The 72,089-nt window shown below is 35.1% G+C and overlaps 2 non-coding genes across 2 annotated transcripts; one reads left to right on the top strand and one right to left on the bottom strand.

Annotated features, from left to right (window-relative positions):
• Window positions 1–31,294: 31,294 nt before the first annotated feature.
• Window positions 31,295–31,401, top strand: LOC145577176 (small nucleolar RNA R71). The gene has a single exon (XR_014098656.1). It is a non-coding gene; the product is annotated as a small nucleolar RNA R71 (small nucleolar RNA).
• Window positions 31,402–43,747: 12,346 nt separating this feature from the next.
• LOC145577220 (small nucleolar RNA R71) lies at window positions 43,748–43,853 on the bottom strand. Its single transcript, XR_014098687.1, has one exon. It is a non-coding gene; the product is annotated as a small nucleolar RNA R71 (small nucleolar RNA).
• Between the last annotated feature and the right edge of the window lie 28,236 nt (window positions 43,854–72,089).

The following is a 72,089-nucleotide window of genomic DNA, read 5'->3' as shown; positions in this document are numbered from 1 at the left end:
TGTCTTTATGTCTCTAGGTGAGTTTAAATTCTCCATTTTAAACTTTTGTGTATCAATTTATATTAAAATTTTTAAGTGTGTATAAATTTGACTAACATCTTGTGTGAATTGTTGGATTAATTAAATAGGTAGCAATGGAGTTATTACGCCAAACCAAGGGAGCGTTTGCCCCCCCGGAAAATCTTGTACAAAAGTTGATCAATGCGTAGAAGTATGTCGTGAATACTACCCAGTACTTCTTCCAAGTTGTCGGGAAAATAGTTGTTGTTGTGTACCACCGCCTCCATGAACAAATTAATGCTCTACAAAGATCCAAATAATTAAAGGAATAAAATTTAGTACTCTTTTTATTTTGATGATATCTTTTCTTTATTGAAAAATAGATTATATTTATGGATTAGCATGTATTCACTTATCAATTTAACTTTATGGTTGCAATGTTACAAAAAGTATCTTCAATAACATAATTACATTTCAGTAATATATTTGATTTTTTTTTTCTTTTGATAATGGACAATTTATTTAAAAAAAAAACAAAAAAAAAAAGCTGAATTTCTTCAAACCCAAAGAAGGCTATAAATTTGATAATTTAATCAAAACAAGCTCCAAAATATGAGCGGGCATTGTTGTAATATTCCGTAATTTTTATCGAATTTATAAAATATTTTGTCAGTTTTTACGAACAAAATTATTTTGTGGTAAACTATTAAATTAAATTTTTATTTATATATTTTTGACTATTTAATATTAATTCTGTGAAATGAATGTTTAGATAGTATTTTTTTTTTTGAATCAAATCCCAACATGGAACTAAGTTTCATCTATAGGAGAATCCAAAAGCAACAAAGATAGACGAAATCACAATTAGAGTTAAAAGATTTTGCGGAAAAATCACAATCTTACACCCAACTCATACTCTAGCCCAACTTTCTTTTCTTAAATCAATTCTTATTTAAGACAACTTACTAACTTAGGCCCCGTTCTTTAAAGCTGCTCTGGTTTGCTAAAATCTGCTATGCTCAACTCTGCTTCAATCTGCACTGCTTAAAAATAATACTTAATATTGAATTATTATAATAATAATTAATATTTAATAATAATAATAATATTAAAAATTAATGTCTAATAATAATAATAATAAATGATATTTAATAATAATATTATTAAAAATTAATGTTTAGTAATAATAATAATTAATATTCAAAAATAATAATAGTAATAATAATAGTAACTATAATAATGATAATGATAGTAATAATAATACTTATAATTAATAATAATAATAACAATAACTATAATAATAATAATAATAATAATAATAATAATAATAATAATAATTGATTTTTTATAATAAAATTTATATTTAAAGATAATAACTAATATATAAAGATAATACTAATTATTAATTATAATAATAATAATAATAATTAAATAATATTTAATAATAATTATTATAATTAATATAATAATAACTATAATAATAATAATTAATATTTAATAATAAAATTTGATGATTATAATAATAACGCGATAATATTAATAATAGTAGTAGTAGTAGTAGTAACAATGAAATCTAATTTGTTCTGCTCTGCTCGGCTTTACTCTACTCTGCTCTGCCCATAAGCTCATAAGAACAGGGCCTTACATCATCCTAATTCTACTCGAAATTTGAACAATAAACTTAAAGCCCAAATATTTAATCGAAACAAATGTATTATACAACTTTGGTTTCTTCACCTTCTGATATGAATGTTTCTAACTTTCTAGCTAATAGGATGGTCTAATTTGACTAAAGTTTGACTTTAGTTTTAGTTTTTAGTTATACGTTAACTTCCAAATTCATACTGGTCTGGTTATAATTTTTCTAATATCTTGGCCTTAATAACAATCTTCCAAATGCAATGATGATTTGTATCGGTAAACCATAAAAATTCAAACCTGCAATATATAATTAAAGAGGTAGATTAATATACGGTATTATCAATTATTGATAATTTGTGGGTTACAATTCTCTTAAATCTCTTGATTCCTCTCTCCAAAGGGTTAGGGTTTTGATATTTTTTTATATAGTACGGAACCTTGTCGGCTTATTCCATACTATGGACCTACAATGTTTGGTAGTAGGGAGGAGATTGGGTTTTTGTGACTTATTCCATCTGAGCCTTGTTAAACCTATAAATATCTTATAATGTTTGATATTATCTCCTTATTTACATATATCTGACACCTAATAATTAACAAAATTTCGGTGTCAACAAATGCCCCCTCGAGACCTGTTGTGGAGATTTGATATCGGATGCAACTTGGTCTCGAAATTTTCTTGTAGAATTTGAAAGCAAATTTGGTATGCCCCCATTAAATCTACGAGTTTTGAAACTTGAAGATTGGAGATGAAGAGCGAAAATTGTCCGCGTGTCAAAAATTTGTTTACACAAATTTCGAGTCTAAATAAATAAAGACGGGAAATAAAGTAACAAATGAATTTATATTAATATGTGATTTTTGGGTACAATCTCTGTATAACAGTTTATAATAAAATAAACTAAGTCCTCTGATTCTGTTCCGCAGCTTGATGATGACACGTGTGTGACACCTGTAGGTTGACGTTTGATGACGTCGACTTGAGTTTGAATGCAGGGTGACGTTTGATAATGTCAACCTGTATTCAAGGGTTTTGTTTGAATACACCTGAACGAGGGCTTTGAAGCTTAGTCCCGTTCAAATGTGTTTGAATGTATCTGAACAAGTCGGCACGAGTTTGATATGCTTGTTGACTTACTTCAGAGAGAATTCCGTTTGAGTTTTATGAGCTCTTGGAATAATGATTTCTGGATCCCCTCAACTGATGGAGGAATGGTGTATTTATAGGAGATGAAAACCCCTTAAGTGGACTTAGTAGGTTTGGGCCTGACCCATTTTATGACTTAAAATTCTTTTAACCTGGTCCAATTTGATTTATTTTATAACTCGAATTGTATTTGATTAATTCAGATTATTTGTTTGGGTGGGCCAAAAAATAATTAAAATGGATCAATAATATGATTTATCCCAAATTAATTTATTTAATTTAATGTATGACACTTATAAAATTTCCGTGTCTACAAATTGCCCCCTCGAGACTGTGTCACTTACACGATTTAAAGTGTTTGGCGTGACAAGGTCTCGAACCTTTTATTTGACTCGGAAGTCACTAGTACCCTTTTTTTTTTTTTTTTTTTTTTTTTTTTTTTTTTTTTTTTAAGTACTAGGTTTGGTTTATGGGAATTCTTGAGCCCCAAGGTTAGACTCCTAGTTACACTAGGTTTTAATCTCCTAAAAGATAATCATCCACGGTAACTTATAAAATTAGGGTAGCTAACAATAGTTATTTAGTTGTCGAACAACACCTCCTTGCTGAGCCGAGTTAACATCCCAACTTTGATCACCTCATCACCGTCGTTCTTGCGTCACCAACTGACATAGTAAAATTGAGGTAACAATCCATATTTTGCATGTTGCCTAACTTCCTGATGAATTGATTTTCCTTTTCTTTATTGATGTGCAGGAATGCAGTACCAAACTTATAAAAGTTTAGGTGACTTTGGATTTTTTCGACAGTCGAGTCCTAAACAAAATCAACAATTGGACGCCCAGTAAGTAGCTCGACATGATAATTTTATATCATATTGCAGCCCTTAAATCACGAGAGTTAAATTTTTGTCATATAACTTCGTCCAAGATAGTCTTGATTTGGTTCTTGCAACATAAATTCTAATTATGAGAATATCATAATTCACCATATTGCTAACTTATACTTTGATTACACGAGCTAATGTCGCACTCCTTATGTGTTTGTCTAGGTTTACATCATATTCCCATGTATTATTGCGGCAACGTTGCACCAGTGGCTAGCGAAAGGTAGTGATACCAAACTTGTACCTCTTTATTTAACTCATGCTCATATCAATATAATCACAATCACTCATGATTACTCCTTGACTCCTTGTTTAATACAGTATGAGAGTGTAATTTTCTGTTTGCGAGTTCTCCACCAAGGTCAACCACAATTATATATTGTGATACTACCTGTATCTGTGTGATGTGCACGTATATAACATACATAAATACACCCTTTTTATTTATTTATTTATATTTGTATATGCATATGTGTTTGTTCTTTATAGCGTTGTGCATATGACAGATTCGCAAGGTAGCCATACGTTACCGCCGATGTCGCAATGGGTCAGGACCCTTTGTTATGAACCCATCGGAGATGTCAAGGCATGTATGCTAGCCGTTATGAACTTGACATCTTGAGGCTGGCCGGATAACTTGAAGACTTGAAGTCGCCCTTGTCGCGATGAGTCAGGACCCTTTGTTATGAACTCATCGGAGATGTCAAGTCATGTATGCCAAGCGTTATGAACTTGGCGTCTTTAAGACAGGTCTGATATTTAGAAGACTTGAGTCGCCCATGTCGCGATGGGTCAGGACTCTTTGTTATGAGCCCATCGGAGATGTCAAGTCATGTATGTCAATCGTTATGAACTTGACATCTTAAGACTGGCCTACTCAAGATTCCAATAAGAGATTGACTTTATGACATATTCATCATACATGTGCCATGTCAAACACTACACCTTTTTCTTTTTTTTTGCTTGCTTTGCTTTGTTGTTCACATTTTATACTCTTGTGAGCCAGGAGTAAATTTTTTTCTTTTGTTTTGTTTTGCCGTACACAGTTTATACTCTTGCGGGCCAGGAGTAGAGTTTTTTTTTTTTTTTTTTTTTTTGTTTTACCGTACACAGTTTATACTCTTGCGGGCCAGGAGTAGTAAAATGATGATGATTTTTTTTTTTTTTGATGTGGCTGCACTTGATTTTTTTTTTTCAAGCTGCCTACGTACTTGCTAAATAAACGGGTTATCTTGCAAGATCAAGCCAACGTAGTTCAAACAATGCTTTATTTTGTTATTTTTATTTTTATTTTTTATTTTTTTATTTTTTTATTTTTTTTTGTAAGTAGTTTATCCTCTTACTTGGGAGTTAACAAGGCTTTCACTTCATGAATAGTAGCGCTTTAAAAACTTGCCATTAATTGGACCTACGCGCAATCCCTCAGCATCAACAATTTTGTATGCTCCATTAGTGTAGACTTCTCGTACCACATAAGGACCATCCCATTTTGATGTGAACTTATTTCCAGTTTTGCGCGAAGTAATGATAGGCCTTCTCACTGCCAGAACCATGTCTCCCACTTGAAAAGAATGAGGTCGAACCTTTTTGTTGAATGCACGTGTCATGCGAGCTTGATAGCATTGCAATTTCTGTTGAGCTTGTAATCTTTTCTCATCAAGTGCTTCAAGCTCAGCCAATCGAAGCTTGTTATTTTCATCACTAGTTAAATCCTCTTGGATGACAATTCTTAGTGATGGAATTTGAACTTCTAAAGGTAGGACAGCCTCAACACCATACACCAACGAATATGGGGTAGATTGTGTTGCATTCTTGTATGTCGTCCTATATGCCCAAAGTGCTTCCCCTATCTTTTCATGCCAGTCACGCTTAGACTTTGCAACGACCTTGCTTAGCAGATTACAAGTGTTTTGTTAAATGCTTCAGCTAGACCATTTGCAGGAGCATTGTACATGGATGACTTATGTTGCGTGAACTTGAACTTTTGTCAAAGGCTATCCATCAAGTTGTTGACGAATGGCTTTCCATTGTCAGTGACAATTCTTTGAGGAATTCCATACCTATAAATGATATGGGTGCGAATGAAATCGACAACATTTTCTTTTTTCACCTCACGAAGGGGAATGGCTTCAGCCCACTTAGAAAAGTAATCAGTGGCAGCTAATATATAAGCGTGACCACCAGATGACTTTGGTGTGATCGGACCAACCACGTCAAGACCCCATCCTTCAAATGGCCATGATGTCACAGTTGGATGTAGTGGTTCCGGAGGCTGGTGAATGAAGTTTGCATGAAATTGACATGCTTCACACTTTTAAACAAACTCTATGCAATCTTGAACCATTGAGGGCCAATAATACCCCGCCCTTTTGATACGATCATGAAGTTTAGGACCAGATTGATGAGCTCCACAAATCCCTGAATGAAATTCCTCTATTATTTTGGCTGCCTCTTCATCTTCTAGACATCTCGACCATAGCTTGTCAAAAGATCGTCTATAAAGAGTCCCTTTGAAGAGAATAAAACGAGAGGCTCGACGGCGGATTTCTGTTCGATGTCGTGGATCATTAGGCAGCTTTTGTTGCTCTAAATAGTCAATGATTGGTTGACGCCAGTCTTCTTTGTCAATTTGGCAGACAATGATCATGTCAACCTCCTCGACCTCGTCATCTTCAACTTCATATTCTTCAGGTGCAACTACCCAACGATTGCAAACAGGCACAGACATGATTTCCTCTGCCCCCAGTGCCAAAGTGGCTGTGAGACCAGCAAGCGCGTCAGCCATCTTGTTGGCACTCCTTAGAACATGTCTTAGCTTGACAATGTCAAACTTGTCGAGCAATCTTGATGCATGTTTGTGATAAGGAATTAAATCCTCTTTCTTGACTTCATATTCGCCTAAAAGTTGACTTATGTCGAGTTGCGAATCTCCATAAACATCAAGGTCTTGAATTTCCATTTCAACCGCCATTTGAAGACCCATAATAAGAGCTTGGTACTCAGCCATGTTGTTTGAGCACAACTGAGTAAGCACAAATGAGTAAGGTAAAACATGCTTTTCTGGCGACACAAAGACTACTCCTGCTCCTGCGCCGTCTTGACGAGCAGCCCCGTCAAAATACATTTCCCATGGTGGTAGTATTTCTATGTTAAACACATCTTCTCCAGGCAAATCAACGGACATCTCCCATTCAGGTGGTACTGGATGGTCGGCAAAGAAATCAGCTATGGCTTGTCCTTTGACAGACTTTTGTGGTACAAACATTATATCGTACTGTTTGATGTGTACAGCCCATTTAGCTAGTCTTCCTGACAACACTGGTCTTGAGAGGATGTACTTGATTGGGTCGGCTTTTGAGACGACATGGACTGTATGAGCTTGCATGTAATGCTTCAACTTTTGGATGGCAAAAATTAACGCAAGACAAATTTTTTCAATTGGTGAATAATTCAGCTCAGCCCCCACCAACGTTCGACTCAAGTAATAAAGAGCTATCTCCTTGCGATCTTTAATTTCTTGAGCACACATTGCCCCCAATGATCTTTCTTGAGCAGCTATGTAAAGGATTAAAGGTTTTCCTTTAACTGGTGCCCCCAAAACCGGCGGAGAGGACAAATACTTCTTTATATTGTCGAACGCTTTTTGACATGACTCATCCCATTTGAATGGAGCATCCTTTTTCATGAGATGACTAAATGGTTGACATTTGCCTGCAATATTGGAGATGAACCTCCGAATATATGCAACGCGCCCTTGAAGACCGCGAATTTCTTTGAGATTTCGTGGTACGGGCATTTCTTGAATTGCCTTAATTTTGGTTTGGTCAATTTCAATTCCTCTATGTTTTACGATGAAACCTAAAAATTTTCCTGAGGTAACACCGAACGCACATTTGAGAGGGTTCATTTTCAATTGACATTTGCGTAGTCTTTCAAAGATTTTGCGAAGGTCACCTAGGTGATCCTCCCTCTTTTTAGACTTAACCACTAAATCGTCCACGTAGCACTCCACAATTTTGTGCATCATATCTTCGAAGATCTTTTACATTGCACGCTGATACGTGGCCCCGGCATTTTTTAAACCGAACGGCATGACTTTGTAGCAGAATATCCCTTTTGGGGTGCGAAATGCCGTGGCTTCTTGATCTTCAGGCGCCATGTGAATTTGATTGTATCCAGTTGTGCAATCCATGAATGACAATGCTTCATGTCCAGTGGAGGCATCGATCATGATTTTCGTGACTGGAAGTGGGAAGTCATCCTTGGGACATGCTTCATTCAAATCACGGAAGTCCACACAAACTCGTAGTTGCCCATTTTTCTTCCTCACAGGGACAATGTTTGCTATCCATGTAGGGTATTTGACTTCACGAATGAACCCTGCATCGATGAGTTTGTTTACCTCAGATTCAATTTCCGGGATCAACTTTGGCCTGAATCGCCTTTGTGATTGCTTCTTTGGACTCACACCTTTTTTAATTGCTAATCGATGGACGGCGACTTTTGGGTTAAGACCTGGAATTTCTTTGTAACTCCATGCAAAGACATCTTTGTACTCAGAGAGTAATTTAAAGTACTCTTGTTCTTCCGCTTGGGTAAGAAGAGCACTAATGTATATAGGGTGTGGGTCTTCAAGAGTGCGAAGGTTTAACTCTTTTAACTCATCTACTATTGCTTGCCCCCCGTCTTCAAGTGTCTTGGGAGCTTCATCAGTTTCTATTTCCTCGTCGGGATTTGACACCTCTTCAGCCGCCACATGGTTCGTGGAAACAATCTCCTTATGTTCCTCTATAGCATGGTCTGACGACTCATTTTGGTTAGTGAAAACCACGGTGCGAACTCTTTCCTTTAAGGGTTGTTTCTCGGTGATATCTATGTCTTGCTTTCTTTTCATGCGAGAGGGAACAACACTTTTCGAATCATCATTTTTCATGACATTGTCTTCCCTTTTCTTTATGCGACTAAAAGCTGACTGTCTTTGTTCTTTGCTAGAGGCATTTGTCATGCCTACGCGGTTAAAGACAGATACTTTTTGTCTTAAGGGTTGCGAACTTGAAGTTTCTTTCACCCTATGGTCACATTCTCCAAGCCTATCGAACACTGAGACATGATTCCTCCTAGTAAATGGTTGAAGTCGATCAAATACAGAAGTTTTGGGTGTGGGAACATCGTTCTCACCTTCACCTTCCTTGAGTTCCTCGGCAGTAATGTACTGTGAGGAAGAAGCATCTACTTTACGCCATACACCAATTCTGATTGGTTTGGGGCGCTGAAATCCTAGGCCTGCCTTGGATTCTTGATAACTAGAGCCATAGTCAAGCAGTTTCTTCTGAGTACCATTGAGTCCGTTAGGTTTGTGTAGGGAATAATTTCAAGCCTTTAAATCCCACTAGCTTGAACCCCACTGTGATCATACACTAAAGTACGGTGGCGTCCAAAAGAGAAGAAGATAGAGCAAAAGAGTCGCCAACAAGTTTTTAAGGAACTTGTAAACCGTTCACGAGGTGATGGTTACACCCCTTAACGATCCAAGAGATCTTCAACTCCATAAGGTCATGAACCAAATAAGGGTTCGGGGATGATGGTACAAATCCAACCTAAAAGAGATTGAACCTGCCCTAATAATAGGCCTCTACTTTATTCTGCTCGTATTCATGTGCGCTTTCTGACTAACATGCAATCAATATGATTAACCCTAAACCTGTTTAATCTACGTTGGTTGAATATTAATGCACAAATAAATCTATTATTGGCGATCACTTGAATTTATAATCACAATTAACCCTAAACAAGATTATTAATTATCTTATTAAGCGTGATTGCAAATACCAATTCCCTTTAACATGCAATAAAGGTGATCAAGCAATAAATAAATATCAAGCAACATAATAAATAATCAATATCATGAATAATAATTATAATAATAACAATTATAATCATAATCATGTTCATGTTAATATTAAAGCATAATAAAAATAGCAAGATCCTAGGCATGATACTAACAAGATTAATAACAAACCCTAGCATGTCACTAAGCAATAAAAATCAAACCTTTAACCCTAACATGATACTAACAATCATAAATATTAGGAAGAAAATAAAAGACATCATACTTTTAATCATACTTGATATTAGAGTTACCCTAGACATGATACTAGGAAGATCAAAACGCCCTAACATAACATTAGGAATCATAATAACAACCTAAGCATGATTTCTACATCATAATATCAATTAAAACCAATAAAGTACTTACGTGGATGCCTCGTACCTCTTTCTAATAACAAAATACACACGTTAGTAACTTCAAGGAAAAATAATAATCAAAGCAATTAAATTAAATAATTGAAAGAGAGATTTGGGACCAAACCCTCAGAAATTAAAACCTTTCACGTCTAGGGAGAAGGCAACTTCGAATATGGCTAAGTGTTTCTAGATCTTGTGAATGCGGAATTTTATATTTGAGAAAAGGCTAGTTTAGAAAAAGAGAGAGAGAGAATAATCAAGAAAATCTTGATGAGAGTTGGTTAAGACTTAAGAATAGAGAGAATTGGTGAATGATAGATGTAGATGATGAAGATAGTTGATGAAGACTTAAGAATAAGGAGAATTCGTGAATGAAAACGGAGTTTTTGATACGATATTTATAGAGAAAATCATCCAAAAAAGATAATTTATCAAAACAGAGTCTGAAGACCACAAATCCACCTTGGCGCCAGACCTGGCTCATTGGCGCCAGAAACTGTGGCTAGCGCCAGGCGCCAATTCTGGCGTTTGGCGCTAATCTTGATTCCAGGCGCCAAGGCCTGGGGTTGGACGCCAAACCGGATTTTAACGCGTTTTCGAAAATCTGATAATTTTACCGTACTGGAAGATAAAATAATATAATTTCGGTCGAAAATGCTATTTGATCTAATTAAAACTCTGAAGAATCCTAATTGAATTAAGAATGATAAAACCTTCTAGAATGTTCTAGAAGACCAAAACCATTCCTAATTACATTAGGAATGATAAATCATATTAGGCCCTCCCCTAGATCATTGGGCCGTACTTAAAACTCAAACCGGGCCCAGTTTAGTAAATTGGCCATAAATTCCTCAATATTCATCGGAATTGGGCTTATAATATATCGTTGGAAAGGTCCTTGCAAGCCCCATCCAACTACACCACTATTGGACCCATATTATGGACCAACCAAACTGGATTGGCTGTTTTCTTAAAAATAAAGTTTTCAAAATCAGGGAGAAGAGAAAAGAAAAGAAAAGAAAATAAAACTTTCCGCAACACTAGACCTTTCAACACTTTCGTTTCATTCGATTATGATTCGACGTGAAAGGTACTCATCACTGGGTTTGGTTTTGGGGAGACACAAATGGGTGTCTACAGAAGCCCCCACTTTGACTGAGTTTGGAGAAACGCAAGTTTCGAAAACGAAAGCCAAAGTAACGATAGGGACGGAGAATGATTCAGAACGTTCCGCGATCCTAAATCAATCTTATAACGCCGATACCTGCAAAACTAGCATTGGTTAAACAGATAAAAGAGTTAAGAAACGCGTATCTTGCACCGTCGAGCACACGTCTCTGAAAGTAACCGATTTGTAGCCGCTGTTGTTTTGATGACCTCCTGCAAGCTAGAGAATGCCATCCCGCTAGAAAACCTCTACACCCGTAACTGCTTCCAAATTAGAAGTTTGCTTCGCCTGAAACGATCCTCCTCCGCAATGATAATATTCCACATCCTAGGGAACATTATCGAAGATTGCTTCTGTTGAAACAATCCTCAGTTGTTTGTGACAACTCTCCATAATCCAGGGAACGCCACCTTGCTGTTTCGATGTTCACTCGTCTCTGAACAAAGAGCTTCTTTTTGATATGATCTTCTGAATAATGTGTCCACGCGTCTCTGAACGAAGAGCTTGATAATGGGAAATCTTTGATGATATGTCCACGCGTCTCTGAACAAAAAAGCTTGAAAGAAATGTCAACGCGTCTCTGAACAAAAGAGCTTTGAATGAAATGTCCACACGTCTCTGAACAAAAGAGCTTGAAAGAAATGTCCACGCGTCTCTGAACAATAGAGCTTCGGATGAAATGTCCACGCGTCTCTGAACAAAAGAGCTTGAAAGAAATGTCCACGCGTCTCTGAACAATAGAGCTTCGGTGCTTGAATGTTTGTTGCGATAATGTTCTGAAGAAAAATTTCCGAAGACCAACGTTTGTCGATCTCTAAAGCTCGCCTGAACTTTATTCCGCTAAAACCAGTATGTCGGTGTTTCCATAATGAGCCATATCTTAGGCGCTTTAAGCTAAGTGAGACGATCTTTCATCAGGTCGATCACTTATTGCAATTGTAATCAAACCGACTACTTAATCATGTCAAATTGCTTATAGGGGCTAACTGGCGCACCAAGGAACCCGAAATTGCTGTATGAAGTCGAAATCACCTTTCTGAGAGGCTTCGAGCTCTGTCACTACTGAAATATCTCTGGCGCCAGGCGCTGGAGTAGGGTCTTCCCTATTCTGCTGCACCTGTATTTATTTTTGACTATAGAACTTTGCCAATTTCTTTAATTATCTTAGGGTTGACCTAAGGTTTAATGTTGCTTGACTCATTGACTTAACACGACTCAAGGCATAAACTGGACTCGATATGTTTGACTGACTCGAGGTTGACTCGACTCAAAGAGTTTGACACATGTATTAGACTCAAATCAAAATGATATGACACGACATGACTCGTGTGTGCATTGTAACGTGATCGTGCGACTCGAAAAATGCAAAAAAGCAAAAATTTTCCGTCATTTTTATGGAGGGTACCGACTTTCTCCCGAAAAAGAAAGACGCGAAGAAAGAAAATCAAAAGTTTGAAGATGCATGTTGAATGAGCTTAGTCAAATGTTGTTTGATACTATCTCTCAGGGTTCAAGGATTAATCCATCCTAGGCTATCTCAACTGTTGACTCCATGATAAAAGTATTTGGGTAACTTAGGCACGGAGGCTAAGCACTTCATACTTCGTGATGCAATGACAATTGTGATTGATAAGTGATTTTGATATGATAAGGCATGCTTCAGCGTTGTGTTAAGATTTTATGACAAAGGGTTCCTAAGGGAAGTATATTTGGTCATGTATATGTGCAGTGTGTGATAGTGACACTAAAGTTAGGCCGCAAGAGCTAAGTGTGTGGAAAAATATATTGAAAAGAGTCAAATGGTGGTGACTCTTAGGCTAGGTAAGCTAATAATATAGGGATCAAGCCCCCAAGTCTAGCTCTAAATGAATAGGGATGAGCATAGGGAATTCCTTGATATGATTATGGTGTAAGTGTGTGAATGTGAATATGAATGCATGTTTATTACGGCCGCACCTCGATGTGAGGTTGCCTACGTATCCGTTAGGAATTAGGCCAAACGTAGCTCTAGCCGAACCTCGCACAAGTGTGTATACCTCAAAAAGGTCCTTTTAAGGATTGTAACGTAGTTAGGCTAAAGGTTTAAAGAAGAAGGGGATAAAGGCTCAAGACCCTAGATAAGCCCCCAAGGTGTGCAACCTCGCTTTCGAATCTTTATATTTTTATGCTTGAGTTTCTACTCTTTTTTAGCTCTTTTTGCTTTAGCATTTATTTTATTTTTATGAGTGTGAGCAATCCCGATCATGCGGTCTATCACTCACTTGGCATTCATGTTTCTCAGGCACGGTACCGAGCACTCGATAAGAGACACAATCTGAGACGTGTTCTTATCGAAGATACTTTCATATCAAAGACATTGGAACACTTACCCTTTTGTACACTTTTATTTATTTTTTGCTTATGCTTATTTTTGCTATTGCTTTCTTTTGAATTTGCTCAAGCTTCCTTTAGAATGGCATAAGTTGCACACCATCCCATCCCTAGGTTAGATAGATGTAGGTTGAAAAAAGAAAGGTCTATCGTTAGACGAGGCTCAAAGTGGTTTATGAAGAAAGGATTTGTAAATTAGAAAGGCGAAAGGAGATATGATGTGGCTACAAGGGTGCCTCAAATCATTGGTATATCATTGGCAATGTGATGATCATGTGCAAGGAAATAAATGCTCATTTAATTAGAAGAAAATAAAGAATCTACAAAGTTAATCTAAGGAAAGGAAAAAGGCGCCTATTCTAGACTTATTGGGGAAAGAAAAGATGAAAAAGAAATAGAAAAAGAGGCCATGAAATCTTGTCGTTGCAGCTCGCCTCTTGTCTTGTGTTTCTTCCCTTATCATTACTCGCTTTTCTTGTTAACTGGAGGTATGGGAAGCTTGTTGTTATCAATCAAATACTGGATGGCCTCCTTTAGCTTCCAACAGCTCTCAGTAGTATGACCCCTACCTTGGTGGTATTTGCAGTGTTCGTCTGGATTCCAACTAGGCGATCTTTTCTTAAGTGGGGGATCTTTGGTAGGTCCAATGGGAGTAATGATTCCCTTGGCATGGAGTCGATCGAAAGCATCATCGTAGCTAATTCCAATAGGGGTAAATTCCCTTTTCGGTTGTTTTCGATTATCCATGGCTAGGATCTCAGTAAGGTCGAAAGTACCAACACTCTTACTAGAGTAGGTGTTTTTGGAAGAAGAAGGATAGTCGTTCTTCTTCCTTTTACAGCCACTGTTACCATTGTTGCTAATCTTGGCCTTCTTGTCGCGTGGAGGAACATGAAGGAGATTTGAATCAATGAAATCTTGAACACGATCCTTGAGGGCGAGACACTTTTCAGTAGTGTGACCGCGACCTTTATGATATCGACAATAGGAACTTGGATCCCAATTAGGAGAACGTTTTTCAGATGGAGGGTCTTGACTAGGACCAATGGAGTGAATGAGACCTTGATCGTGAAGACAGTCAAAAGCTTCATTGTAAGTCATTCCTATTGGTGTGTATTCTTCAATAGTCCGTTTTGTTTGTGGCTTAGGAGCATTGAGTTCTTCATTAAACTCTTGGCGAGAATTTTGTTCGATGGCCATCACCCGATTTGCTAATCCTTCTACCACATTCAAGAGCATGGCAATGACATCTTGCAGTTTTCGAATGTCCTCTTTTAGACTTGACGAGTCTTCCTTGGTATTATCTAAGAAAAGACTTTCATCCTCCTCGATTATGGCCACTTCATCGAGAGAGTTCATATAAGCTGTCTCGATCATAGGCTCTCCTACAGGTGTGATAAGATGTGATGGGTCAAAGGATGCTTGGTCATCTTCGATGGCTAGAATCTCGGAAGTTTCATTGTCATCGATCAGATCTTGAATAGCTTCTTTGAGTTTCCAACACTTTTCAGTGTCGTGACCCTTTCCTTGATGATATTTACAGTGCTTATTAGGGTCCCACTTAGGTGGTCTAGCTTCTGGAACCGGATCTTTGATGGGCCCTATGGGCATGACTAGTCCTTTGTGATGTAGCTTCTCGAAAGTCGTTTCATAACTTATACCAAGTGGAGTGAACACCCTTTTTGATCTTTGGATTCGTGGTTTAGAGATGTTTGTAGCATGTACCTCATTAGAGGAAGAAGAAGGATGGTCGCTCTTCTTTCCTCTCGCACTATTATCTTTCAAAAGGTCATCTTCAATGTCAATGCCTATATTATAGACAGCTTTGAAAGTATTCAAATTGTGTTGGTACTTTAAGTGCTTTGAATACTTCCCTTGGAGATTCTTGATAAACATCCTCACAGATTCTTTTTCGGTAGGAGCCTTGACCATATTAGCAGAAGCTTCCCTCCATTTATTGAAGAAGGAAGTGAACCCTTCGTTTTCCTTTTGTTTTAACATCTCAAGTTGTCTGTGGTCTGTTTCATCTTGGATGTTGCACTTATATCTATCTATGAAAGCATTTTTTATCGACTACCAAGAAGAGGTTTTTTCTTTGTCGAGAGAAAAGAACCATTGTTGACAAACGGTCTCGAGAGATAGTGGGAACAAAGAGGGAAAAACCTTCTTATCGATACCCTTAATATTCATTATTGTTTCAAAAGCTCTTAGATGGAAGTAAGGGTTATCTGTTGCCTTGAATTTAGGGATGTCAGTGGCGTTGAACTTATGCGGAAGAAGTTCCTTATCCAGCGAGACCCCTTGTGAGTTCATGCCCTGAAATTTATAGTCACTAGATAACTTGCTCAGACTCTTTTGCATGAGGTCCATCTGTTGTTGCTTCACGGGAACATCAACCTTAAGTGTGAGGAGCTTTAGTGTTTCAGTCATGGTAACCAATTGGTTCCTAAGCTCATTGACTTCTTCTTGAGTTGCCATTATCTTTTTAGCCTTCCTCTTTTGACGAATCGGTTTATCAAAAAGCGAGACTTGAATAAAGAAGTTGTCCTTGATTAATCGCCCTTCTCTCCTCGACCAAGTACTGTGGGAAAGGAATTTGGGGATATTTATTGTTAATTATTTGACTCAAACTTTATTCAACATGCAATGGATGGAGGAAGTGAAGAAAGATGGAAAAATGTGAAGAAAGATTTAGATGGAGGGATATGAAGAATTAGGAATAGAATGTACCCCCCAACTCAAATGACAGAAAAGACCGACTCATGCATGAACCTAAGACATGGCCATGGTGACATATGCTCAAAGTGTGTGCTAAGACTAGTGAGTGTATGGTACTTTAAGACTCGTGTCATGACCATGTGGCTAGACTATGTGACTAGACTCAAGCAAAGACTAAGTTAAGACTTCACGTATATGCATTAAACTGGACAGACTGTGGTATTTTAGTCATAACTTTTTATCTGCGACTCTGATTGGGATGAAACCAACGCCGAATTAAAGATAAAACCAACGCCGAATTAGATTTGTTTTTTATTTTAAATAAAATTAAAAAGTTGTACTTGACTGCCAATAATACTGTCATTTATGTATTGAAAGATGGGCCAATTTGTCATGTGTCAAACTCACATAGGAGTTTGTGCCAAGTAAATACATATAGAGGAATACTACTCCGATCCGTACATGGTACATAAGGTGTTTCTGAATTTAAGTCCAATGGGCTACAAAGTGGGCTTTTTTTTTTTTTTTTTTTTTAATTTGCTTCTTAATAGAAATTGGATCAGATCTAAGGGGGGCCAAGCCCAGCCAGCCCCTTAGAAGATCCGTCCCTGGTCGGTGGGTAGCTGGACTTGCTGCGGAGGGTTTGGTGGGTTATGGCTTAGATCGGTGGGTTTGATGGGTCGTGGGCTCGTGGCTTAGATTGGTGGGTTTGGTTTGCCGTAATTTAGATCGGTGGGTTTGGTGTGGTCGTGGTTGAGGTCGGTGAGTTAGGTGGGGTCGTGGTTTGGTGGTTGGTGGGTTCGTAGGTTAGTCTATTAGTGGGTTCGGCGGCGCTAGGTTCGGTGGTTGCTGGGTTCGTCGGTGCTTGGATCGATGGGTTCGGGGTCGTCGGTGTTGGGTTTGCTGGGTTCAGTGGTAGCTAGGTGGCCTGGTGGGTGGTTTATGTACAACTAGGTGGTGTTGGTGGTGGTGGGTTTTTTATTTTAAATTTGGTTAAATTTTTTTTAGTTGGATTAATACTTAAGTATATACTCTTATCTTTCAATAAACATGATTAGAATCTTTTGCCTAGGAGTCCGCAATTCCTATGAGAGTGGCATGTAACAAGAATCAGAGGTAGTATACATATAGAGGAAGGCTCATGTAGTCATGTTAGAACCCTCCTCTATACAAGAACCCAATCTAATATAAGAACTAATCTCAGGCCTTTATTAGTTTAAATCTAATTATCTAAAATGATCCTTTAGTAATGATATTTCTGTAATTTTGAGGAGTTCAAATTTGAACATAGAAAAAAATTTAGAATATACGAAAATTTTTAGAACATAAGCAGATAAAATTAAGAACATAAGTAGGAAAATTTTAGAACATAAGCAGAAAAAATTTAGAACATAAGAAAAAAAATTTAGAAGATTGCAAAAATTTAGAACATAAGCAAACAAAAATTTAGAGCATAAGAAAAATAATTGAGAACATAAGTTGAAAAAATAATTTATGGCACAGGAAAAGATTTGTAACATAAGCCGAAAAAATAATTTAGAACATAGGAAATAATTTAGAACATAAGCTGAAAAAATAATTTAGAACATAAGAACTAATTTTTAACATATTCTTAGTGTGTTTTTTTTCTGCCAAATTTTTTTTGTTATTTAGCATTTCAATTGATATAAATACAACTAAATTACTTGAAATATTTTTTTATATAGTATTAATACAAAAAATAATTATTGAAAATTAACCTAACCTAGTTTATCATAATTTGTAATTATCCAAGCAATCTAAACTACTTGAACCAAATGACCCAAAAAACCCGAAATTTGACCCGATCCCGACCTGTTGACCCAAATTGACAGGTCTAAAAAAACCCGATTAATTATGATCATGTAAGATGTAACTCATATCACTCATATAGTCATATGTATGGTTGTAGTTGCTCTATGCCTCTACGGATTAGTCAAAAAGTGTGTACTAACTAATGACACTTTCTAAACACGAAATTTATCAGTAAATAGGCGTGTTCCTTCATCAGCTATGTTTTACACTTTCTTCATTAGAAAATACTGTCTCATGCAACTTCAGACTTAAATATGATAATTTTACCCGATAGTATGTATTTTAGAGTATACCCAATGGTTAACCACAATCATTGTGGTTATCATCTATTTTATTCATTTCTCTATCTTCCATCTTATTTGTAACCACTTTGACAACCATTTTATAACCAATGTATGCCAATGGTTGCCCATAAATTTTATTCAATAAGTAGAGAATCTTACAAAAGTGGATAAATATTTTATTCAATAACCATGTTACAATAACTTGGTTAAAGGTTTAACCAGGTTATTGTGTTATCTCTCCTTTTTTTTCTCTCTCTACAATTGTTTATAATATTTTTACACTCTCTCAGCTAATAACCACTCTAAATGGTTAATGGCTGGCTATGCTCTTAGTAGTAGCTCAATAAATATGAATTAATTATCAAATTTATGATTACCCAATGAAGACTTGAACTAGAACTATTAAAGGCTAAAGCAAGATAATGATGATTTGATCAAATCTTTTACACACTGTAGAGAGCAAAGTTCAGAGAATTTTTGAACAAGCAAATCAATAACTTGACAGTTTACCTTAAAAAATGGTATTATATGATTGTTTAACAATATGAGATTTTACTAGTCATTATTTTCTGAGTTTCTTTTAAATGATCACCAAACGCATATAATTAAGAAGAGAATTCCAAATGCACATTGAATTCCAAACGCATATAACAAAGTTAATTTACAAATTAAATGTCAAAAACTAACAAGAGGGAGAAATAAGGATAAGGATGCACCCCATTTCCTTTGATCATTTTGTTCATCTTCATCATCATCACCTACAGTTTGAAGGGAGGGTGGTAGTGAAACTTGATTGACATAATCAGTAAAAGCACAAGCATTGTCATCAGGGTCGCTCATTCTTTTCAGCTTCAACTGATTCTGATTACATTCTTGAAGTTCAGCATGATCTCGTATAAAATCAGATAGGAGACGCGCATCCTCAGAGTAGTTGCGCTGTAAGAGCTCCCACAACTCCGGGTTGTCAGACTTAGAGGGCAGTGAAAAAACTAGACGAAGAGCCATCACAAATTAGGTGGTTGGACAATGGCACCCTCTTCAGCTTTAAACAACCTTCAATGATGAGATACCTTAGAGAAGTGCAGAGGAGTAGCCCTCTATGTATGCTGCTCAGATTCGGTAGCCTCAGTAATTTTAGCCTCCATAAATTAGGCAGAGCAAGTACAGATTTGGGTGCTCCGAATATTTGCTCCATCTTCGGGCAATCCACGAATTCAATCTGTTGCAAAGAAGTACAGAGGTGCAGGTCCTTATAAATGCTTCCCAACTTTGGTAAATTTCCCAAACTTATTTCCTGCAATCTGAAGAGAGCAGAGATAAGGTTGGGTTGTGGATTGCAAGCATTCATGGGATCAACTACTAGTGTCTCTGTCTCACTCTGTGAAGTTGTAGATGATGAGCTACTACTGCCACTGCTCTCGAATATTTCTTCCAACTCTTCGCAGTCCCACACACAAAGCTTTTCTAGCAAAGTACAAAGATGCAGGTTCATGTAAAATCTTCGTAACTTTGGTAGGAAACCTATGTATAAATAAACCAAATTAGGAAGAGCAAGAACGGAGTTGGATTCAAATATCTCCTCTAACTCCTCACAATTTGACACCACAAAATATTCCAGATTTGGAAGAGAAAGCTGCTTCTCCATGAGGGGAAAGATGACTTTTATTTTTGGACAAATTTCTATTACTAGACGGCGAAGCTTGGAAAAAGAGCATCCTCCGAATTCTATTATCCCTCTCAAATCAGGCAGATCATAAAGATTAATATCCCCTGCAATTAATGATGATGGTGATGATATGTACTTTAACCCTTTGCAAGAACTTACAGACAATACCCTCAAGTCTATTGCCACACCCAAGGTAGGAAAAACATCTCCCAGATTTCTTCTGTTCACATTACATTCAAGTATCTCCAGCTTTTCGATTGTTGTTGGGAGCAAATAAGTGGTTTTGTCATCTCCTATTTCTGCCCCAGCTACAAACACTATATTCTCATCCACCCAAAATTTTTTATGGTTCCAATCCTTCAAACAACCATAAAAATAAGTGGTTTTGAACAATTTCGGGTCATGAAGACAGAATCTGTAGCAACTTAATGATGAAGGTAAAGATTGAATAAGCTTATTAAAGCCAGTGCTGTCAGATATATCCCATGGCCAATAGCTTACCTTTTCTAGACATTTCGATCTTTCTATCCCCTTTGGCGCTTCTGCAAGCTTTATATCATATTTTAGATCCAGTACCCTCAATTTTGAAAGCTTTGCTAAAGATGGCACATATGTTAGCTCGTCACACGAATCAAGTAGAAGAGCCCTTAGATTTTCCAAATCAGAAACACTATCTGGTAACCTCTGAATATTAGTTCTAGATAAATTAAGAACTGTGAGGGCTGGCATGTGCAGAAAGAATGATTTTGGGATCACTGTCAGAGGATTTTTATTGAGCTTGAGCACTGTAAGATTTGGTGTCAGAGGTGCCACACCACATGGAATTTCACTGATATCATTCCAACTTAATGAAACTTTCACCAGATCTTTGCTCCACTGGTCTTCTTCTGGTACTTCCAGCAGTCGAAGTCCTGATTTTGTCATGAAACAAGGATATCCTTTTGTGATCATAATACCCAGATCTCTCATCAAATCATGCATCTTAACACCTTCATTACCACCATAATCAGTGCATACTTCCAACAAGCATGAGTTTATCAGTTTATTCAAGATTGTATGGCCCTTGTTCAGCTGCTTTGATCTGCTCCCTGCATCATCCAGCAATCCTTCCATAATCCATTCATCTATTACCTCCTCCCTTTTTATCTTCTTGTCTTCGGGATAAAGTATGCAACTTAAGAAGCAATTCTGCAGCCTTTGGTCGTTAAGGCGATTGTAACTGTACTTCAATACTGAAAACACGTATTCTTCCATGTCACTCTGCTCACAAGAAGATTGTCTCAGCTCATTTAGAGCATCATTCCATACACGGACATCAACCACCTCAGTCATACTGCGAGCCATTGTAGCAATTGCAAGTGGCAAACCACCACACTCTTTGGCTATTGATCTTGCGATTCCTTTTACTTCTTCTGTAAGTGTGTTGTAATGTCCAAGCTTGTCAACAAACAAGTTCCAAGCCTCACCTTCCGGCAGAACTTTTGCCTTGATGGTAAAGTCTTTGCATCCCATTTCTTGACACACTTTAGATGAACGACTGCTTAAAATGATCTTGCAACAGCTGTCTTTAAGAGGAAATTCGATATCCTTTCCCAAAAATGGATTCCATTTCCACATGTCATCTAAGAAAAGTATTGTCGGGCTCATTTTGGATAATCGTTCGTGTAAAATAGCTGCTCTCTTCCTATCATCACCTTCTCCAGAGAGGTCCACACCAAGCTCTTTAGCAATTTCATTTCTCAGTTTGTGCTCATCACAACTTTGCGTGACAGATACCCAATAAGGACGTCCAAAGGTGTCCTGTTTCAGGAGCTCATTATATATCGACCTCAACATAGTAGTTTTCCCTACACCACCCATCCCATACACACCAATAATGCAGCTTTCATTAGTTTTCAACCATTCAAGAATAGTTGCAGTATTCAATGCAAACATTTTCCCTGCTGGATTCTTTGACGGGAGCAGAAGTTTTATTGGGCTATGATCAGGCAATACATATCCATGCGGAAAGTGACCCCACTGTAACAGTTCATCAACTTGTGAAGTGAAGTTTTCTATGCTCTGATCATCTGTTGCTATGTTTTGAACCTCGTCTCTAATTTTATCTACAGCTGTTAACCAGTGTTGAACCTCCAGTCTTCGCATCTTTTTTGGCTGAATCTCATCGTGCTCAACTTCTTTACAAACATCAAGGGCTCGAGAAAATAGTCTATTTGTTTTGAATTTCAGAGCCCACTTCTTATGACAGACAGAAGAATCATTAGATAATAGCCAATCCGAGTGACATATGGGCTGGGAACTGGAAGCTGAAGAAGACCCTTGCTCGTGATCATAAATCACCATGCTTTCATGAGTTGTTTTTCTTTTCTTGTTTCCTGGCTGATCGTCATCATGCTCAAGCTCTTTATCATTAACACCAGATACTTGAGCAGAGTTACTGAATAGCAAACTTCCAACCCAACTTATAAATTTGCTGAATCCCATGTAATTGCTTAAGATTTTGGCGCACTGTCTCTCATTACTTTCTTCGGTTTCTTTCTTGCAGTGCTAGAGTGAGAAAGAGTCAAAATCAGTAATCAAAACATCTTTGAAAGAGAGCCATGTGTAATAACTTGGCTTATAACTCTCTTAACTATGAAAGGTTCACCATTAAAAACACACATCAGATCATGCACTTGATGGTTGAACATTAAGAATAAAACTTCAAAGCAACTAATTAAGATCATAAGGTTCACAGTTTATGAAAAATTCTCACAGAAGGAAATGTAAATGTAGGTATAATGTTGTAGGGAAATGATTGCACAATTTCTCAGTCATTACTTCTAGTGAACTATGATCACTATTATCTTCACAGATTCCATTATATTTCAAGATGACACAAAATATCGTTAAGACCAATGACAAATCCATTGGAGTTTATCAGAGTAATTCCAATCATAGTCGCTAGTTCGCTACCATATACAAAGTATTTAAGAATTATGGCTTAATTTATCAGCCTTAGGGAATTGGAAAAAATTTAGGAAAACTGTACTGTATATATATATATATATATATATATATATATATATATATATAATGAAATGATTTGATGGACCTTCATAACATGAGAAGATTAAATAAAAGTTTAGAGGAAGGGTAATGTAATTTCTCAGGACATGAAGCAACTTTAAGAAGAAAATGGCGACTAAAATAGGATACAAAAAAGGGAATTACTAGTAAATGGTGTACCTCTAGCTGTCTTGACCTTTTTCACATTTTTAAGCAAATCCGAATAAACTACTGTAACCATGCTTTAAAAACGGGCTAAAATTACGTTGAAGTCATGCCTCAGGATCAGCTCTGGATATTACAGTATAAAATGGAACATGATGAATAGCCTATAGCAGAAGAAAAAACCAGTTATATATGAGAAATCAGGCAATCAGTAAGTAATAGATTGAGTGTTTTAAACAAAATTATCCAACTATATCTCAGCCATTTTGAGTATGGAGCAAAAGAAAATGGAAATGCGAAAACACAAATTGATTTTACTGTGATTACTGAAAGATATTGCTTTACAGTTGAAACCACACTGATGAAATCATGAAATGAAACTTAAAAACCCTGCCAAATAAGACTTCAGAGGGGTGAAATAATCTCCCCTGCCTAATCTTCTGAATGTATTAATCCTTTTTTATTTTCTTTAACTATATCAGTATAATTAAACAATTCCTCACTCCTTATCGTCTAGTGAACTATGATTACAAATATTGTCATGATTGGCATATTGTGCTTTTGACTATGAAAAGTTTCAAGTGAACTTTTTTTGGTTCATTCCAAAGAATTAATTGACAGTGGGAATAACACAATTAAATCAATGACTTAAAGGTCACTTAAAATATAATAAGTACACCCTCTGCTTTGGAAAATTCTACTATGGTCCACTTTATTTGGACCATCGCTATACTAAATTATCATTGGTCGATTTTTTATTTATTTTTTTACCTTGGTCAAACCTTATTTTTAGTTATTTCCTTTTTTAATTCTTTTTTTATTTTCCAAAATTTAATTACCGAATTTACGAAAATCATTTTAATTACATTTTCGAAATTTAATTATTAAAATCAGATTTTAATAAAATTTAAAAAAACGATTAAATTAAAAAAATCAAAATAAAAAAAAATTTCATCAATGTTCTTCATAGTTCATCAATGTTTTTCAAGTTTTTTCATTCATGGATGAAATTAAACATGAACGCATGATCTATGTCCATTAAATTCACTCGCGCATCAAAAACGAATAACAATATGGACCGATTTTAAAAGAAAATGCGAAATTTTAAGATATTAAAAAGTTATAGTCGTTGCGAATTTGGGCAGCGATTTAAATCCCTAAATAATAGGTTTGGATTGTACTAAATCAGTCAACGTTTGCAAAAACGGTGATTTTATGGAATCGAAATAACAATTTTTAAGTTTTACGATAATCGGGGTTTTTCATGAACAACTGAAAAAGAAATTGGTAGAGGAATAATCGGTCGTTGGACGATCACCCTAAAACCAAACAATATTTCTACCTAAACCAACCTAAGACAAGTCTAGGGTAAGTAGAGGATCGTATCCACAGGGAATGGGTAAGTACACCGAGAGTATGAAACGGTTGCAATCTAGTTCGGTCACAAATTGGGGGTTTTGATTAGATAACTACTATGGAGACAAACACTAGGGGGGAATAGGGATCGACTCCAACCAGACCAACGGATCAAATCAATAGGCAAGCACGAACACAAATTGGGTGATAGAGAGGGCACTCAACGTTACCTTCTTTCGAAGCCACAACACTAAGCATTCCTAAGCCAAACTCAACTAACAAGATAGGCCAACCAAGTCTTAACAATGAGAAGTAGACTACTAACTCGGGTTTGTCTTTCGATCGGTCCAAGAAAGCATTAAAGCACAAGCAATTGAGATTTCTCACCTAATTGTTGCAACTAAGACTACTACATCATTCAAACAAGGAACCATAATCAAGAGGAGATTAGCATAACCATATAAGAAAAGGCTCACAACTAGACTTCATCTCTCAATGCAAGCATAGAAGTGAATACATGAGCAATAAGTGGCCATCCAATTACACATGCAATTAACCATCTCTTTAACAATCAATTATCAATCCAAAATGAACATGCAAGCACAAACATCAATCAACCCATGGCTTGGTTGGGTCTTCACCCAACCCCTAGCTAATTAACTACTCACTAAACATGGTGAGGGACATCAAAACAACAAGTTCTAATCCAAACATTAAGTTAACAAGTTAAGAGGAGTAGTAGGAAATAAGTAGATTGGACATGCAACAACAATTAAGCAAGATCAAGAGAGAAATTAACAATTCGAAGTAAATAAAAACTGAAATTAAAGAGTAAGAGATAGAGGAAAGAGATTACTTAAAATGCTTCAAAGTTGAGAAATTGTTGAATTCAAGAGGACAATCTTCAATTAATCTACTACAATGATTGAGTTGAGAAGTTCTAAGCTAATAAATGAGGGTTGAGAGAACTGAGGGCCTAAGAAAACTAAAAGGAAAAGAAGATCCAGAAAACTGAAGCCAAGGGTCGTATTTATATGCCCAAAAGTTACATCGTAAAATCCGTCAAAATCGAGCTTCAGAACAGAAGGAGCGCCCGCTCCTATAAGGAGGAGCGCCCGCTCCTGGGTGTGGAGCGCCCGCTCCTGGGCTCTCTGCACGCCCTCTCCTCTTGCACCAGTTTGAGGCAGTTTGTAGGAAAACAGGGAGGAGCGCCCGCTCCTAAATAGGTGCACACCCGCTCCTAAAAGTGCAGGGGAGGCAGAATGTGGCAGTTCAGGCAGGAGCGCCCGCTCCTAAAAGGCTGCACGCCCGCTCCTGCTTTCCTTTGCTTCCAAAGAGTATTTCTTCATGCGTATGCTATTAGCCCATTTTTCATCGTACCTACAAGCACGAGCACACACATAAAAAGAAGCGGGGAAGCTAAAAGATGCAAATTAGCACAAGAGGAGTTAGAAAAAGGGATTAAAGTAGGGGAAAGAGTACAAAATTGTGTTTTAAAAAGCCATGATAAGTGGACAAATAAAACACTTATCAAATTCCCCCAAGCTAGCCAATTGCTTGTCCCTAAGCAATTCACTTGGCGCAAAAGAAACCAACCGCTCAAAGAAAAGCACATGTAAAGATAAAAGAATCCTTAAGCAATAAAAACTCGAGTATGAGGTATATGCCTAAGATCAACCACGGTCATGACTAGCCAAGGCCTAGCTAACCTTCCCGAATGTACTCAACTTTGGTCCATTCAACCAATCTTACCGCGTCCCCAACACAAAGTTCAAATTCCCCTTAATGGTAGTGTCTCATGACTCCTCGAAGGAGCCGGAAGAAAAATAAACAAAAGAAGGCTTAGAACACTCGACATCTCAATGATAAGTACCCTCTCCATATGCTTGTGAACCAACTCCCTCCACCGACTATGGCTTCAACTACTCTACTAACATTACAAGACTCAAGGATTACGGCACAAAGTTAAGGCATAGAGAAAACTAGAAGTGCTTTGCAATTAAAGTCAAGCTAAGATATATAACACTAAGAGCAAACCTAAAGAGGCTTCTGACTTTGACCCGTTACAAACTATGAATAAACTTGAAACAAAAATGCACCCCCAAGCTTGTTTAATTGCTAGGGTGGTGGCTATTCATCACTTCTTTTTCTTTCTTTCTTTCTCTATTTTTTTTCTTTTTTTTCCTTTTTTTTTTTTTTCTTTTTTTTTTTTTTTTTTTTTTTTTCAAACTTGGCATTTACATCACAAACTATTATTTATAACAACTTAAAGATTGAACTAATGAAACAAGAATGACATGCCTTAACTTTGTGCGAATGAACAATACATAACAACCTTCATAATCACTAAGAGTAGTTTAGGCCGCGATCTTGGGAGTTAAGACTCAAGTTCTCGATCTAGGTACTAAATCAAAGAGGATCCTTGCCACTCATTCAAAATGTAGTAGGCTTGAAAAATATTACAACCTCACTTTTGGGAACAATGTGGGATCAACTACTACCTTTCGGGGTTCAAATTCCTTCGATATGGGCGACACCTTCTTACCACAATCCTAGACTTTTGGTTTCGTACATTCGGTAAGGTTATTCTCACACTAGCCTAAACTAGCCAATTCTATGTTCAACCAAGGGCATCTAAACCATACTCGAAATTTTATTACCAAAAGAAAGCAAATATCCATCACATGCAATCCAATATCATCATTGAGGACTATTCTAAAAGCAAAAATTTTTTTTTTTTTTTTTTTTTTTTTTTTTTTTTTTTTTTTTAAGGGGTAAAGGGACTAAAAGGAAAATATAAACAAGAAAAGAAGGGAAGGAGTTACCATTGATCTTGATGTAGTAGTGTCTCTTATATACAAGGTGATAAAAGAGTAGTGATTAGTAGCAAAGCAAACAAGGACTATTATGAGTGGATCATACACATACGAGTTAAACAATCATTCCACAATTCATAAATAAATCGTCATTTGCAAAACTAGGACAATTATATCACAAGCTCACTTGAATTCATTTTACCATCAAAGACACTAGTCGAATCATCAAGCCAAATGACTACAAGCAAAGATAATATATACAAAGTCTAAACTAATTAAAGGAAACACAATCTTTTTTCTCTCTTTTTTTTTTTTTTTTTTTTTTTTTTTTTTTTTTAGAGGAGGGGAAAGAGGTACTAGCTAAAGAATTTGGATTAAGGGAGGAGGAACTAGCTAAAGAATATTAGGAGAGGGAAGGAGAAGAGGAAGGAAGGAGAAACTAACTAAAGAATTTGGATTAAGGGCTTTGGATTTTTGGGTTTTGGGTTTTCTCGTTGTGAAGGGGATGAGGATGTTTGAGGTTCACTTGTTTTTCTTTTCTTAATCCCTCCAATGAATTTCTTCATTTTTTTTTTCTTTTAGTTTGGAAAAGGGGTAATTAGGAAAAACACTTAACAACAAACAACTCCACACACACCCTTAACTTCAAACCCCCTTTAAAAATCCAAAAGTACCTGTTCCACAACACAACCAACAATATATTCCAACACAAAAATTCCAACAACAATGCACTTCACTAATTTCACACAACCACATTCACAAAATCACAATGTTTATGTAATTTTCAATCACAATTTCAACTATTCTAAAAATCATTCACAATTTTCTCTAACAATTCTCCATAAACAACAATAATTGTTCAATTCCAACCAATCATGCAATCAACTACACAATTTGTATGAAATAAACAATAATTAAGAAAATTTGAAAAAGAAAGTTGAGTAGAGAAGTGGATTATACCAAATAGAGTATGAAAATACTCTAAAATCCTCCAAAACTACCCAAATTTGCTCCTCCTTCTTCAAGCTTTCACCTTCTTGCTCTTGTTCTTCAATGGAGATTTTGTGGGTTTTCGAATTTTTGACCAAATTTGTGAATTTTTGTGATTTTTAGAAAGAGAATTGGAAGGAGAGTAAGAATTTGTAAATTTTGAGTGAAAAAAAATGAAGGATTGATGATGATTTTGATGAGAGAATGTAGAGAAGATGGGGTTTTTAGAGTGAGAAAGAGGTGGGTAAAGAGGAGAGAGAAGATGAATATGGGTAAATGAGAGGTGGAGAATGAGAGAGAGTAAAAAGAGATAAGGAAAAAAAATCTCTCTTTTTTTTTAACACGGCAGGGGTGGAGCGCCCGCTCCGGTAGAGTGGAGCGCCCGCTCCTGCCTTTGGAGGAACTTACTGCCTCCTTTTCGACAGTAGGAGCGGGCGTGCAGGGTGTTAGGAGCGCCCGCTCCTACAATTTTTGAAGTTCCTGCCAGTTTTTCCAAAACTCAAAATTTTTTTTTTTTTTTTTTTTTTTTCGAGAGCTGAATATAGGAGCGGGCGTGCACGGTGTTAGGAGCGCCCGCTCCTACAATTTATGAAGTTCCTGCCCAATTCTTGATATAGAGGAGCGGGCGTGCACTCCTTCAGGAGCGCCCGCTCCTAAACTTGCTGGAGTTCCTGCCTTAATTGCTGCTAGTAGGAGCGGGCGTGCTGGGATTGAGGAGCGCCCGCTCCTAACTGGAGCCTCAAATCTTCCTTTTTTTCTTTTCTCCAAGCAAATTACCTATATCAAAACAAAACACTAAACAAAGCATTCAAAATGTTAAGTGTTAGTTTAAGCTCTTTCATCTCTCTCTCTCGTTTTTTTTTTTTTTTTTTTTTTTTATAGTAAAAACAAAAATACTCGGGTTGCCTCCCGGGAGCGCTTCTTTAACGTCACTAGCTTGACGCAAATTCGAAAAATATCCTCAAGGTGGGATAAAGTTCGAAACCAAATTGTCACCATTGTTTTCATTGTTACAACTCGCCATCTTGGGCAAAACCAAATTGTTTTCTTGACTAACACCTACAACAAATTCATTTTCATCGTTTTTCTTTGAATCCTTCTTCTTCCTTTTTCTCTTTGACTTTCCTTTCCTCTTCTTCTTGGAAGCCTTGATGTCACCCTCTTCATCCTTGTGAGCATCGGACTCACCTTCTTCAAGCATAGTCTTGAGGCAAGCAAGCATGGCAATCACCTCATCAAACCTATCCAAACCTTGCTTTGACTCATGGACATTGAAAAGAGGGTTAGTAGCACAAAGCATTCTCAACATATGCAAATCATTATCACTAATAGCATCTAAGGTCCTGCAATCTTTCATGGGGGAAGGACATCCTCTCTTGGGGTCAATAGTAAGACAAAATTCATCATCACCCACATTTAATGTGAGTTTTCCTTCCCTTACATCAATGATTGCACCACCCGTTGCTAAGAAAGGCCGACCTAGGATAATAGGGGTGAGGGCATCTTCCGTCATTCCTAGCACAATAAAATCAACCGGAATGGTGAAATTACCTACCTTGAGAGGAACATCCTCAACCTTACCCTTAGGGAATTTGGTGGATCCATCGGCAAGTTGAAGAGTGACATGAGTGGGTACCAAACCACCTATACCAAGCTTCTCATAAACCGAAAAAGGCATCAAACTCACACTAGCTCCTAGATCACATAGGGCATTTTCAAAGGAAACGTTCTTGATAGAGCAAGGAATAGAGAAACTTCCGGGATCTTTTAGTTTAGTGGGAGAGTGGTTTTTGATAATTGCACTACAATTTTCGGTTAAGCTCACCGTGGTGGACTCACTCATGACAACCATCTCATCCTCACTTGACTTAGACTCCTCACATTGTTTTCCTTCTCTAACCTCCTCATTTTCACTCTCTTTTTGCAAGCTCATGGGTGGAGTTTCATCTATGCTAGTCCCACATCTAGTTATGATTGCCTTACAATGTTCTTCTTGACTAGGCGAAGAGGTGCTAGAATTGTTGCTTTTAAGTGCATTAACTAGTTGAGTTAATTGAGTTTCTAGCATCTTATTGTGAACTTGCACTTGCTTGATAGACTCCTCTAAGTCATTGGTTTTCTTGGTTTGAGCATTAACAAATTTTTCCATTGTTGCTTCTAGACTTGACTTAGGAGGGGGAGCTTGAAGTTGGAGAGGAGGTTGAGGGATAGGAGCAAGGGTAGGTCTATTTCCTCCATTAAAACCGGGTGGGTTATGATTAGACGAATATTGACCTCTTTGGTGATACCTATTGTCATTTTGTTGATTTACTTGGTTGTTTGACACATAGTTACCATTACCTTGGTTCCTATAGTTTCCTTGATTATTTTGAACATTTCTTTGGCCACTATATTGACCTTGACCATTTCCTTGGGTTTGGCCCCCTTTCCAACCAAAGTTTGGGTGATGTTTCCATCCCTCGTTATAGGTGTTGGAATAAGGGTCATACCTAGGATTGGTTTGACCATTGTTAATTGCATTTACTTGTTCCATGGAAGGGGTAGGGGAACATGCATCATTTAGCAAATAGCATTCCGAAGTCACATGATCATCACTTCCACAAGCATCACAAGACATCATTTGTATTGACATGTTATCATTTAAAGAACAAGATGCATGCGAATTTTGGCGTGGGGAAGGGGATAGAGAAGAGGATTGCAATTGATCAAACTTAGAAGATAAAGCATCTAATTTTGAATTAATCATGTTTATAGCATTTACCTCATACTTTCCTCCTTTCTTGGAAGTGCTTCTCTCATCGGGGCTCCAATCGGTGTAGTTTTGAACTACATCCTCTATGATCTTTAGTGCCTCCGTGGGTGGCTTGTTCATGATAGGTCCTCCCGATGCTCCATCCAAGAGTATGCGGTCCGATCTCAAGAGACCTCTATAAAACCCATGGAGCAAGAGCCAATCTTCCATGCCATGGTGGGGGCATTGTTGTTGGTAGCTCTTGAATCTCTCCCAAGCATCACAGAGGGATTCGTCGGGCTCTTGTTGGAAGTTAGATATCTTGGACCTCAACTCCGCCGTTTTCCCAAGAGGTATGAACCTCCCAAGGAATGCCGAAGTCACCTCATTCCAAGTATTCAATGAGTTTGGAGGCAATCTATCAAGCCAATCACTTGCCTTGCCCGTTAAAGAGAATTTGAACATGCTTAAGAGAATGTACTCCGGAGTCACCCCATTTGCCTTCACGGTGCTACAATACCGTGTGAATTGCTTGAGATGTGCAATGGGATCTTCATGCTTTGCCCCGGAGAATTGATGACCCTCAATCAAGGTGATAAGGGCGGGCCTTATCTCGAAATTATTTGCTTCGGTAGTGGGAGTAACAATCCCACTTGCTTCTTGATACGGAGGAGGAACACCAAATTCTCTCAAAGTCTTATTTGGAAGAGCCATCTCAAATTGGTGAAGAGGTGGAGAAGTTGGAGAATTTGTCCTTGGTGACTCTAGTGGAATGGTTTCTCTACTAGTCTCACTAGAACTAGATTGATCGGACTCAACTACCACTTGTGGCTCACTTGATGTGGCACCACTAGCTTTCGCCCTCTTTTCTCTTCGATTTGCCCTTACTACTTTTTCAAGCTCAAGATTCAACGGCACTAGAGGAAGTGTCCTATTGCTGCGTTTGGGCATAAACAAAGAAGACTAGAAGAGAGATTAGTAGGTTAGTCAAAGAAAACAGAGAAAAATAAAACTATACAAATGAACTAGTCTCACATATCTCATAAGTAACTCAATGCTTAACGCCAGTCCCCGGCAACGGCGCCATTTTGGTAGAGGAATAATCGGTCGTTGGACGATCACCCTAAAACCAAACAATATTTCTACCTAAACCAACCTAAGACAAGTCTAGGGTAAGTAGAGGATCGTATCCACAGGGAATGGGTAAGTACACCGAGAGTATGAAACGGTTGCAATCTAGTTCGGTCACAAATTGGGGGTTTTGATTAGATAACTACTATGGAGACAAACACTAGGGGGGAATAGGGATCGACTCCAACCAGACCAACGGATCAAATCAATAGGCAAGCACGAACACAAATTGGGTGATAGAGAGGGCACTCAACGTTACCTTCTTTCGAAGCCACAACACTAAGCATTCCTAAGCCAAACTCAACTAACAAGATAGGCCAACCAAGTCTTAACAATGAGAAGTAGACTACTAACTCGGGTTTGTCTTTCGATCGGTCCAAGAAAGCATTAAAGCACAAGCAATTGAGATTTCTCACCTAATTGTTGCAACTAAGACTACTACATCATTCAAACAAGGAACCATAATCAAGAGGAGATTAGCATAACCATATAAGAAAAGGCTCACAACTAGACTTCATCTCTCAATGCAAGCATAGAAGTGAATACATGAGCAATAAGTGGCCATCCAATTACACATGCAATTAACCATCTCTTTAACAATCAATTATCAATCCAAAATGAACATGCAAGCACAAACATCAATCAACCCATGGCTTGGTTGGGTCTTCACCCAACCCCTAGCTAATTAACTACTCACTAAACATGGTGAGGGACATCAAAACAACAAGTTCTAATCCAAACATTAAGTTAACAAGTTAAGAGGAGTAGTAGGAAATAAGTAGATTGGACATGCAACAACAATTAAGCAAGATCAAGAGAGAAATTAACAATTCGAAGTAAATAAAAACTGAAATTAAAGAGTAAGAGATAGAGGAAAGAGATTACTTAAAATGCTTCAAAGTTGAGAAATTGTTGAATTCAAGAGGACAATCTTCAATTAATCTACTACAATGATTGAGTTGAGAAGTTCTAAGCTAATAAATGAGGGTTGAGAGAACTGAGGGCCTAAGAAAACTAAAAGGAAAAGAAGATCCAGAAAACTGAAGCCAAGGGTCGTATTTATATGCCCAAAAGTTACATCGTAAAATCCGTCAAAATCGAGCTTCAGAACAGAAGGAGCGCCCGCTCCTATAAGGAGGAGCGCCCGCTCCTGGGTGTGGAGCGCCCGCTCCTGGGCTCTCTGCACGCCCTCTCCTCTTGCACCAGTTTGAGGCAGTTTGTAGGAAAACAGGGAGGAGCGCCCGCTCCTAAATAGGTGCACACCCGCTCCTAAAAGTGTAGGGGAGGCAGAATGTGGCAGTTCAGGCAGGAGCGCCCGCTCCTAAAAGGCTGCACGCCCGCTCCTGCTTTCCTTTGCTTCCAAAGAGTATTTCTTCATGCGTATGCTATTAGCCCATTTTTCATCGTACCTACAAGCACGAGCACACACATAAAAAGAAACGGGGAAGCCAAAAGATGCAAATTAGCACAAGAGGAGTTAGAAAAAGGGATTAAAGTAGGGGAAAGAGTACAAAATTGTGTTTTAAAAAGCCATGATAAGTGGACAAATAAAACACTTATCAGAAATCTATCGCATCATTATTTTTTCAAAACCTTGTTTGATCCAAAAAAACGGAAATCGAAATTGAAATCTTGTTTGTGTAAAATGTTTTACCCAAATAAAGGATTAGACATTACCTGTTATGAAAATTGTAATTATTAAAATCATATGACATTAAGTTCTTTTGGACATTATCAATTACTGATTTATAATTCATTAATATATATCTTGTTATCTTCTTAAATTGGTAATCTACGTTCTTCAAGATAATCTGATAAGAAAACGTATGATTTTTCTTCGAAACGCTGTATGATCCAAAAAAAAGGAGACCAAATTACAAATCGTATTTTTGTATAAGGAATTTACCCACATACGGATAGGACATTACCTATTATATACATTTTAAATATTAAACGATTATGACCATACGTTATGTTAGAAATAACCAATTATTTTAAAGTACTTTACGACCTTTGCAAAATATTTGTAGATAAACATGTACAAAAATTAAAATGAATCTATTTTAACGATTACATATAAAAAAAAATGATGGAATCAATATCTTTTAAGATATCTTTTAACATTAGAAATATTATTTAAAAAACATTTTAATCACCAATTATAATAAGGATAGTTTCCTAATTTCTTATCTTATTATTATTGTATAGAAGATTTTAAAATCAGTATAATTTTCAAATTTCAAAAGATTATATTATAATATTTTCTAAATATTAGAATATATATCTTATTGATTCTGTCGACATATACTATGACTTTGTAAAATTATTGATTTGTATCACGCCTAGAATTATGGTAATATACATCTTTAATAATGCAATAAACATTGAATGTTTGATAGACAATCGTGTAAAATGAATTTTAAAAAGATAAAATTTGGTAAATAGAATATTAATAAATCTTAGGATAATAGCTTATTTACTTTCCCTCAAATTTTAGATTTTCCTAAGATTTTGTTATTTCGTCACGCAATTTGGTTAATAGAATATTAACAAAATCTTAGGATGAAAACTTAAGTACTTTCCCTCAAAAAAAGATAAAATTAGGAAAATACCATAATTTAATTAAGGTTTATGATTTTAAATCTATCTTATTTTCTGTAAGGAAACACTTAAAGTCTTTCTTTTCTAAACTAAAATCTGATTTTCAATTTTTATTAATTTTTTTTTTTACATGCTTATCGTAAAATAAAATCAAAATGTTGTTTGCCCTCAACTCCACGTCAAAAAAATCATGAAGTTGGAATTTTTACAATATCCAAAATACATATGGTCATTCGTCAAACTCAAAAAACTTTCTTTTTTTAGGTAATAACCAAAGTTTACATAAGTTAAAACCTGAACTATAAACAGATCACAAAATTCCCACTTGTGTTCTACGTATCAAACAAGTTTTATGAGAAGAAAATTAAAAAAAAATTGCGTCTTCTTCCTCTAATCGATTTGCTCATTATATATCTTTGTATCCTAAAATTGCGTCTTCATCCTTTGATCCATTTGCTCATTATATAGGTTTGGACATTAATTTTTGTTGTTTGGTTTGTGTGATTTGATTTTTTTTTTTTTTTTTTTTTTTTTTTTTTTTTTTGAGGAAGTGTAATTTGAAATTTAAACCATATTTCTATAAGGTAAAAAAAAAATCATATATTTAAAGCAACCAAAATTGGAATTTAGATTAACAATGGAATGTGTTAGATTTAAGATCTATTTTAAAGAATATTGCCTATATGATGGCGGTTGATTGCTTATTTTTAGGAAATATTGTTACTAAATGATACATAAGTTATCCCATATAAATTTTCATCCAAATCTTTTTCAAATATTCTATTATAATATATAACGTCTTATTTAGGAAATAAATCAATGATATACAATAGTGTTGTTATCAGTTATTTTTTATGACACATAAAATATAGACTATAAATTAAAAATGAAACTAAACTAATCAAAAAAAGATACTCGTAGAGTCGTAGTACTAACCATTGGGTAAAAACTAGATACAAAAAATCACATTTAACATGTAACGCTATTTTGACAAATTGGAAAAAGAATATTTTCGATTATCATTTAATGTAACTAAAATACATACGTGTATATTTGAAGCATGATAAGTCCTAATTATAAGGAATACAACTAGCAATAGTATCATGTATTTAGCCTAAATATAAGGGGTTGAATGATGGCTTTCCTAATTTATAAATACAAAAATATATTTAATAAATATAACAATTTGTCATTGTATTCTTTCAAAAAAAAAAAAAAAAAGTTTGCCATGTAGTTGCTCATCTCCATGTTTTTTTTTTTCATTTGGTTATTATATGGGATTCGTCCAATATTTGGATATGACATTACTTATATATTTAGAATTGGTCTCAATCTCCTTAATTATTGTAAAATTATAATAATAACAGAAGACAGTTCATTATTTTTAATTAATAAAGGTGGTTTGATTAAGAGTTAATTTAATTTTGAGGAATATGCGTACAGAAATCAAACCACAATAGCTGATATATAAGTGATCATTGATACCAAACTTGATATATATGTACATTGTGACTTGGCTAGTGAATGAGGATTGAGGGCCACGATCCTATTTGCTATCAATTAAGAAAAATATTAAGATATTAATGCATGCACAGTATGAACTAATAATTAATTAGCAATGTCCAAAATAACATATGGTCGTAGACCAAATAAACAATAATATTGCGTTTTATAGGTAATGTCCTATTAGCATTTGGGTTAATGCCTTATACACAAACAGAATTGAAAACTATATCTTTTTTTTTCGGATCAAACAAGTATTCCAAAACAAAAAACGTTATCTTCTCCAATTTGCTCACAAACCCAAATTTCGAAAAATTGTTTTTTTTTTTTTTAAAAAATTTTCGCATACATATAATGACCGATTTTGCATCCCTTGTTTGCAATTATATCTAATTAACACTTATTGTTTTAGGATTAAAAACAATCTCAGATTCATACATGAATCCAAATTTCGGATGAACTCTTCACATATATATAATATGTAAATCGATGCATATTTTCAATTTTCGTTGATGTGCGAGTGTATTTACGGGACAAAGATTACCATAATGGTGGTTAATCTCATCCATGGATGAACAAACTTGAAGACAATGATGAATAATGAATTGATGAACAATTTTTTGATTTTGATTTTTTTAATTTAATGTTATTTTTTTATTTAATTAAAAACTGATTTTAATAAATAAATTTCGAAAATCATAAAATAATTTTCAGAAATTTAGTAATTATATTTTGAAAAATAAAATTGAATTAAAAAAGGAAAATACTAAAAATAGTGTTTGACCAAGGTTAAAAAAAATTAAAAATTCGGCCAATGATAATTCAATATAGTGATGGTCCAAATAAAGTGGACCATAGTAGAAACATCCCTCTGCTTTAGGATTTTTTTTTTTTTTTTTTTTTTTTTTTTTTTTTTTTTTTTATGGAGATGTACATTCAGACGCCTATGTACAAAATCACTATAGCATCAAACAAGGAGACCTTTGATGTAAAAATTATGATGTGCTACAAGTGATTTAGTTTAGGTTTATAGCTTATTCCTTAATAATCAAATCAAAGATTCCATGTTTATTTCAAGTATGACACAAAAGAACAACATAGGACCAAAATGTCTAATCAATTGGAGTTTACCAGAGCAATACCAATCACAGATGCTTCAATAATATAAGTTATCAAATTTTGGGAACATTGAATAAAGGGAGTATATTGTGTACTTCTAGTTGTCTGACCTTTTTCTCAATTTAAGTAAATCCTACTAATCTGTAAATGAGTCTTAGAAAACGGGCTTTAATCAGAATGAAGCTGTGCTTCAATAACAACTTCCATAAAATACAGTAGAAAATAAAACTGGGTGAATAACCAAGCAGAAGAAAAAACCAGAATATATTTTCAATATTTAACAAAAATTATTCAACTGAATCCCAACCATTTTAAGAGAACAAAAATGCGGAAACACAAAATCAATATTTTTCTAGACAAATTAGGAAGAACATACCTTAAATGAAGGGTACTGCTGTAACTATTCAGACCTTAGTCTGATGAACTAGAAAGATGAAAGTAAATACCAGTAGCAGTGAATGTTATTAAGACATAAATAGGTGAAACATATGTATAGATATCTCCAGAAGACAAAAGTCAGTAAACATAAGTGTCTAAAAGTGGATTAAATTAGTGTCTAAAAGTGGATTAGTGATTGCATTTCCTTGATTTTATGATGAAACTTCTTAGTAATCGCTTAAAAATATTGTTCATCTTTTGCTTTCTGACTTTTGAATCTTTTTTAATTTTATTTTTTTGACAGTGCTACTTTAGTCTTGTCATTTTTTTCATCCCTCATTATTATTTTGACAGTGCTGCACTCACTTATAAATGTAAAATATTATTAATTGTTTTGAATAGTTTTGTACATTTTCAGTACAAGATGGACTTGTTCAACTACAAATGATAATTTGTTCACGAGTGAGGTGGTGTTAATTTGTTCATAATATAAAACACAAAGTACAATCCTACTCTTCCTTTTCATTTTACTTGCTCTAATTTTTATAAAAAAAAAAAAAAAAAAAAAAAAAAAAAAAAAAAAAAAACAAAATCTCTCATAAAAGATGGATGAATAAATAAGACAAGTAAAATGAAAGCGAGATGGATTCAAACAAAGCTGATCTACATTTATCTATATGAAGTATGAACCGATTGTGATCAAGTTACTCATACGTGTAATGGTGGTTGCTCTGTGGTAAAAAATGATTAAGACAAATTCAACGAATATGCAATGAAGTTTGTCTGGAAATAGGTGGGTTCCATTTTAAATATGGAAAGAGAATCTGAAATTTATAAAATAGTTACTATGAAACAATGAAATATACACTATCCTTCATCAGCTTTGGTTGCTCATTTCTTCGTTAGAATTGTTGAGTGTCTCATCCAGTTTCAGATACATCGTCTACTCCCCTTGTAATTCAAATTTTTTTCTTATCTGATTCCGCATCTACATCTTGATAATCCAAAGGCTTTTGCAGTCTCAAAAGATTTCTGGTCAGACATAAGAAAAGGAACATACTTGTGTATAATAACATTTATAATTGGTACAGCCAACAGCACTTTACAAAATATAATTCTTTTCTTTGTATGATAGCTTTGTTGTGTTTATATTATGTTGTCTGTTGAAGACTTGATATAATTTGGGAATACACACGTACAATGCAATTATAATGACTTAAAATTTTCAAAATATCTGCATGGAAGTATATGCATTAATTTTCTTTTATACGAAGTATATGCATTAAGTTATACAAAGTACTTTGTATGAAATAAAACAATGAGAGAAAATAATGATCAAGAATTATACATAGACTCACTACATGAAATAAGGTGAAGAGAACTAATCATAAGACAAGGTGCAGGAAAAACAGAGAAATTCACAAGCACATTTTATTTGAATTTTGATGGGGTTGTACACTTGTACATCTCACTTTCCCACGCAGGGGCGGGGCTAGAAATGCCTACAATTTTGGGGGCCTCTAGTGGATTTTGAACTCTGGTCTTGAGATTATCATGAATACTACATGACCATTGATCCAACTAGTGATTTTTATAATTATTAGTGAAAAAAATTGTATATATACTAATTTTCGGGGCCCTTTTTCTGGGGGCCATGTTCCATCCGCCACCTTGCACCGGCCCAGCCCCGCCACTGTTCCCACAGCCGGTTAAGTTATACAAAATTAAAACAATGAGAGAAGATAACGATCAAGAGTTAGACCCACAGCATGAAATAAGATGAAGAGAACAGATCTTAAGTCAAGGTACTGGAAAAACAGAAATTCTCAAGCATGTCTACAATCGGCTAAATGTTCACCAATCAGGGTTTATCAAGCATAATTGCTTAGAGAGTGCATTTAAAGCTAGTAGAGAAGGATCAAAGATTTCAAACCCAAATAATGTTGGTATCCCAATGCATCCTAATGGCAGCAAACTCATCTTCACCACACAGTGTCCAATTGACCAATTGCGTGCCAAAGGAGTTCCCAAGAAACAATTGAGCAACAATGATTATCAGATAATGAAGCTAAATAGTTGTTCCGGCAAGGGTTGCATATAAGGGAGTAAAGAGTGTATGACACCGAGGAAATGGAAGGCATAACCTATCTTACCATGCAAAATTGTAGGAATGTACCAGGCAGAATCAAGGAAATAGCAAATATGCTGAAAAGATAACACAACATCTATGTATAGAGGAACACTTCAAATGAATCGCCAAAGCATCTACAATTCTACATGCCTCAGGTTCTTGATGTATAAATCAGTACTATTCTAAGTTGGTAGGGTTACTTGAGATAGTGGAAATTCTTAACAAGTTTACTTAAACAAGGTTGTTAAAAAAGAGGAATGATATCAGAATCAATTCAGTACTTCATTAACTCTAGGAATCACATAATCAACAAATGCATATTAGAAGAGAAGTATAAATACACATACCTGCATTTGTTTCATGAATAATAGCTTTAGTAGCTCAGCAAAGATGTTTAAATCATCAAAATTAATAATTATCCAATATAAGCCTAAAGTCTTAAATCAGTTGTGTAGGGAATATTTCAAGCATTATGATAACCCCAAACTTGAACCCCACTGTGATCATACACTAAAGTACGGTGGCGTTCCAAAGGGAAAGACAAAGAGCAAAAAGAGTCGCCAACAAGTTTTAGGAACTTGTAAACCCAAAAGACAATCCAAAAGGACCATCAACTACTCCATAAGGTCTTTAACCAAACAGGGTCCGGGGATGAGGGTACGAATCCAATCTACAAAAGAAAGGACCCGCCCTATAAAACAGGCCTCTACTTTGCTCTGCTCGTATTCATGTGCGCTTTTCGAATAACATACAAACATTATATTAAACCTACCCTATTTATCTATGTTGGTTGAATATTAATACACAAATAATACTATTATTGGCGATCACTTGAATTAAAATCACATTAGCCTAAACCAAATTAATAATTATCTTATTAAGCGTGATTTCAAGTACAAATTCCCTTTAACAATCATAAAAGGTGTGATCAAGCAATAACAATAAAATATAAATAATATCAAGCAACATAATAATAAATCAATAACGATGATAATAGCATGATAAGGCATAATAAAGCTCAATAATAATAGCAAGATCCTAGGCATGATACTAACAAGATTAATAACAAACCCTAGCATGTCACTAAACGATAAAGATCAAAGCTTCAAACCTAACATGGTACTAACATGATATTAGAAAGAGTAAAGGCATCCTAAACATGATTCTGGAAAGCATAAAATAATATCCTAACATGATACTAGCATTAAAAGCATCCTAACATGATACTTGGAATATTAAACAATAATAAGCATGCAGTCTACATTGTGAAAGAAATAGGGAGTAAGCTAATCTACTTACTTTGAAGCCTCGTACCTCTTTCTAATAACAAAATACACAAGTTAGTAAACTTCAATGAAAATAATAAAGAACAATAATTAAATAATTAAATTAAAATCAAATTAAATAAAGTTTTGACTAGTTTTGGACCAAACCCTCAGAAATTATCAACCTTTCACGTCTAGGGCGAAGGCAACTTCGACCTTGGCTAAGAGACTCTAAGTCTTGTGAATGCGGAATATTGTATTTGAAAAGGCTAGTTTAGAAATAGGGAGAAAGAAAGAAAAGAATTAAGTAATTCTTGAGAGGGAATAGAGAGAATTGATGATGAGAGTTGATAGAGAGAATTGATGATTAAAAACAGAGGTCTGATGTGTGACATTTTTGGCACTCATTTGGTTCCTTTTTGGATGATTTTTATTTCATTTTATCTCTCTTTTCTTTAGTTTTCCTTAGTTTTATTCTTGTTTTCTTCATTTTATGCTTTTTGTAGTTAGTTTCTCTTTTTCATGTCTTTTTCTAGCTTACTTGTTATTTTTCTCTTTTACTTGCTTTTTATCCTTTGATTGAAGGTTGTGATTGATTGTCCAAGGATTCCCGGGCTTCCTTTCTATAGTTTTCCATTGATTTTCATGCCTAAAGCTTGTGCAAGAAGTTTCAAGTCAATGAGAGGTTCAAGGAGCATGCTTCAAAGTCTTGTTTATGCCTTCCTCATGGCTCATTTTCTTCAAGAAATTCAAGGAAGTTGCTGCCTACCTTGTCCTCCATCATCATCATCTAGGATGCGTGCACCTCGTGAGCAAGGGCAAAGAAGAAAGGAGGAAGCTGCAGCTATGTGCGGGCGCACTTGAGGAGTGTGCGGCCGCACATCTGTCGTGTGCGGCCGCACATCAGGTGTGTGCGGGCGCACATTCCTGGGTACACTCCTTCGAGCGCCCGCACTTACGAGGGTCTATTTTTGGGCGTCATTACCGACCTCTCCTTTGTATATATAGTTATTTCTACCTATTTTTGAGAGAGGAAAGTTTTTAGTTTTAGATTGAATTTGATAGTTAGTTTTTGGGGAGAATTTTAGAGAGAGAAACTCAAGAACTAGAGAGAGAAACTCATGATTTTTGGTGATTGCTCAAGGATTCCTCATTGTATTTGATCTTTGGATTAAAGTTTTGTAAGGATCTTCTTCTTGATTTCAATACAAGTTTGATTTTAGTTGATTTCATTAGTTTTTCATATTGTTGATGATTGATTTGGATTTTGATTGAATTTTGATTGATTTTGATTGATTGTTGGTTTAATCTTTGAATTCAAGTATGTTGATGATGGAATTGATGATTGTTGTAGTTTTGATCTCCATTTCTATGGCTAGTGAGTAGTTTCCTAGCTAGGGAGATGGTGAAGCATGTATGAGTGATGGAATAGTGTAATTTGGGGATAATTGATGGAGTTGATGATATGATTAAACTTGGTTGATTTTTCATGTGCATGTGTGTGATTAATTGAGGTTTGGCCATCTTTGATTAATACACTAGATTGCATTGTAAGCTTGCTATGATACGGACCATTGATTAGTGAACTTGCAATTTCACGATTGAGGTGCTTTGTGACGTTCCCTAGTTAGTGTTTAGCGTAGTTGACGCTAGTTAGACCTCTAGGTGAACCACCTTAGTATGCTCTTTTGGATACATGATGATTTTCCTTCATATCGCTTGACTTAGTCGGTTTGACCTCCCAAATTACCGTTTCCATTATGATTGCATGTGGATCCATTGCCCTAGTGTCTTAGATTGATTTAATACAAGTTTGCATACCTAGTTAGCCTTAGTTCTACCTCAAACCCCTTCTTGATTCCGAAATAGCTTGATCTAGACTTCGTGCACTTGATATCCATTCCCTTGGGTTCGACCTTGACTTGCCACTACGCTAAATAGGGGTTAGTTAAGCTACAAATTTTGTTTGATAGGGTGGGGTGGTAGACCAACGACCTACCGTTCTCCGTCCCATCAAAATGGCGCCGTTGCCGGGGAATGGTGCTTGAGTGCTTGTTGTTTTTGAGTCTATTTCATTTTGATAAAATACAAAAAGATTTTACACTTTAGGCTACACTTGTAGCCGTGCTACTAACATTTTCTTTGAGTTTTGTGTGTAGATCCCAAGTCATGGGAAGTAATTCAAGAGTTACCTTGAAGGAGCTTGGAGTGCCCGGGGCTTATAGGTATGAGAGCGCCATAGCTCCACCTATATCACCGGAGAATGACTTTGAAATTAGGCCGGAAATGATCACCCTAATTGAGAGGAGACAATATAGTGGGGCAAAGAACGAGAGCCCATTGAACCATCTTAAGGAGTTTGAAAAATATTGCAACACTATCAATGTCAATGGAGTTTCTCAAGAGTTTATCCGCCTTAAGTTGTTCCCTTTCTCTCTCATAGGAAGATCTTTGGAATGGCTAGACAAAGAAGTGAAGCCCAATTCCTTGAAGACATGGGATGATGTCACAAAGGCTTTCTTGTCCCGTTTCTACCCACCAAAGAAGACGGCGGAGGCTAGAGCCTTAATCCAAAGTTTTAAGCAATTGCCTAGAGAGAATCTCTATGAAGCATGGGAGAGATACAAGGACTACCAAAGGGAATGCCCTCACCACGGAATTCCAACATATCAAGTGATCCAAATCTTCTATAGAGGTTTGAGCTTTCAAGGTAGATCGAGCCTAGATGCCGGAGCCGGAGGGCCAATCATGAACAAGACGGAAGAAGAGGTTGTGGATGTAATAGATGATGTGGTAAGGAATTACATGGATTGGCATGATGTAGAGAGGGAATCGGCAAGCACAAGTTGCTCAACCGATCAATCTTATGTCATCAACGAATTGTCCACAATGGTCTCGGAGTTAGGAAAGGAGATGAATTCTCTCAAGAACAAGCTCGAGAGTCCTTCACAAGCTTCTAGTCTTCCCTCCCAATTTAAGGGGAGAGGTACATCTTCCTACTCTAACCCTCCTTTTGCTTCTTGTTGCATGATTAGAGAATGCTTGGCTTGTGATATGTGTGGAAAGAATGATCATGATGCTTCTAATTGCTCCAATGTTCCTTGTGATAGATATGATGGATATGAGAATGTGCATGTGAATTGTGATGATAATAATGATTTTGGACCTAGATTTAATGCTCAAAAGATTGTTGGGAATAGGAATTATCACAATAATGGGAGGTATGATAATTACAACCAAAAAAGTGGTAATGGTAACCGTGTGACCCAAGAATTTTGTGGTAACCATAACAACTTTTGTTGTAATGATCAAAGCTATGGCCAAGAATATGGGGATCATGACCAAGGTTATGGTAACCATAATCAAAATTCCGGCCAAAATCATGGTAAGGGTAATTGGAGTAATCAAGGTAGGGGAAATTTTCAAAATGATGTTCAAAGAGATACCCCACCTCAAATTACTCCAAGGACTCAAAGCCAAGGTGATGATTTCCTTACTCAACAATCCCAATTGAATAGGCTAGAAAATTTCATGATGGATCAATCTAGGATGTTGAATGAATTCACATTGTCTTGTAACAAAATGTTTGAGGTCCTATTTACTCATGGAAAGATGCTTGAGAACCAAATTGTTCAACTAGCCAACCCTTTGAAAGATTGTGCTAGTCCATCTCTTTTTCCCTCACAAGAAGTTGATTCTAGGGAACCGATGTGTGCTATGACCACTAGGAGTGGTAAGGTTCTTAAAGAGAGTGTTCCTAAGAAGAGTAAGGAGAGTGAAAAAGAGAATGATTTGAGTGAAGAGAATAAGAATGAAGAGCCTAGCAAGATGAGTGAGGATTCCAATGATAAGCCTAAGGAGAAAGAGCGGAAGCAAGATGAGGTTTACAAACCTAGACTTCCTTACCCCCAAAAGCATAATAGGCATAAATTGGATGAGCAATTTGGGAAATTCATCGACATGCTTAAGCAACTTCATCTTACTCTTCCTTTTACCGATGTTGTAGAACAAATGCCAAACTATGCTAAGTTTCTTAAGGAAATTTTGAGCGGTAAGAGAGATTGCAATTTGGCGGAACCGGCGAATCTAGGGGAGTGCTTTAGTGCTTTTTTTCAAAGCAACCTACCCCAAAAGTTGAAGGATCCCGGAAATTTCTCCATACCTTGCAAAATCAAAGGAAAATTGTTTCAAAATGCTCTTTGTGATCTTGGTGCTAGTGTTAGTATCATGCCTTATTCCGTTTTTAAGAAACTTAAGCTAGGTGAACTTCTTCCATCCAATATGACCCTTCAATTGGCCGATCGGTCTATCAAGTTTCCTAAGGGGAGAGTTGAGGATGTTCCTCTCAAGATAGGAGAGTTCACCATTCCCGTTGATTTCATTGTGCTTGAGATTGCGGAAGATGACCATATCCCTATCATCTTAGGAAGGCCTTTCTTAGCTACCTCGGGAGCCTTGATAGATGTTAAGAGAGGTCGTATTACCTTGAGAATTGGTAAGAATGAGGAAAGTTTTGATTTGAAACCAACACATGAGTCTTTGTCCCTTGTAAAAGGAATTATGTGTGTTAATTCCCCTCGCCCTATTGATGATGTATTCACTATTGATTCTTCACATACCGATTTTCTTGAGAATTATGATGATATGCTTTTGAGTTGTGATAGCAAGAAAGTTAGTGAAGATAAAGTGATGATTCCCAAGCTTATGGACGAGGAGGAAGTTGATATTCCTCATTGGTTTGAACTCGATCCTCAAGATGAAGGTGATCTTTCTATGAGTTTAGATGGTGAAGGACCATTTACGAAGAAAAACAAGGCAAAGAAAAGAGCACGAGCTTCTAAGAAAAAGAGAAAGAGAATGAAGTTGAGGAAAGAAAAGCTCGCATTCGAAAGGTCTTTGCATGAAAGCTTATCAAGCAACAACGGAAAGTTGCTAGAAGATGAAGAGGAATTTGTTCTTTCTACTACCTTGAAGAAGGTGGTGTTCTTTGACCCTCCATGATTTGGAGGAAGGGTCGAGCTTAGGACCTTAAGCAAGCGCTTCCCGGGAGGCAACCCAGAGATTCTAACTTTTCCTTTTGATTTTTGAGTTCTCTTATTTTTGTTTCTTTTATTACTTTTTCTTTGCTTTCACTTTTCTCCTTGTTTGGATTTTTAGGATGAACTTTGCGAGATTGGATTTCTTCAAGAATGCATGGTGAATGGAAGGTGTTCGTGGCGCATATCATATTTTGTTCGATTCCAATCGAAATTCGAGGTAAAAGGGGTAAGAATTTTAGAGAGGTAAGATAGGAATTTCATGTTTTAAAGGTTGGAGGAAGTTGATACTTAGTGAATTTTTGAGGTGTGCACATTAATTTTCAACTTTGAGGACTTTGAAAATGATTTTAGCTACTGCCTATGTTGTTCCTCATCACCATCATGATTCATGTGCGCACCAAAATAGGCAGTAAGTATCAAATTTTTGAGAAAAAGGAGGGAAGGGGCACGAACAGGGATGTGCGGCCGCACACGAGGCATGTGCGGGCGCACAGCCTGCGTGTGCGGGCGCACACAAGTCCTGTGCGGCCGCACATGGCTGGACGTGCCATATAACTTCTTCTTCCTCCTTTTTCCCCTCATTTCCTCATTGCATCTCCTTCCTCGCGAGGATTCCCCCTTTCAAAACCCTCCTCACTTGTGTACACTCCTCACTCACCATTCACCATCAAAAATCCCTTGGATCCAAATCTTGTAGTTTAGTTTAGTTATTTAGTTTGCTTTTATTTCCTTTAGTTGTATATATTACTTGCTTTGGTTATTTTCTTTTATTTGTTGTTTTCTTTTCTTTGTTTTGAAGTTACTAACCATTTTCTTTGTTCATAGTTTCTTTTATTTCTTTTTCTCACTTGGTTCCTTGAAGAGCTTATGGATATGGAATGCTACGAGGTGGTTTCTTATTGCTTCGTTTATTTTTGCTATGCTTGGAATCCCGGTGAGACCTTTCTTATTTTTCTCTTTATTTTCCTTGGTTGCATAGAATAGGATTAGTTTAGGAGAAGTTGAATGGTTCGAGGATGGATGCTTGTTAACACGTAATGTGTTTGGGATCGGTGAATTTGTTGTCTATCGATCACTTGTTTGTCGATTGGGATTTTTATGTGTTTAACATGCTTTCTAGACCTTGCATGATTTTCTCCTATGTTTTCCTTTCCTATGTCTCCATTTTCTTTTCTTTTACCTTCTTTTATTTTACCTTTTTCTCTTATTTTCTTTTATTTTTCTTTTTGTTTTTTGATGTGATTTTGAGGCATTGGTTTTCATTTCTTTTCTTTTAAGATGAACATTGTACATTGGACTTGTCTTTTGCATGACTTTCTTCCTAGGTTGTAAAGGTATGCACGGTTTGAGACTATGTTTGGTTGACTCTAGGATAGTGTATGCTATGGTAGTTGGTTTGAACTAGGAGGATCATGAAGCCGGATTCTACTTGTTTGTGGTATGTTGGTAGTTGCTTCCTATAGTTGATTTGACACCATTGGTGAGTTTTTGCCACAACCTTGTGAGTTTACTTGTTTTTCTAGCCTTCAACATTCCTTGTATGAGCGGCGTGGATCCTTGACTATGCAAACCTAATCTAATAAAGCTTGATGTATGATTCTCAAACACGAGACCGAACTATCTAGGAAGGACAAAGGCATTTTTCGGGGTGGTATTTTTCATTTTTACTATATTTTGCTATTTTCTTTTATTTTGGGTTTATATTTGCCTTCTTGCAACCATTTGAGCCTAATCCCTTCTTTTCAAGCCACATCTTTAGTTATTTGACCTTTTGTTTCATTTTCTACCTTTCTTGATTTTTGTGAAGCAATATGATCATTTGAGATGAAGTTTGTGGTGGTTAAGTTGGAAATTTGGTTTTTATGAAAGCAAGATTGTGTTATGATTTCTTTGTGAATAATGGCAAATGAGTACGAGTAAAAGCCGTCCTATATTATAAAAGGCATGGACAAATAAATGCAAAAGTTGTAAAAGCCGTCCAATGTTAAAAAAGGCAAGGACTTTGCAATTACATTATAAAAAACAAAAAAAAAAAATGTGAAAAATGAAAAATTCAAAAACATTTTGATGTGAGTTTTCTCCCTTTTTGAGCATTGAGGACAATGCTCCATTTTAGCTTGGGGGAGAAGTGTTCTCACGCTTTTTGTATATATTTTTGTGAGTATAGCTTCGAGTAAGCTTGGGGGTGTTGTTTTTGTTTGGTGACAACTTAGTCTTGGTGTAAAGATATGCGCAATCTTTGCTTCACTATTAGGAATATCACCAAATTTTTAAATTTTTAGCCTACCTTCACCCTTTATGCCTTACGTTACAACCTTGGGGAAAGACCTTTCGACCTAGATAGTTGAGTCACTATTCGGGGGAGGGCATCATGGGTCATTGCCTAAGGAAAGGGGATGCATAGTCAAGATGTCGAGTAGCCTAAAAATATTTCTTTTTCCGGTTCCTTCGAGGAATCATTGGGACACTCACTAAAGGGAGATTTGAGACTAGTGGGAAGAACGCGGTAAGATTGTTTGGGATGAAAGTGAATTGTGATAACTAGTTCCTATGCCTAGCATACCCTATGTTTCAATCAACCTTGGATATCTTGAAACGTGCATACCTTAACTACTTGAGAAAGATTGACATTCATTTGCTTTATAGTCTTTATGTTGATTCATTTCGTAAAGGTTTGTTTTTCTTTCATTTTTCTTTCTTTTAATTCTTTGGTTTGCCTCATTGATGTTTGGTTGAGAGTTATGGGTCAAACTCTTAGGATACCCTTACGAGACCTCACTCGTCCTCATAGGCGACTTTGGGGTTTAAAGGGCTTGTTGTAGCTAAAAACAACCGTGATTCCTACGACAATGAGTTTTAGTGTATATTCTTATCTTGAGTCTTTCTTTTTCGTTTTTAATAAAATTTTCATCCTCTCTTTTTCTTGCTTTGTTTTGCTCGAGGACGAGCAAAAGTTTAGCTTGGGGGAATTTGATGTGTGACATTTTTGGCACTCATTTGGTTCCTTTTTGGATGATTTTTATTTCATTTTATCTCTCTTTTCTTTAGTTTTCCTTAGTTTTATTCTTGTTTTCTTCATTTTATGCTTTTTGTAGTTAGTTTCTCTTTTTCATGTCTTTTTCTAGCTTACTTGTTATTTTTCTCTTTTACTTGCTTTTTATCCTTTGATTGAAGGTTGTGATTGATTGTCCAAGGATTCCCGGGCTTCCTTTCTATAGTTTTCCATTGATTTTCATGCCTAAAGCTTGTGCAAGAAGTTTCAAGTCAATGAGAGGTTCAAGGAGCATGCTTCAAAGTCTTGTTTATGCCTTCCTCATGGCTCATTTTCTTCAAGAAATTCAAGGAAGTTGCTGCCTACCTTGTCCTCCATCATCATCATCTAGGATGCGTGCACCTCGTGAGCAAGGGCAAAGAAGAAAGGAGGAAGCTGCAGCTATGTGCGGGCGCACTTGAGGAGTGTGCGGCCGCACATCTGTCGTGTGCGGCCGCACATCAGGTGTGTGCGGGCGCACATTCCTGGGTACACTCCTTCGAGCGCCCGCACTTACGAGGGTCTATTTTTGGGCGTCATTACCGACCTCTCCTTTGTATATATAGTTATTTCTACCTATTTTTGAGAGAGGAAAGTTTTTAGTTTTAGATTGAATTTGATAGTTAGTTTTTGGGGAGAATTTTAGAGAGAGAAACTCAAGAACTAGAGAGAGAAACTCATGATTTTTGGTGATTGCTCAAGGATTCCTCATTGTATTTGATCTTTGGATTAAAGTTTTGTAAGGATCTTCTTCTTGATTTCAATACAAGTTTGATTTTAGTTGATTTCATTAGTTTTTCATATTGTTGATGATTGATTTGGATTTTGATTGAATTTTGATTGATTTTGATTGATTGTTGGTTTAATCTTTGAATTCAAGTATGTTGATGATGGAATTGATGATTGTTGTAGTTTTGATCTCCATTTCTATGGCTAGTGAGTAGTTTCCTAGCTAGGGAGATGGTGAAGCATGTATGAGTGATGGAATAGTGTAATTTGGGGATAATTGATGGAGTTGATGATATGATTAAACTTGGTTGATTTTTCATGTGCATGTGTGTGATTAATTGAGGTTTGGCCATCTTTGATTAATACACTAGATTGCATTGTAAGCTTGCTATGATACGGACCATTGATTAGTGAACTTGCAATTTCACGATTGAGGTGCTTTGTGACGTTCCCTAGTTAGTGTTTAGCGTAGTTGACGCTAGTTAGACCTCTAGGTGAACCACCTTAGTATGCTCTTTTGGATACATGATGATTTTCCTTCATATCGCTTGACTTAGTCGGTTTGACCTCCCAAATTACCGTTTCCATTATGATTGCATGTGGATCCATTGCCCTAGTGTCTTAGATTGATTTAATACAAGTTTGCATACCTAGTTAGCCTTAGTTCTACCTCAAACCCCTTCTTGATTCCGAAATAGCTTGATCTAGACTTCGTGCACTTGATATCCATTCCCTTGGGTTCGACCTTGACTTGCCACTACGCTAAATAGGGGTTAGTTAAGCTACAAATTTTGTTTGATAGGGTGGGGTGGTAGACCAACGACCTACCGTTCTCCGTCCCATCAAGGTCGAGGACCCTATTTATAAGAAAACAGTCCGGAAAATCATAGAATTTGATAAGGAATAAAACTCCACGCTGTCGCCAGGAATCAACTCTGTCGCGCGGCGACAGATTTGTCGTTTGGCGACAACTTGTATTAGCGCGTTTTCCTTCACGCGGAATCCGATCTTTAATCAACTTGATCTACGGAATCCGTACAGAAGATAAAATATATATTTTTAAGATAACAAAACGATATTTTATTCCAAATAAAAATCTATTAAAGATAATTAATTATTAAATCTAATAATATTAGAATTAAAAAGAACTTTCTAGAAACTTCTAGAAAACTATAATTAATCCTAATAATTTTAGGAATAATAATTAATATTGGGCCCTCCTCTAGATCATTGGGCCGTATTTAAATAATTAACCAGGCCCTGTTTAGTATTTTGGCCATAACTTCCTCAATATGCATCGGAATTGATCTTATAATATATCATTGGAAAGGTCTCTTCGAGCCCCATCCATCTACACTATTATTGGACCTTAATTATGGACCAAACTAAACTGGTTCGGCTATTTTCAAATAAACAAAGTCGTTTTCAAAAACAGAGAGAAAAGAATTTAATTAAAACTAAACCGCAACACTTGACTTTCAAACCACTTTCACCTAATTCGATAATAACACAACGTGAAAGGCGTTCATCACTGGGTTTGGTTTTGGGGAGACACAAATGGGTATCTACAGAAGCCCCCACTTTGATTGAGTTTGGAGAAACTTAAGTTTCGAAAACAAAAGTCAAAGTATCGATAGGGACGGAGAATGATTCAAAACGTTATGCGATTCCAAATCATTCTTATAACGCCGATACCTGCAAACTAATCATTAGTTAAACAGATAAAAGATTTAAGAAACGCGTATCTTGCACCGTCGAGCACGCGTCTCTGAACGTAATCATTTGCTGTTGCTTCATTTGTTGTTTGTGACAACCTCCATAGTGCCTCGTGAACGCCATCATTGAAGATAACCGTATGTCGTCGCCTTCAATATTCTTGGTGACAATCCTCCACAGTATTTCGGGAACATCGTCGAAAATAACTGTATGTCGTCATCTTCAGGTTGTGGCCGTACGTTGCCACGGCAGTGCATCGCCGCTGTAGACAATCTCTTCTTTACCTTGAGGGACCGTCGAAGTTGACCTTGCTTCGCCATCTCCAAAATTTGTGACAACTCTCCACATCCTAGGGAACGCTGTCTATCATTGCTGCTACATCTCGAGCTTTTCCTTGAATCATGGTGACAACCTTCACAATCATAGCGAATGTCGTCGAAGACCGCCTCATCACGAACCGCTCTTCTCAAATATAGGTGACAACTTCCACAATCTTAGCGGGCATTGTCGAAGACCGCCTCATCTTGTGCTATCTTCTCAAATCTTGGTGACAACTTCCACAATCTTAGCGAATGTTGTCGAAGACCGCCTCATCACGAACCGCTCTTCTCAAATATAAGTGACAACTTCCACAATCTTAGCGGACATTGTCGAAGATCGCCCATCTCGTGCTATCCTCTCAAATCTTGATGACAACTTCCACAATCTTAGCGAAGGTCGTCGAAGATTGCCCATCTCGTGCTATCTTCTCAAATCAAGTGATAACCTTCACAATCTTAGCGAAAGCTATCAAAGACCGCTTCATCTTGAATCGTTCTTCTCAAATCTAATAATAACCTCCCCAATCATAGTGAAAGCTATTGAAGGTCGCTTCATCTCAAACCGTCCTTCTTAAATCCAAGTAATAGATTCTTTTTAATCTTAAAGCCCCCTGTTGAAGGCTTCGTCATCTCGAATCTTCAAATCTTCTTCCATCCTAGGAAATCGTTGTGAACCGTTACTTTAGTGCTTGTGATGAGCCAATACTTAGGCGCTTTAAGCTAAGTGAGACGATCTTTTGTTAGGTCGATCACTCATTGTTGTTGTAATCGAGCCGACTACTAAATCATGTCAAATTGCTTATAGGGGCTAACTGGCGTACCAAGGAACCCAAACTACTAAAATAGACCCGCAAAGTCATAAAGAGGGGCTCAGTATTCTGTCACCGCTCCAGCGTTGGCCGGAGACACCTGTCGCGAGCATTTGCATCTGTCGCAACACGACAGAGTCTGTCGCCTCGCGACAATTCTGTCGTTTGGCGACAGAATCGGGGTTTTAAAACCCGTCTTCTTCTTCTTTCTCATTTCTACCGCTGCTGCTGCTGTTCATTGCTCGGTTTCATTTTCTTGCTCGCTGGAGTGTACCTGCATCTATATTTATGACTATAGGACTTTGTTCATATTTATTATCTTAGGGTTGACCTAAGGCTTAGTGTTGCTTGACTCATTGATTTGACATGACTCAACTCAAAGCTTTTGACACATGTGTTAGACTCAACTCGATGTGAACTTTGACTTAATGATGACTCACTATGTGTGACTCGTGTGTGCACTGGACTTGATGTGTACATGACTCAAAAACAAAAAAATTTCCGTCATTTTTGTAGAGGGTACCGACTTTCTCCCGAAAAAAGAAAGACGCGAAAAAGAATCGAAGTGTTAAATGGTGCATGTTGAATGAGCTTAATCAAGTAAATGCATTTGATACTATCCCTCAAGGTGCAAGGATTAATTCCTCCTAAACTATCTTAGTTGACTCGATTATGAAAGTATTTAGGTAACTTAGGCATGGAGGCTAAGCACTTCATACTTTGATACAATGATGATTATAAGTGATGAGTGATGTGTGATATGACAAAGCATGCTTCAACGTTATGTTAAGATTTCATGACAAAGGGTTCCTAATTGGAAGTCTATTTGGTCATGTATCCGTGCAGTGTGTGAAAGTGCACTAAGTTTAGGCCGCAAAGGCTAAGTGTATGGAAAAGTATTATTTGATAAGAGTCAAATAATGATGACTCTTAGGCTAGGTAGGCTAATGATGTAAGGATCAAGCCCCCAAGTCTAGCTCTAAGTAAATAGGGATGAGCATTGGAAATCCCTTGATATGATCATGGTGTAAGTGTGTGAACGTGAAAATGAATGCATTTTTATTATGGCCGCACCTCAATATGAGGTTGCCTATGTATCCGTTAGGAATCAGGCCGAACGTAGCTCTAGCCGAACCTCGCACAAGTGTGTGTATACCTCAAAAAGGTCTTTTAAGGGTTGTAACGTGGTTAGGCTAAAGGTTAGAGAAGAAGGGGATAAAGGCTCAAGACCCTAGATAAGCCCCCAAGGTGTGCAACCTTGCTTTTGAATCTTTGTATTTTTTATGCTTGAGTTTTCTCATTTTTGAGCTTTTTTTCTTTTTTGTTTTTGCTCTTCTTTTTTTTGCTTTTTGCATTTTTCATATTCGCATTTTTTTTAAAAGTGTGGACAATCTCGATCATGCGGTCTATCACTCACTTGGCATTCATGTTTCTCAGGCACGGTACCGAGCACTCGATAAGAAACGCAATCTGAGACATGTTCTTATCAAAGATATTTTCATATCAAAGACATTGGAACACTTGCCCTTTTGTACACTTTTATTCATTTTTGCTTATTTTTATTTTATTTTTTTGAGATCACTCAAGCTTTCATATTTGGAACTTGCATAAGTTACACACCATCCCATCCCAAGGTTAGTAGATGTGGGTTGAAAAAATGAAAGGTCTATCGTTAGACGAGGCTCAAAGTGGTTTATCAAGAAAAGGATTATATATTTGAAGGGTGAAAATGATATGACATGGCTACAAGGGGTGCCTCAAATCATTGGTATACCTTGTGCTTAATTCGGCGTTTTTTTTTTTTTTTTTTTTTTTTTTTTTTTTTTTTTTTTTTTAATAATGCAATGATCATATGCAAGAAATTAAAATGCTCATTTTATTAAAGGGGAACAAAATAAAAAAAAACCTATGTAATAAATCTAAGGTAGACAAAGGGTGCCTATGCTAGACTTATTGGGGAAAGGTTTGAAAAAAGAAGAAGAAAGCATGAAATCTTAGTGAGAATCTTGCCTTGTGTTTTGTCTCATCATTACTCCTTTTTTTATTATTATTATTGTCAATCACATGACTCGAACTCGATTCAACATGCATAGATGGGAAGATATCATGAAAGAATGAAGGGAATGATATGCATGGGGAAAGAATGTAGTAAGTGGGAAGATGATGGAGATGGAGAAGTATTGAAGGATTAGGAATAGAATGAACCCCCCAATTCAAATGACGGAAAAACGACTCATGCATGAACCTAAGACATGGTCATGATGACATATACAAAGTGTGTGATAGTGAGTTTAGGTGACATGTTAAGACTTGTGTCATGACCATGTGGCTAGACTATGTGACTAGACTCAAGCAAAGACTAAGTTAAGACTTCACATATATGCATTAAACTGGACAGGCTGTGGTATTATAGTCATAACTTTTAATCTGTGACTCTGATTGGGACGAAACCAACGCCAAATTAAAGATAAAACCCAGGGCTACAGATCCATAGGTTGTACCACTCGTGGTTCTTCCTAGAACTCCGGCTATGACCAAAACAAGTTGACATATGTGCAGTATACGGGAATAAAAATCCGGGTTGACTCAAAGGAACTATGACTCGACTTTAGGCTTGTTCATTAGTTCAAATTAATTAATTAATTAATTAAACAAAGTCCTTTAGTCATTGGTTAGTTTATTTAGACTTAAACACAAGTCAAACAAACGGTTAACACATATATAATATATACAAGCAAGGGTGCACAAGTAGTTCACATAGTCATAATATGATGCAATGAGTTTGCAACCTAACCATCGCTCTAGTTCTCTAAAGTTCAAGGATATGGGTTAAGTCAAAAAGGTCCATGGTTATGAATCCATATGCATTGCACACAAGCCTACCGGGAGGGTTGGAGCGAATGGACAGGATTCCGCGAGTTCGTGATGAAATCGAACTCGACTCCATGGTTTGGTGGATTCACAAACTTTACACGTACCCAAATCTGAACTTTGCACATGATAGTGGGATATTCCATTGGGCAGGTGAAGCAGGAACCCCCAGAGGGTTATTTCCATATGTAGAACACATATGGGTTCAGAAAGGTGAGAAAAGGACTCAATCAATAAGCAAAATCAAGCCAACAATGCTAGAAATGGTCAAAGCAAGAAGGCAGACCCCTGGCTCGGTATTGGAAGAACTTGGCGCCAGACTACAGGGACTGTCGCCGCAAAAAAGCTCCTGTCGCCAAGCGACAGAAACTTTTTACGAGCGACAAGCCCTGTTTTCTAAACGCTAGTTCCTACATGCCTTGGCAAGTTTCTGTGTTCTTCGAATTTTCCAGATTTCGCATCATCTTTTCGATTCTAGTCATGAAAGATATTTCTCAAATTTCCTATGTGTAAAATTCCTATGGATTGACTCATGGGGTGCTCCCATGAGGACCTTTTAATGCATATGACAATAATGTTAATCAAATTACGCACATGAAATACTTAAAATTTTTCGAGTCTCATCCGCTCATTCTAAATAATTGCCAAAATTAAATAAATTTCAGGAATATAAATAGAAATCCTCCCCAGTGGAGTCGCCAAAAACTGTAGGGAATATTTCAAGCATTATGATAACCCCAAACTTGAACCCCACTGTGATCATACACTAAAGTACGTTGGCGTTCCAAAGGGAAAGACAAAGAGCAAAAAGAGTCGCCAACAAGTTTTAGGAACTTGTAAACCCAAAAGACAATCCAAAAGGATCATCAACTACTCCATAAGGTCTTTAACCAAACAGGGTCCGGGGATGAGGGTACGAATCCAATCTACAAAAGAAAGGACCCGCCCTATAAAATAGGCATCTGCTTTGTTCTGCTCGTATTCATGTGCGTTTTTCGAATAACATACAAACATTATATTAAACCTACCCTGTTTATCTATGTTGGTTGAATATTAATACACAAATAATACTATTATTGGCGATCACTTGAATTAAAATCACATTAGCCTAAACCAAATTAATAATTATCTTATTAAGCGTGATTTCAAGTACAAATTCCCTTTAACAATCATAAAAGGTGTGATCAAGCAATAACAATAAAATATAAATAATATCAAGCAACATAATAATAAATCAATAACGATGATAATAGCATGATAAGGCATAATAAAGCTCAATAATAATAGCAAGATCCTAGGCATGATACTAACAAGATTAATAACAAACCCTAGCATGTCACTAAACGATAAAGATCAAAGCTTCAAACCTAACATGGTACTAACATGATATTAGAAAGAGTAAAGGCATCCTAAACATGATTCTGGAAAGCATAAAATAATATCCTAACATGATACTAGAAAGCATTAAAAGCATCCTAACATGATACTAGGAATATTAAACAATAATAAGCATGCAATCTACATTGTGAAAGAAATAGGGTGTAAGCTAATCTACTTACTTTGAAGCCTCGTACCTCTTTCTAATAACAAAATACACAAGTTAGTAAACTTCAATGAAAATAATAAAGAACAATAATTAAATAATTAAATTAAAATCAAATTAAATAAAGTTTTGACTAGTTTTGGACCAAACCCTCAGAAATTATCAACCTTTCACGTCTAGGGCGAAGGCAACTTCGACCTTGGCTAAGAGACTCTAAGTCTTGTGAATGCGGAATATTGTATTTGAAAAGGCTAGTTTAGAAATAGGGAGAAAGAAAGAAAAGAATTAAGTAATTCTTGAGAGGGAATAGAGAGAATTGATGATGAGAGTTGATAGAGAGAATTGATGATTAAAAATAGAGGTCGAGGACCCTATTTATAAGAAAACAGTCCGGAAAATCATAGAATTTGATAAGGAATAAAACTCCACGCTGTCGCCAGGAATCAACTCTGTCGCGAGGCGACAGGGTCTGTCGCGCGGCGACAGATTTGTCGTTTGGCGACAACCTGTATTAGCGCGTTTTCCTTCACGCGGAATCCGATCTTTAATCAACTTGATCTACGGAATCCGTACAGAAGATAAAATATATATTTTTAAGATAACAAAACGATATTTTATTTCAAATAAAAATCTATTAAAGATAATTAATTATTAAATCTAATAATATTAGAATTAAAAAGAACTTTCTAGAAACTTCTAGAAAACTATAATTAATCCTAATAATTTTAGGAATAATAATTAGTATTGGGCCCTCCTCTAGATCATTGGGCCGTATTTAAATAATTAACCAGGCCCTGTTTAGTATTTTGGCCATAACTTCCTCAATATGCATCGGAATTGATCTTATAATATATCATTGGAAAGGTCTCTTCGAGCCCCATCCATCTACACTATTATTGGACCTTAATTATGGACCAAACTAAACTGGTTCGGCTATTTTCAAATAAACAAAGTCATTTTCAAAAACAGAGAGAAAAGAATTTAATTAAAACTAAACCGCAACACTTGACTTTCAAACCACTTTCACCTAATTCGATAATAACACAACGTGAAAGGCGTTCATCACTGGGTTTGGTTTTGGGGAGACACAAATGGGTGTCTACAAGTTGTTAATTGTTAAGAAGTATGTAGACCTTAAGAGTCAAGACTTATGAATTGGCATATAATAAGCCATAGAAAATCGTATGTGCAACAACAATATATGAAAGAATACTCATCAAAACAAAGAACTGAATCAGAGAAAGGTCAAAGAAGACCTGTTAGCATCAATCGAAATGACAATTTCACAAATCATGACATTCAGAACAATATAATGGTGACTAAGGAAGTAAGGAACTAATTGAGAAGAGCGACGGACCAATAATTTAGCAGCTTTAGGAGAAAGGGTGAAGTGAAATGTACAACCCCATCAAAATTCAAACAAAATGTGCTTGCTCTCCCACAACTCGACAAGTCCACAATCTCATTGATGAAATTGTTTAGTAATTCAGCCAACACGAACTTAGAGTCGACCTTCACAATCATCATCGAGAACATCGAGTATTGGATCGAGTATATTACTGAAATAAAGCTCCAATTCTGTGTACAAGAACAACAGACCTTCACAACCAGCACAAATAAGACTACAATATAGAAGGGTGACTTCATTAGTCAAAGGTTGACTATTTGGTTAACGTAACCATCCATTAATCATAAAAGTCATATTTTTCCTCTTGTTGGTAATTAACAATTGCAAAATTTGATTAAGTACACTAGTGATTAAGTTGGGATTTCCACAAAACTAATTTCAAAACTCAACTGAATGACAAAATATGTGAATTAAATTGGAAATCAAAAAAAAAAAAAATATGTGAATTAAATTAAAAATATTACAGTATATGATAATTCAGTCATTAATACAATAATCATGAATCCTGGTGCAATAGAACGAATCAATCATCAATGGAATCATAATTCAGTAATGTATCATAAACAGAAAATTGACATTTTACGTAGTAGTAAAACTAATTATTCATTAATATTAAAATCAATTTAGGGGAAAAAAGTGGGAGAATTACCTAGGTTTGTTGAGCTATGACATTGACCAAAATCTGATTGTCCGTTAACAGCGCCAAGAACACTATTTCACCGGAGGCCTAAAAACTTCGCCCACGTAATATCAATTACTAGCCGAGAAATTAAAAATTGTTTTGATTAAAGATTTGAGGTTGATAAATTATTTTGGGCCAATTTTTCATGATTGAATTTTATTAAATTTTATTAAAATGAAATAAAATTTATAGTTTTGGAGGGGAAATTTTCAAATTTTGATAATATGACATATGTTCAATCTTTTAATAGAACTAGGTGAAATCCGTGCAATGCACGGATATTGACTAATTATAATGAAAATATAATTAGATATTAAAAAACTAAATCGATTGATCAGTATTAAACCGTATGAAATACAATTCGTATTAAAAATGAAATACAGTTTGTATTAAAACAATAAAAATATGAGAAAGAAAATATTTAAATACTAGGTTAGAACCTGTACGATGCATGGTTTATATAAAAGCCTATTTTTAATTTGTACTTTTTAAAAATAAATCGCTATTATACATGAATATAATGAAATTTACATAATACACCAGGATATACCATGAGCATGGTACACCTTGCCTTCCACGTTGGATTTTACATCAAATTAATACTTAATTTGCCAGCTTTACACATTTAAAAAGTAACAAAGATAAAAATAAAAAATAAAAAATAAAAAAAATAAAAAAAAAAACTTCCACAATTCATGCTATCAGGCGTGATTATCTCCCTTTTGCTGTAACTTCCACATTTTAATTGCACCAGATTTTCAACTTTAATTATGGAGAGAGATTTTTTTGTTAATTTTCACCAATTTTTAAATTTGAATTTAGAGAGAATTACAATTAGAATTTTACAAAGAATTATTTTCACAATCCAAATTTCAGAGAATTTAGCAATATAATGTCCTACCAATCCGAATTTCGCCATGATTTAGATTCGAGATTCATTAATTATGATCTAGATTATGATGATATTGACAATGGAGGTGAATTTGAAGACATTGTAACCGATGGAGAAGGTAATTTTTTGGTTTTTGTGTGATTTTTGTTTTTGAATTTTGGTTATTATGTAGTCAACATAAATTTGTTATTACTTCGTATTATGTTAAGTTTCAAATCAGAATATTTCTAATATTTATTGAATGTGTTAATTCCTTATATTTAAGAATTTATATTAAAGATATATGGAATTTTATATACATTCGATTTTCCAATTTTCGATTGGAGGTTGATGATGAAGTTCTTTTTTAGTGACCCTTATGTTCTTTGCTATTTTTAACAGACTAATCAATGAGTTGTATACTCTTCCTTAGTATGTTCGTTGATAGTAGGAGTCATGTTCTTTTAAATTTATATTATTTAAGTCAACAACTTTTTTGGGGAAATATTGATGTAGTAACTGTTTAAGGAATAATTTTATAATATTTGATATACAATATAATATTAAAGAATTTTATTTCTAAAATGAAACAAAAGGCACAAACTACAATAAAGGTACTATATATTATTACATAATGTTCTTTAATTATATCATTTATGTTCTTTTATTATGAATGTGCTCTTGTAAATTTGTGAGCTATAAAATGTTATTTTTTAATATTGTTTTAGTTCTTTGTAGGGTATACTTGTATTCTTTTTTAAAATATAACCTTTTATCATTATTCATACCTTGTATACATTTTATTTTATTTTTTTGTAAGACTCTATGGCAGTACCTCAAGGAAATATTTTGGCACATTTATTTGAATTTGGCGGGTCATTAGAGTACGTTGAGCCAGATGAATACTTTGGAATAAATATTAGTCCTTTTTAAGTTACAAACAATAGAGATATTTTTAATTTGGGTTTTTCTACATAGTAACCCTGTACTATCGGGTTTTCTAAGGTATGCCCACCCTTTTGAGAAATTCTACACTGTAACCCCATGGTACACTTAGTAACTATACGGTAACCCACTTCATCCTATATTTATGACGGACGTCAGAGGAGCATTAACTCCGTCACCTAATTTCACCTTTAACAATACATTTCTCTCTCCTTAAAACTAAATCCCTCTCTAACCTTACTCTCTGTTTCATTTTCTTTCATTCTGATAAAAAAATAAACCCTAAAACTTTAATCTTTTACCCAGAAACTCATATTTTCCTAAAATCAATATCTTTAAAGAGCGAATTCTAAGGATTTTTGGACGGCGAAAGTAGAAGTAAGTTGAGCTTGGAGATGACGGTGTAGCTCTGCATTTGGCGAAAGTATGTTATTTCGAACCAAAATTTGTTATTTTTTTGGCGAATTGACCAGAAATTGATATTTGAAATGATCAAAGTTGTTAATTTTACTGAATTATGGTAGTTTGTGAAGTTCCTTTTGTTTTGTATAAATTTTGGGCATATGTGATATGAGCGTAATTTGGCTTTGTTTAGTTATTGCAATTTGATGTGATGTACTGGTTGTTGTTGTTGATGTGATTTGTTTGATTTTTTTTTTATTTGTTTTTTAGTATAATGTGAATTGTTTGATAGTTGGGCTGCTATTGATATTTGTGTTGTTGGTTTATCTCTTTCAATTTGCAGATGGAGGATTGTAGAATTTGAAAATTCCAACCCACAGCTCAAGTTTGAGGAGAACGAGCACCGAGAACTTGACATGGTAAATGGTGAATGAAGAGCACTACAATGGAAGTGTAAAAAAAATAGAAAAGGAAGGAGGGTTGAAGCAGGGCTTAAATAAGAGGAAGGAGAAAGGAATAAATTGGAGGGAAAAATTTTCACCAAAATGAACAGCCAATTAAATTGATGGAACAATAAAACATAACACCGTTAAAGTAAAACTAACGACAAGGGTACTATATAGTTACTAACTGTACCATGGGGTTACAGTGTAGAATTTCTCAAAAGGGTGGACACACCTTAGAAAACTCAATACTACAGGGTTACTATGTAGAAAAACCCTTTTAATTTTTTTATAATTGGGCGTACAAATTTTTTTTTTGCTTTATGAGCACGATTATTGAATTGTCTTTTTTTTTTTTTTAATTTCTTTGGTGCAAACAATTGGATTGTCTTTGACTTATGAGTATGAGTATTTTATTAATTAAAGATTGATAGTTATTATTATTGTATAATTGCACATTATAAATATAATACTTTTTTCATGGGCCCACTAAAATATGAAATGCAATATTATATCAGTTAGAATATATTGATATACATCACTATCTTTTTTGATATTATCCTTTCTTAACTCAAGGATATAAGGCCCTTGTTTATAGCCTTGTGAATAATCCAAGGAATTATCGTCCTTAGTTCATGTTCAGGTATTTATTAGTTCATGTTCTTTAGTTTCGACCAATATGTTCTTTGTCATAGTACACTATGTACTTTTATCAAAACCATATTCATATGACTTTTTTTTTATGATTTTTGAATACTTTGGTATTGAATTTCACACGTTTTACACCTTGAAGCGTTGATGATTCAAATTTAATGCATAATTTTTAATGAGCAGTTCAAATTATTGTTTAAAGGCATTGGAAGGATAATTAACTTTAATACAAAGAATATAAAGTATAATAAAAAAAGAACATGCTTCACATATAAAAGTACATAGAAGTAATATCATGATTTCAACCAAAAACAATGCGTTGCATAAAATAATTGATATGTTCTACATCAATTATCTTCAACTTATTGAATTATCTTTCACACTTTATAATTCCAAAACAGTCACCAACTTCCATTGTCAAAAAGATAAACAAAAAAACAAACTTGCCCCATTGTTCAAAATAACAAAAATATCAGATATATCAACATCCAATTTGAAAAAACGAAGGTTAAAATATGCTTCTTTGCAAGATGATTGAAATCTTCCATTGTTCCAAAGAATGTTTTAAGCCTTTTCATTTAAGAATCTCTTGGCGCGAACACGAACATCTGCATCGAATTGGTTGAGGTTGCTGGTGATAAGCTCAAAAGTGTATCGCATCCTCAGTTTTTTCAATGCATCAAACTGAAAAAACAAAATTATAAAATAAATTAAAATTTATTTAACACAAACAAAAAGTTCTAAAAAAACATGTAGTAAAATTTGAAAGGACATAACCTACATTTTGGCAATCTAGACCACACTCCCATGATTTCTTTCCATTATAAGTTTCCATGTGACGCATGGTATATATGCCACAATCAACTTCATTATTCACTGTTTGCCAGGGCATTGTAAACAACCTCACAATGTACGATGGCATTTTTTCATGAAGTTTAATATTTTTCCGTTCAAGGTAAATTGTAAACGCCTTCAACTGTGAAAAAAGTAAAAGTAAAAAAAAAAAAACTAATAACTGTTATTTAAGATTACTGAAACTGCGTTAGAAATAGACATTAAGCAAAATTTTGGATATATCTTACTATTTGTTCCGGAGAGTCCTTATATTTTTCTGCCATGTCCATAGCATCTGGAATTGGACTACTATCAATAATCTCGATTGATCTTGATCTAGTGTTGACGACCAAAACATAATAATGATCAAACGCGTACACGGGAAAGAAGAACTGAACCATTAAAGAACATAAGTTATGGTTTGATATTTTAAAAGAACTATAAACAAATATATATAAAAAGAACATTATGCTTTCTAAATGAAAAGAACATGCTTTCTAAATGGAAAGAACATGCGTTCTAATTAAAGAGAACATGCTAATTGAAAAGAACAGTATACATTTTTAATAAAAATCTTACTAATTGGAAACCTTTGACTGTCTTCAACTTATTATCAACCAACTAATCATCAATTGCTTTCTCAAACCTATGTTGTTTCAATGTAGGAGTGACAACTTGACTATCATCTTTGTAAGCATCATTCATGCATAAATGATTCTAAGCAAACATAACAAAAAAATTGAATTAAAAAAAAATCAACAAAAAAAATTGATCACTACAGATTGGATAAAATAAAACAAAAAAATGATTAACCAATCAAAGAACATGTACTCTCAAAAATACTATTATAACAAGACATATAAGAATATTATAAAAGAACATATACTTTTCCCAAAAAAAAACATCATTACACTACAAAGAAAAACAATTAAAGAACATCAAAGTCTCACAAAGTATACATACGGCCAACTATAGGGCTTTAATTAATTAGTATTTTAATGACCCTACCAAGAACCAAATCCACCATTTTTAATGAATTACTGTGAACAAAACAACATGCAAAATCTAAAAAGTTACTCCCTCCGCCCCCTTTTGATAGTCTCTTATGGACAAATTTTAGTTCCAAAATGTTCACCCCATTTGTTTTTTCCAACAACCATTAATATTAAATTTTTACCAAAATTTCCTCCAATTTACAACAATATTTGTGCAAATTTAACTTTTCCATATAAATTTTGTTTTCCCATGTACTTTTATTACTTTCTTTTTCTACTTTTTTGCATACCCAATGCTATCAATTTACTTTTTCAATGTACTTTAACTATTCTTATTTGTGTTTATTAATTCTCGTGAAAAATACCCATAAGGGACTATCAAAAGGGGACGGAGGGAGTATAATTTTATCTTACTTGGAACTATCACCCATATTGTTTATGGATCTTAAGATTTTCAGGTCCACAATCGGACCTATGCCATGAACAACTGCACTTTTGCTAACTTTTTTAGACAATATATTAGCAATAGGTAGCTCGTCCTCATCATCTTCTTGTTCTACATTAATAAACAACAACAAATATAAAAAAAACAAACACATCAGATCCAAAAAAAATAAAAAACAAAAACAGAAACAAAGTTGTAAATATCCACAAAAAAAAAAAAAAAAAACGAAAATGCTTTAAAAAAAAAAACCAAGGTTGTGGATCATCTCTTTGTTCTTCTTTAACCACGAATTGTTCTTCTACACCTGGTTCTTCACGAATCACAGTATATTTGCTACTTTGATTCCAAAAAAACGAGCACAATTAACAAAAAAAGAAAAAAACGAAAGGAAAGGAAAAATAAATTTAAATTCTAACAATACAAAATTAAGGAATAAAAAAACCATTGGATGATTACAATTACTGCTTACCTTTCATATAATTCGGCCATAAACCCAAGATTTCAAAATACACTAGGGTTCTTTGTTGAGAAAGCAGAGAGAATATAGTTTGAATAGAGAGAGAAAATTTTTAGAGAGAGAAACGATTTTTTGGAAAATGATATCAACCAAAAGATTTTTTTACCATTATTGTGGGCCATAGGGGGTAACTTTTTAAAATTAAGTAAAAAACAACCTCCTAAATAGTCGCGTTCTTTTACTCAGGGTATAATGTACTTTTTAAATTACATGTTCTTTATTAATCAACGTAATGTTCTCTGCCTTTTTTTATTGTTGATTGGGGTATGCGTTTTACACAATGAAGGCTGTCGTTTTGGCCGGGTGTACCAATCAATAATTATGAATATAAATAAGAATTACGTATATTTTGTAATTTTTAAATTTTTTATTTTAATCAAAATTATGATATAGTATCGGTTTAACATTGTCTAATTCATAGTTCAATGTAGGAGGTCATTTATTATTGTGCTATTTAAAATTGTTTCAATTTCCTACGATAAATTGATAGTTTAGTTGTAATGTAGAAGCTTCAAATATTTAAATATCAAAAATGTTAAATATGATAGCTTTCTAAAAAAAAGGAAAAAAAAAAAGAAAGATGACATCATCATTGCATTTAGGCGGGAATTTTTTTTTCCGAGAAAACGACTCGTGGGCAATGGTGATGTCAGCAACTTTTGTTTTAGTAATAGTTAATAAATGTGATAGTTATAATGTGCAAGTTGATATTTTAGGAAGTTTAGTTTAGATTTTATATAGTATAAAATAAAAGTCATAATCCAAATGCAATCCTTTTTTAATTTAATAATATTTTTTTTAGAAAATAATTTTAGCGGGAATTTTTTTAATAACACATTGACAAGTGTCCTCTTAGATTCGCTTTTAGTAGTATGTAATTGATTCATTGATGGATGATGTCAAATTAGTTATAGATTATGGATTATAGTTTTTTTAAGAGGTCTATTTTCTATTTGATACTGTAGGGAATATTTCAAGCCATTAACCCCAAGCTTGAACCCCACTGTGATCATATACTTAAGCATGGTGGCGTCCAAAGGGAAGGAAGCTAGAGCAAAAGAGTCGCCAACAAGTTTTAGGAACTTGTAAACCGTTCACAAGATGAAGATTACACCCCTTAACGATCCATGAGATCGTCAACTCCAAAAGGTATTGAACCAAATAGGGTTCGGGGATGAAGGTACAAATCCAACCTAAAAGAGATTGAACCTGCCCTAAATAGGCCTCTACTTCATTCTTCTCGTATTCATGTGCGCTTTCTGACTAGCATGCAAACAATAGGTTAACCCTAAATCTGTTTATCTATGTTGGTTGAACTTAATGCACAAGCAAAACTATTATTGGCGATCACTTGAATTATAATCATATTAGCCTAAACAAGATTATTAATTATCTTATTAAGCGTGATTACAAGTACAAATTCCCTTTAAACATGCATAAAAGGTGTGATCAAGCAATAACAATAAATAATATATATATCAAGCAACATAATAACAATCATCATAATTATAATCATAATCATAATAACAATCATCATAATCATGTTAAAGCATAATATTAATAGAAAGATCCTAGGCATGATACTAACAAGATTAATAACAAATCCTAGCATGTCACTAAGCAATAAAGATCAAAGCTTTAAACCTAACATGGTACTAACATGATATTAGAAAAGAGTAAAAGGCACCCTAAACATGCTATTAGAAAGCAATAATAAAATCCTAACATGATACTAAGAATTAAACAAATTTAAACATGCTTTCCACAAGAATAGAGCAATAAGATTACATACTTTGATGCCTCGTATCTCTTTCTAATAACAAAATACACGCGTTAGTAACTTCAAGGAAAATAATAAATCAAAACAATTAAATTAAGTAATTGAAAGAAAGATTTGGGACCAAACCCTCAGAAATTATAACCTTTCAGGTCTAGGGCGAAGGCAACTTCGAACTTGGCTAGGTGTTTCTAAATCTCGTGAATGCGGAATTTTGTGAAAAGCTAGAGAGAGATGATGATTGTTGATTGTGAATGATGATTATTGTAGATGATTGCAGATTGTAGATGAATAAAAACGGAGGTTTAGGACCCTATTTATAAGAAAACAGTCCGGAAATAGGTAGAATTTGATAAGGAATAAAACTCCACTCTGTCGCTGCAAAACCGACCTTGTCGCTTGGCGACAAGCTCTGTCGCGTGGCGACAAGGCTTGTCGCGTGGCGACAATCCTGTCGTTTGGCGACAAGCTCTGTCGCGTGGCGACAATCCTATCGCGTGGCGACAGGCCTGTCGTTTGGCGACAGCCTGGATTCCTACGCGCTTTCAAACACGGAGTCCACTTACAATCAAAATCAATTTGTAAAGTCCGTATGAAAACTAAAATCGTATTTTTCATAAAATAATATTTTATTCCAAATAAAACTTTATTAAAATCTAATTATTAATTCTAATTCTATTAGGACTAAAGAGAGCCTTCTAGAGAATTCTAGAAGACTATAATTAATTCTAATAACTTTAGGAATAATAATTAACATTGGGCCCTCCCCTAGATCATTGTGCCGCATGTAAAGATCAAACCGAGCCCAGTTTAGTGTTTTGGCCATAACTTCATCATTATTCATTGGAATTGGGCTTATAATATATCGTTGGAAAGCTCTTTGCAAGCCCTATCCAAATACACTATTATTGGACCCTTTTCGCAGACCAAACTAAACTGGATTGGCTGTTTTCATAAAATAGAGTTGTTTTTTTAAAACAGAAAGAAAGAATTTTAATAAAAACCAACCGCAACACCTGACCTTTCACACTTTCACCTCATTCAATAATCATTCGACGCAAAAGGTATTCATCACTGGGTTTGGTTTTGGGGAGACACATTTGGGTGTCTACAGATACTTTATTTGTTTTCATAATATTTTTGTTTAAAATTTTGGTATGAAAAAAAAAACAAATTTAGAAATTTTTATTTGATCAAAACGTGCATTACACGAGATTATTCTATTTATCTACCATTTATATTCCCCTTTAATTTCCTTCTCTAATGTACATTGGATAGATCTTGTCTTATTTACAAGGTTAAATTATTTAAGTCTAGATTATTTCCTATGGTTTTAGATCCTACTTGTATTAGACAAAGTGGTTGCACCTTGAATATAATATAACAATAACAAATAAATAAAGTAAAAAAGTGCGGCAAAAATAAGTTAATTTTAGGAAAATTTGCGAGAAAGGTCCTTTTAAGTGATCGACTTTGTAAGAAAGGTCATTTTCTGAAAATATGGCACAAAAGATCCTTTTATCGGCATTGGGTTATGGGGAGGGTCCTTTGACAAAACTCTAGCGTTGACCAAATTTTTCTGACCAAAAAAAGCCACGTGATTAGTTAAATGACTTTTTTTTTTCTTTTTCTTTCCTCTTCCCTTTTTTCCCTCGATTTTCATTTTTTTCCCCTTTTCCCATTATTAAACTCTAATGGTATATACACGTCAGATTACTTCAAAACATTAGACTTTGGAAATTTTAAGAAGTGTTCCGGTGGTGATAAGAAGGATAATCAACCGCCTAAGCGTACAGCTGCAGATTTGTTTTGTGCAAAAGAGGGTAGGAAAGATTGGTTTAAACTCCTTTCAACACCTTCAAGGCAAAACACTCTTCATGGATTTAGAAACCTGTTTTTCCTACAAGTTGGACACAGTTGCATGCATTCAGACCAACCTTTATATTTTGTGTATATGTACGTATTTTTTAATAATTTCTATTAAGTTATTTAAATAATTAAAAGTTACATGTATAATTTTTTTCAGTTCGTGAAAGAGGCAGAAGCATGTGGAAACATCCGATCGTGTTGGGAGTTGGGCGTTAATCACCACATCATTCACGGATTGTGGATGATTGATGATACTTGCATGCAATCAAATAACATACAATATGATTCACAGGTACATATAATGTGTTTTATTTCTAATTACAGGTTTTACTCTTTTAGAACTATAATAAGGATTAATTTTAAATAGTTATACGTAATTTGTTATTTTATAAATAATATCACGTAATTTGTAAATGCATAAATAATTTTTGTAATACCTCGAATTTTTAGAAAATATTTTGGAAAGTTCTTAAATCATTTAATTTGGACCCAAAATGAATTTTAAATTTTGACATCAAATATATATATTTAATCATTTGAATAATTAATTATTTTTGGATTTCTAAATTAATAATATAAGTAATTATCTTTTAAAGGTCGGTTCATATTTTATTCGATATGTATGTTATTGTACTAGCAATTTCATGAATTTTAATGATAATATTTAATATACATTATGATTCACAACTAATTTTAATTTTGATATTATCTAAAATATTTATATTTGTTTTATTCCATTATTTTATATATTTAAGTATGATATTATATATATATAAAATAAATAAATAAATAAATAAATAAAACAAATGATGATTACAATACTATGCTTATTACTACTTATATTATCACACTAATATTTTTCTTTTAAGAAGCTAACGTATTATTTAATATTACATTACAACTTTGATACTATATAATTTGTGTTTTTTTAAAATAATAATAATAATAATAATAAGATTTAATATTTAGGGCCAATCATTTACAAACTTTAAACATAAATACTTCTTCTGTTTCAAAATAGAAGTTTCACTTTTGAAAACATGGACTCCTAGACAATTTTTGGAGAGGAGAGAAATAGAGAGGAAAAAAACTACAAGTCACTCATGTGCAAGGAGAGAGACAGAAAGAGTGTAATTTTCAGAAAAGAAAGTGTAACATCTAAAAAGAAATGGAGGAAGTACAAATAATGAAATATACAACTATGTATACGATAATACAAATATACATCCAATGAAAATAAATATTATTTAGATAAATACCCAATCAAGCAACATATCCAAAAAAAAAAAAAAACAAATGTTGTAGCTTGATTATAAGACAAATTATAAAAGTAATGCACGTCTTATTTCATTTCGTTGATCAACAAGATAACACCATGTTACAGATCGTAATTCGAGTCGATCACGTTCTAGAGAGTTAATATCTATCCTTTTGTTTTGAATAGTCCTTCTTGAATAGTACAATTGTATATTTCCCTTTTATAAAAAATAATAAATGATTTGTATATGTTCATACTCATTTGAAAATTATTATAAATTAAAATGGTTGATTAATTTAATTATTTTACCAAATTTATTTATATACCTTTAGTCACTAATAGCTAATAGTTTAAGAAATTTTCCTAATTTTTTTAAAGATACTTTGTGTATCTTAAAAATCAAATTACATACTCCAATACATTAATGTATAAAATAATAAATCCATAGTGTTCACAGTGCATAAATTACTAATAGTGATATTGGAATTAAGAGCATATATAAAATAATTCGTATAAACAAAATTTTAAAAAAGAAAAATAAATTAAATAAGAAGCATTTGCCTGATTTTGTCGTTCTCACACCTCTTGATATTGAGAAAACTTAATAGCTATTGCTTTTGGCCTTTTAGAAACTGACTTACAGTTGTGGTGGCGTTTTTATCTTTTAATCTGATATAGACCTGGTGAATGGACAGGGTAGTCCAATGGGTAAAGGGTTAAGGTCAATCTTATAGGGCTTTTATTGGACAGACTCTATGGACAGGGTCATAATTGGACAGGGCCATTATAGAGCCAACAACGAAACCCAATAATTTTGAAAAATAATATATATTTTGTAAAAAAAAAAAATTATATGTATGGATTCGTATTCATTTATACTCACTTTTGGCTCTTTTTGTTTCTTGTTTTTCTTATCCGTTTATCGACCCGCCCAATAATAACCCGTTATTATCCCGTTACCGATTTGGCCCGACCCGCTATCGGCTCTCTATGGGACAACCCTTTTATGACCCGGCCTATTTTTCAACCCGCACCGACCCTGACCCGACCCGTCCAATAACCAGGTCTAATCTGATAGTATTTGTTAATGTTGCACCCATTAATAAGTGTTTTACGCATTAATGTTTAGCTGGCCAAGAACATCCGCCACTGACTATGTAGTACCGAGGACTAGAGGAGTTAATTAACAATTCATAGGTAAACGACAAGTTTGTACTTCCTTGTGTTTCCTCTGTCTTCTCTCCGTTTCTCTTTCTCCTTCCTCTCATTATTTTTCTTCAGTCTGCCATCAGTTTTTACAGTTTCTTTTGTCAAAAATAGATTTTAACGTGTGGGAGTGTCCATAGGGCGTTCAATATACTTTTTTCATGAAATTGAAAGAAAATTGCACGAAATGTTACCACTCTCTAAGTCTCCATTTCCTTTTCTATATTCATTATCAAAGTTTCTGGTGTTTTTTAACTCATTCAAAAAAACACCAAGCAACTGGTAGCTTTGACGTGTTTCTTTATCAAGCTCCCATTATTCACCGATCTGGAACCGAGATTAAGAAGTTTCTTATCTTTCTGGTTAATCATGAGGATCTTAGAAGTTTTCAAACACTGAGCTGATTTCTGCGCAAACAAAGGTAATGAAACTCTTTATTTTTCCTGTATTTCTTAATACATTGTCTTTACATTGCACCATAAATTTTTTTCCTCCTTCTTGTCTTGAAAACCCAAAGGAAGATAAAGATAGATTG

The sequence above is a fragment of the Chenopodium album genome, chromosome 13, assembly GCF_948465745.1.
Source record: "Chenopodium album chromosome 13, dcCheAlbu1.1, whole genome shotgun sequence".
NCBI lineage: Eukaryota > Viridiplantae > Streptophyta > Magnoliopsida > Caryophyllales > Amaranthaceae > Chenopodium > Chenopodium album.
This window is presented reverse-complemented; position numbering and strand designations above follow the sequence as displayed.